General features: G+C 41.5%; 1 protein-coding gene across 1 annotated transcript; it reads left to right on the top strand.

The window, feature by feature from the left end:
- The first annotated feature begins 30,922 nt into the window (after positions 1-30,922).
- On the top strand, positions 30,923-32,986 carry LOC104847299 (protein FAM90A27P-like). The gene is made up of 3 exons (XM_064274178.1): positions 30,923-31,002; positions 31,429-31,537; positions 32,195-32,986. The coding sequence occupies exons 1-3, from the start codon at positions 30,923-30,925 to the stop codon at positions 32,984-32,986; spliced, it is 981 nt and encodes a 326-aa protein (XP_064130248.1).
- The last annotated feature ends 39,103 nt before the right edge of the window (positions 32,987-72,089 follow it).

Raw genomic sequence — 72,089 nt, 5'->3', positions numbered from 1 at the left:
GAACAAGCCCATAAGAGCCAAAATGCACTATTGAGTATATCCTACCTGAATTTAGAGATCATTTCAAGAATAGATTTGATGCATTGAAGACTAATGATCGAAGACCAGACAAGTTGTGGAATGACATCAAAGACATCCTAAATGAACAAAGAAAGAGGCCATTAAACAGACAAGAGAGAAAGAAAAGACCAAAATGGATGTCAGAAGAGACTCTGAAACTTGCTCTTCAACATCGAACAGCTACAGCAAAAGGAAGGAATGATAAAGGAAAAGAACTGAACAGAAGATTTCAAAGGGAGGCTGGAGAAAACAAAGTAAACTACTATACTGAAATGTGCAAAGAGCTGGAGATATAAAACCAAAAGGGGAGAACACACTCGGCATTTCTGAAGCTGAAAGAACTGAAGAAAAAATTCAAGCCTCAAGTTCCAACAGTAAGGAATTCTACAGGGAATTTATTAAATGAAACAGAAAGAACCAAAAGAAGATAGAAGGAATACACAGAGTCATTATACCAAAAAGAATTGGTCTATGTTCAACCACTTCCAGAGGTTCATATGATCAGGAACCCATGATACAGAAGGAAGAAGTCCAAGCTACACTGAAGGCATTGGTGAAAAACAAGGCCCCAGGAGTTGACAGAATATCAATTGAAATATTTCAACGAATGGTTGCAGCGTTGGAAGTGCTGGTTCCTCTACGCCAAGAAATTTGGAGGACAGCTACCTGGTCAACTGGCTGGAAGAGATCCATATTTATGCCTATTCCCAAGAAAACTGATCCAACAGAATGCACAAATTAATGAAAATTATCATTAATATCACACGCAAGAAAAATTTTGCTGAAAATTATTTCAAAGCAGGTGCAGCCATGTATCAACAGATAACTGCAAGAAACTCAGGCCAGATTCAGAAAAGGACATGAACCCAGGGGTATCATTGCTGGTGTCAGATGGATCCTGGCTGAAAGCAGACAATGCCAGAAGGATGTTTACCTGTGTTTTATTGACTATGCAAAGGCATTTGACTGTGTGAATCATAACAAATAATGGAGAGCATTGCAAAGAATGGGAATTCCAGAACACTTAATTGGGCTCATGAGGAACCTCTACATACATCAAGAGGCAGTTGTTCTGACAGAACAAGGTTATACTGAATGGTATAAAGTCAGGATAGGTGTGCATCAGGGTTGTATACTTTCACCTTACCTGTTCAATCTGTATGCTGAGCAGATAATCCGAGAAACCCGACTATATGAAGAAGAAAGGGGCATCAGAATTGGAGGAAGACTCATTACCAACCTGCATTATGTGGATGACAAAACCTTGCCTGCTGAAAGTGAAAAGGAGTTGAAACACTTACTGATGAAGACTGAAGGCCACAGCCTTCCGTATGGATTACACCTCGACTCAAGAAAGCAAAAATTCACACAACAGTATCAATAAGCCACATTATAATAAAGGGAAGAAAGATTGAAGCTGTCAAGAATTTCATTATACTTGGACCCACAATCAAAACCCATGGAGGCAGCAGTCAAGAAATCAAAAGATACATTGCATTTGGCAAATCTGCTGAAAGAACCTCTTTACAGTGTTGAAAACCAAAGACATCCCCTTGAAGCCTAAGGTGCACCTGAATTAACTCTTTTGAATTGTGGTTTTGGCAAAGAATATTGAATATACCATGGACTGCCAAAAGAATGAACAAATCTCTCTTGGAACAAGTACAACCAGAATGTTCCTTAGAAGCAAGCATGGCGAGACTGCTTCTTATATACTTTGGACACGTTGTCAGGAGGGATCAGTCTCGGGAGAAGGACATCATGCTTGGTACAGTACAGGGTCAGCAGAAAAGAGAGAGGCCCTCAAAGAGATGGATTGTCACAATGGCTGCAACAATGGGCTCAATCATAACAACGATTGTGAGGATAGTGCAAGACTGGGCAGTGTTTCATTCTGTGGTACCATAGCGTCGCTATGAGTTGGAACTGACTCAAGGGCACCTGACAACAACAAGAACATGCAAGAGGTGGAGCCTTGGTGGGGCTTACAGATTATCTGGTTCTTTGCAAACACCCTGATCCCATTCCGGGCTTCTTCCCAGGTCCACCTCCCAGTAGTGGCAGCCAGAGGTGGATGTAGGGGAGCCAAGGACACACATAAAGTTAAATCTCTCAGCACTATTTTCCCAATTGTGTATGAAATCTCAGTATCCAATGCTCTGCAAGTCATCAGAAATTATGAGGTTATTGTTGTCTGTGTCAACATCTAAGGTCATATCCACTTGGAACTTCAACGTCCTTTTGTCCATACGTAGAATAGGTCCCAGCTGAGGCTCCAGTTCCTTGATACTAGAAATCACCTCATGCTGGTGGAAATCCTGTCTGATGTCTTTCTTCTTAGTAATCTCAGGGAAGAAAGGACACAATAAACCTTCCCATGAGGCTGCATCGCAGTGTATGAAAGGAGTAAAGCAGCAGGCATATCCACATTTCAGCTACATGGGGATTTGAAAATAACCCCAGCATATAGGACATCTGCTTGCTTTTTACATTCTTCAGCCATGGACACTTTCTCTCTATCAGCAGTTTCTTCTCTGGCCTCCGGTATCTTCTACCAACAGTCAGTTCTGGAATCATGTCCACAGAATTGGAGCTTTTATAAGGAGAGTTCTTCCTCTCACCTACTGACATACTGACTCTCTTTAACTCAATCAGACTTTGATTAAGTTCTGGCATAAATGAGATTTTTATTGATACAATAGAGAATTCACCACAACCAAAGTAGATAATTTTATCTTGAGAGTGATTTATTTTAAATATGAAAAAATTGCTATAGTATCATCTAGATAAGATCCTGAATATTAAGTCTGTTCACCTGGATTGAGAACTGAAACATTTAAAATTAAATATTTGGTATCAGTTGTAATCCTTAAGAATGGAGCTAGCTTGAAATACTTCTTGTTCACAAAAGGAAAACCTCAGCTTTGGATAAAGGAATTAAAACCATATCAGAAACTTTTTTAGAAATCACATTCATCACACCACACTCATTTCTGAAAGGACTTTTCCTCCAGATGGTAAAGATCCTCTCTTAAAAGCATAGTAAAAATCTCCAAAACGGTTCCCCAATACTCCAGGTCAAGACAGTCAAGGTCCAGGATTTTTGTTGAGTTAATAGGCAAGACCACCAGATTAACAACAACATGTATATTTCGAGCCCTGGTGGCACAGTGGATGAGAGCTCAGCTGCCAATATTTAGACAGAGAGAGAGATCAAGCCCTGGTTAAGCAGGGTTCAGCACTTGGCTCCTAACAGAGATCGGAGGTCCAACCATGTGGAAATCAGCTTCCAAAAAGATGGCAGCCTTGGAAATCCTATGGGGCAGCTCTATTCTGTCCTATAGAGACACACGCAAATCAAAACTAACTCTTCAGCAGCAGGTTTCGGTATTTTTGTTTACGTATGTATGAAAGTGTGCATGTATGCAAAAATGAATGTGCATACGTGTATACATAATGTTTATTTATCTTATTATCTCAGTAAATGTTATTTATTTTGCAACCAGTTTACAATGGCCTTCCATCATAGATTTACATCACACGGGAAAATCACATCAGATGACAAAATAGTAGACAATCACACAATACTGGAAATCACAGGCTAGCCATGTTGACACACTGTAGGTGGACACAAGTCAATCCATAACAAAGACCCTTGGCAGTATTTTTTAATTGGGTTGTTTGTATGTTTGTGGTTAAGTTGCAAAACTTGTTTCCTTTCTTTTTTAAATTTGGATTTTAGGGAGGTGGGGCCCAGATGGTGGACTAGGTGGACGCTACCGGGGATCCCTCTTGCAACAAAGACTCGGAAAAACAAGTGAATCGATCACATATATAACAATCTACGAACTCTGAACAAACACAGACTTAGGGACGGAGAACGAACAAGTACGGGCAGACAGCGATCGTTTTCAGAACTAAGAGCCAGCGTACCAGACAAGTGACCTTCGGAGCCCGGGCTGGGGCAGAGTCCAGGGAGGCAGACGGCACAGACGAGGGGCCCAGCCCTACCCCCCCGAACCCATCCCGGGAGGAAGTCTAGCTGGTTGGCGCGGGCGGCGTAGCGACGCAGCCGGTGGGAGAAACACCCGGGAGGCAGTGACTGATCTTGGAGCGGGGAGAGCAGCATCCCAGCCGGGGAGCCGTCCTGCCGGGATTCTGGTGGACGGGGGGCGGAGCGTGAACGCGGGGATCAGCTCTATATTCTGTGGTGCTACACCCCTAGATCTCTGATCCGTCCCCCACCCTCCCCAGGCAGCTCCATTAACATCCAAATACCATGAGCCAGAAGGAGAATTCAGATAGGGATCTGACTGCATTTTTTTTTAGCTGATTACCTGGAGAATCTAGTTTCCCAATGATGGCTCGGAGACAGCAGTCCATATCAAACCACATAAAGAAACAGACCAAGACAGCTTCTCCAACCCCCCAGACAAAAGAATCAAAATCTTTCCCAAATGAAGATACAATCCTGGGATTATCAGGTACAGAATCTAAAAAACTAATTTACAGAATGCTTAAAGATATCACAAATGAAATTAGGATAAATGCAGAAAAAGCCAAGGAACACACTGATAAAACTGTTGAAGAACTCAAAAAGGTTATTCAAGAACATAGTGGAAAAATCAATAAGTTGCAAGAATCCATAGAGAGACAGCATGTAGAAATCCAAAAGATTAACAATAAAATTACAGAATTAGACAACGCAATAGAAAGTCAGAGGAGCAGACTCGAGCAATTAGAATGTAGACTGGGACTTCTGGAGGACCAGGGAATCAACTCCAACATAGATGAAAAAAAATCACATAAAAGAATTAAAAAAAATGAAGAAACCCTAAGAATCATGTGGGACTCTATCAAGAAGGATAACTTGCGAGTGATTGGAGTCCCAGAACAGGGAGGGGGGACAGAAAACACAGAGAAAATAGTTGAAGAACTCCTGACAGAAAACTTCCCTGACATCATGAAAGACGAAAGGATATCTATCCAAGATGCTCATCGAACCCCATTTAAGATTGATGAAAAAGAAAAACACCAAGACATATTATCATCAAACTTGCCAAAACCAAAGACAAACAGAAAATTTTAAAAGCAGCCAGGGAGAAAAGAAAGGTTTCCTTCAAGGGAGAATCAATAAGAATAAGTTCAGACTACTCAGCAGAAACCATGCAAACAAGAAGGGAATGGGACGACGTATACAGAGTACTGAAGGAGAAAAACTGCCAGCCAAGGATCATATATCCAGCAAAACTCTCTCCGAAATATGAAGGAGAAATTAAGATATTTACAGATAAACACAAGCTTAGAGAATTTGCAAAAACTAAACCAAGACTGCAAGAAATGCTTAAGGAGATTGTTTGGCCTGATGACCAATAATATCAGGTACCAGCACAATACAAGGTGACAAAACAGAACGTCCTGATATCAACGCAACTCAAATAGGGAAAGCACAAAAACAAACAAAGATTAATTCTAAAAAATAAATAAATAAACAAAATAATACATATAACGGGAAATCATGGAAATCAATAGATAAACGATCACAATAATCAAAGAGGGACTAAATATAGGAGGCATTGAACTGCCAGATGGAGAGTGATACAAGGCGATATAGAACAAGTTAGGTTTTTACTTAGAAAAATAGGGGTAAATAATAAGGTAACCACAAAAAGGAATATCAATTCCATAACTCAAGAAAAACGTAACTACTCAACAAACATAAAGTTAAACATTATGAAAATGAGGATCTCACAATCTACTAAGAAAAACTTCTCAGCACAAAAAAGTATGTGGAAAAATGAAAAGGCCAACAACACACATGAAAAGGCATCAAAATGACAGCACTGAAAACTTATTTATCTATAGTTACCCTGAATGTAAATGCACTAAATGCACCAATAAAGAGACAGAGAGTCACGGACTGGGTAAAGAAACACGATCCGTCTATATGCTGCCTACGAGAGACACACCTTAGACTTAGAGACACAAACAAACTAAAACTCAAAGGATGGAAAAAAATATATCAAGCAAATAATAAGCAAAAAAGAAGAGGAGTAGCAATATTCGTTTCTGACAAAATAGACTTTAGACTTAAATCTGCCACAAAGGATAAAGAAGGACACTATATAATGATAAAAGGGACAATTGATCAGGAAGATATAACCATATTAAATATTTACGCACCCAATGACAGGGCTCCAAGATACATAAATCAAATTTTAACAGAATTGAAAAGTGAGATAGACACCTCCACATTTATAGTAGGGGACTTCAACACACCACTTTCGGAGAAGGACAGGACATCCAGTAAGAAGCTCAACAGAGACACGGAAGACCTACTTACAACAATCAACCAACTTGACCTCATTGACTTATACAGAACTCTCCACCCAACTGCTACAAAGTATACTTTCTTTTCTAGTGCATATGGAACATTCTCTACAATAGACCACATATTAGGTCACAAAACAAATCTTGGTACAAACCAAAACATCGAAATATTACAAAGCATCTTCTCAGACCACAAGGCAATGAAGCTAGAAATCAATAACAGAAAAACTAGGGAAAAGAAATCAAATACTTGGAAACTGAACAATACTCTCCTGAAAAAAGACTGGGTTATAGAAGACATCAAGGAGGGAATAAGGAAATTCTTAGAAAGCAACGAGAATGAAAATACTTCCTATCAAAACCTCTGGGACACAGCAAAAGCAGTGCTCAGAGGCCAATTTATATCGATAAATGCACACATACAAAAAGAAGAAAGAGCCAAAATCAGAGGACTCTCCCTACAACTTGAACAAATAGAAAGTGAGCAACAAAAGAACCCATCAGGCACCAGAAGAAAACAAATAATAAAAATTACAGCTGAACTAAATGAATTAGAGAACAGAAAAACAATTGAAAAAATTAACAAAGCCAAAAGCTGGTTCTTTGAAAAAATTAACAAAATTGATAAACCATTGGCTAGACTGACTAAAGAAAAACAGGAAAGGAAACAAATAACCCGAATAAGAAACGAGAAGGACCACATCACAACAGAACCAAATGAAATTAAAAGAATCATTTCAGATTACTACGCAAAATTGTACTCTAACAAATTTGAAAACCTAGAAGAAATGGATGAATTCTTAGAAAAATACTACCTACCTAAACTAACACATTCAGAAGTAGAACAACTAAATAGACCCATAACAAAAAAAGAGATTGAAACGGTAATCAAAAACTTCCAACAAAAAAAAGTCCTGGCCCAGACGGCTTCACTGCAGAGTTCTACCAAACCTTCAGAGAAGACTTAACACCACTACTACTGAAAGTATTTCAAAGCATAGAACAAGACGGAATACTACCCAACTCATTCTATGAAGCTACCATCTCCTTGATACCAAAACCAGGTAAAGACATTACAAAAAAAGAAAATTTTAGACCTATATCCCTCATGAACATAGACGTAAAAATTCGCAACAAAATTCTAGCCAATAGAATCCAACAACACATCAAAAAAATAATTCACCCTGATCAAGTGGGATTTATACCAGGTATGCAAGGCTGGTTTAATATCAGAAAAACCATTAATGTAATCCATCACATAAATAAAACAAAAGATAAAAACCACATGATCTTATCAATTGATGCAGAAAAGGCATTTGACAAAGTTCAACACCCATTTATGATAAAAACTCTTACCAAAACAGGAATTGAAGGAAAATTCCTCAACATAATAAGGGGCATCTATGCAAAGCCAACAGCCAATATCACTCTAAATGGAGAGAACCTGAAAGCATTTCCCTTGAGAACGGGAACCAGACAAGGATGCCCTTTATCACCGCTCTTGTTCAACATCGTACTTGAAGTCCTAGCCAGGGCAATTAGGCTAGACAAAGAAATAAAGGTATCCAGATTGGCAAGGAGGAAGTAAAGCTATTACTATTTGCAGATGACATGATCGTATACATGGAAAACCCTAAGGAATCCTCCAGAAAACTACTGAAACCAATAGAAGAGTTTGGCAGAGTCTCAGGTTATAAAATAAACATACAAAAATCACTTGGATTCCTCTACATCAACAAAAAGAACACCGAAGAGGAAATAACCAAATCAATACCATTCACAGTAGCCCCCAAGAAGATAAAATACTTAGGAATAAATCTTACCAAGGATGTAAAAGACCTATACAAAGAAAACTATAAAACTCTGCTACAAGAAATTCAAAAGGACATACTTAAGTGGAAGAACATACCCTGCTCATGGATAGGAGGACTTAACATAGTAAAAATGTCTATTCTACCAAAAGCCATCTATACATTTAACGCACTTCCAATCCAAATACCAATGTCATATTTTAAGGGGATAGAGAAACAAATCACTAATTTCATATGGAAGGGAAAGAACCCCCGGATAAGCAAAGCATTACCGAAAAAGAAGAAGAAAGTGGGAGGCCTCACTCTACCTGATTTCAGAACCTATTATACAGCTACAGTAGTCAAAACAGCCTGGTACTGGTACAACAACAGGCACATAGACCAATGGAACCGAATTGAGAACCCAGATATAAATCCATCCACGTATGAGCAGCTGATATTTGACAAAGGACCAGTGTCAGTCAATTGGGGAAATGACAGTCTTTTTAACAAATGGTGCTGGCTTAACTGGATATCCATTTGCAAAAGAATGAAACAGGACCCATACCTCACACCAAGCACAAAAACTAACTCCAAGTGGATCAAAGACCTAAACATAAACACTAAAACGATAAAGATCATGGAAGAAAAAATTGGGACAACCCTAGGAGCCCTAACACAGGGCATAAACAGAATACAAAACATTACCAAAAATGATGAAGAGAAACCAGATAACTGGGAGCTCCTAAAAATCAAACACCTATGCTCATCTAAAGACTTCACCAAAAGAGTAAAAAGACCACCTACAGACTGGGAAAGAATTTTCAGCTATGACATCTTAGACCAGCGCCTGATCTCTAAAATCTACATGATTCTGTCACAACTCAACCACAAAAAGACAAGCAACCCAATCAAGAAGTGGGCAAAGGATATGAACACACATTTCACTAAAGAAGATATTCAGGCAGCCAACAGATACATGAGAAAATGCTCCCGATCATTAGCCATTAGAGAAATGCAAATTAAAACTACGATGAGATTCCATCTCACACCAACTACACTGGCATTAATCCAAAAAACACAAAATAATAAATGTTGGAGAGGCTGCGGAGAGATTGGAACTCTCATACACTGCTGGTGGGATTGTAAAATGGTACAACCACTTTGGAATTCCATCTGGCTTTATCTTAAACAGTTAGAAATAGAACTACCATACAACCCAGAAATCCCACTCCTCGGAATATACCCTAGAGATACAAGAGCCTTCACACAAACAGATATATGCACACCCATGTTTATTGCAGCTCTGTTTACAATAGCAAAAAGCTGGAAGCAACCAAGATGTCCGTCAACGGATGAATGGGTAAATAAATTGTGGTATATTCACACAATGGAATACTACACATCGATAAAGAACAGTGACGAATCTCTGAAACATTTCATAACATGGAGGAATCTGGAAGGCATTATGCTGAGCGAAATGAGTCAGAGGCAAAAGGACAAATATTGTATAAGACCACTATTATAAGATCTTGAGAAATAGAAAAAACGGAGAAGAACACATACTTTTGTGGTTACAAAGGGGGGAGGGAGGGAGGGAGGCAGAGGGTTTTTTATTGATCAGTCAGGAGATAAGAACTGCTTTGGGTGAAGGGAAAGACAAAACACAATACACGGAAGGTCAGCCTAATTGGACTGGACTAAAAGCAAAGAGGTCTCCGGGATAAAATGAAAGCTTCAAAGGTCAGCGGAGCAGGGGCTGGGGTCTGGGGAACATGGTTTGAGGAGACTTCTAAGTCAACGGGCAAAATAATTCTATTATGAAAACATTCTGCATCCCACTTTGAATTGTGGCGCCTGGGGTCCTAAATGCCAACAAGCGGCCATCTAAGATACATCAATTGGTCTCAACCCACCTGGAGCAAAGGCAAAGGAAGAACACCAAGGTCACATGACAACTAAGAACCCAAGAGACAGAAAGGGCCACATGAACCAGAGACCTACATTATCCTGAGATCAGAAGAACTAGTTGGTGCCCGGCCACAATCGATGTCTGCCCTGTCAGAGAGCACAACAGACAACTCCTGAGGGAGCAGGAGAACAATGGGATACAGACCCCAAATTCTCATAAAAAGACCATACCTAATGCGACTAGAGGAATCCCAGAGACAATGCTCCCCAGAACTTCTGATGGCACAGGACAGGAACCATCCCCGAAGACAACTCATCAGGCATGAAAAGGACTGGTCAGCGGGGGGGGGGGGGGGAGATGCTGAATGAAGAGTGAGCTAATTAAATTAGGTGGACACTGGAGAGTGTGTTGGTAACTCTTGACTGGAGGGGGGATGGGAAGATAGAGAGAGAGGGAAGATGCCAAAATTGGCACAAAACGAGAGACTGAAAGGGCTGACTGAATAGGGGGAGAGCAAGTGGGAGAAGGGAGTATGATGTATGCAAACCCTACATGTTACAGACTGATTGGAATGGTAAATGTCCACTTGAAGCTTAATAAAAATTAATTAAAAAAAATTGGATTTTAAACCCTTATTAGATGTGGCTCCTGATTATTTTCTCCCAATCTGTACATTGTCTCTTCACTTTCTTGATATCTCCACATCTTTCTTATGCACCTTACCGCACAACTAGTAGGTAGCTATGCTAAGGGAATGAGGTCCCGGAGAAATAAAAAAGCATTCTAGAAACAGGTGCTGCATATGGAGGGAGAAGCAAGTTATTTGCTGTTCCTAAGGAAATCAAACTCCCTAAAAGGCCAGCCTCTTTCTCTTGATCAAGGTAGAAAATGTAGATAGCAAAACCTTAAAGATTTAGCTTTGCCCACCATGATCCAGTGCTTCTTACACTCTGGTGAACATTTGATTCATCTGCAGAATCTTTAACAATCCCCTTGCCCCAGCCTCACGCAACACACACTCAATTTCTATTTCTGGGCTGAGCACCCATGTAAATTAAAGTTCACCAAGTGACTCATATGAGACAAATCAGTCCACAAGTAGTGCTTCTCACAAATTAATCTGCACATGAATCTATTGAGAATATTGCTATTTTGATGCAGTAGGGCTGGGTTGTACCTCAAAGTCTGCGTTTCTGGCAAATTCTAGGTCCAAGAATAAACTGTGGGTATGGAAGTATTGTTTACTCTCAAGTTAATCAAATGAATAAATATTCTATGGACCTTTGGTGCTTAGATTATGTGCAAATAAAAATACCGACATGAACTGAAGATGAGATTTCAAAGGGCGGCTGGAGAAGACAAAGGAAAATATTATAATGATATGTGCAAAGAGCTGGAGATATAAATCCAAGAGGCAAAGACACTCGGCATTTCTGAAGCTGAAAGAACTCAAGAAAAAAAATCAAGCCTCAATTTCCAACAGTGGCGAACTCCATGGGGAAAATACTAAACGATGCAGGAAGTATCAGAAGACGATGGAAGGAATACACTGTCATTACACCAAAAAGAATTCGTCAACATTCAACCACTTCATGAGGTAGCATATGATAAGGAGCCAATAATACTGAAGGAAGAAGTCCAAGCTGCACTGAAGGCATTGGTGAAAAACAAGGCTCCAGGAGTTGACGGAATAGCTGTTGAAATATTTCAGCATATGGATGTTGCACTGGAAGTGCGCACTCCTCTATGCTAAGAAATTTGGGAGACAGCTACTTGGTCTCCCAGCTGGAAGAGATCCATATTTATGCCTACTCCCAAGAAAGGTGATCCAAAGAATGCACAAGTTAATGAAAACTATCGTTAATATCACATGCAAGCAAAATGTAGCTGAAGATCATTCGAAAGCAGCTCTGGCAGTGTACCAACAGATAATTGCAAGAAATTCAGGCAGGATTCAGAAGAGGACATGGAACCAGGGGTATCATTGCTGAAGACAGATGGGTCCTGGCTGAAAGCAGACAATAACAGAAGGATGTTTCCTGTGTTTTATTGTCTATGTAAAGGTATTTGACTGTGTGAATCATAACAAATTATGAAAAACATTGAGAAGAATAGGAATTGCAGAGCACTTAGCTGTGCTCATGAGGAACATGTACATACATCAAGAGGCAGTTTTTCATACAGAAAAAGGGGATACAGCATGGTATAAAGTCAGAAAAGGTGTGCGCCAGGGTTGCATCCTTTCACCTTACCTATTCAATCTCTATGCTGAGCACATAATCCGAGAAACTGGACTATATGAAGAAGAATGGGGCATCAGGATTGGAGGAAGACTTATTAACAACCTGTGTTGTGCAGATGACACACCCTTGCTTGCTGAAAGTGAAGAGGAGTTGAAACACTTATTGATGAAGACTGAGGACCAAAGCCTTCTGTGTGGATTGCATCTCAACATCAAGAAAACAAAAATCCTCACAACTGTACCAATAAGCCACATCATAATAAATGGAGAAAAGATCGAAGTTGTCAAGAATTTCATATTACAATCAAGAAATCAAAAGACCCATTGCATTGGGCAAATCTGCTACAAGGAACCTCTCTGAAGCATTGAAAACCAAAGATGTCACCTTGACGACTAAGGTGCACCTGACCCTAGCCGTGGTATTCTCAATCGCATCATATGCATGTGAAAGCTGGACAATGAATAAGGAACACTGAAGAATTAATCTTTTTAAATTGTTGTTTTGGCGAAGAATATTGAAAATACACAGATTGCCACAAGAACAAAGAAATCTGTCTCGGAACGAGTACAACCAGAATGCTCCATAGAAGCAAAGATGGCGGGACTGCTTCTTACATACTATAAACATGTTGTCAGGAGAGATCAGTCCCTGGAGAAGGACATCGTGCTTAGTAAAGTAGAGGGTAAGCAGAAAAGAAGACCCTCAGTGAGATCAATTGACACGATGGCTGCAATGATGGGCTCAAGCACAACAATACTTGTGAGGATGGTGCAAGACTGGGCAGTGCTTTGTTCTGTGGTACATAGGGTAGCTATAAGTTGGAACTGACTCAAGGGCACCTAACATACAACATGCAAGTGGTGAAGACCTGGTGGGGCTTACAGATTATCTGGTTCTTTGCAAACACCCTGATCCCATTCTGGGCTTGTTTCCACATCCACCTCCCAGTAATGGCTGCCAGAGGGGAGCCAAAGACACACAGGAACTTAAATCTCTCAGCATGATCTTCCCAATTGTGTATGCAATCTGAGTATCCAACACAGCTTGGACTGGGAGGTTATTGTTGTCTGTGTCAACATCTAAGGTCATATCCACTTGGAACTTCAGCATCCTTTCGACCATACATAGAAGAGGTCCCAGCTGGGGCTCCAGTTCCTTAATACTGGAAACCACCTCATACAGCTGGAAAATCTCTCTGATGTCCTTCTTCCTAGTAATCAGAGGGCAGAATGGACACAATAAAGTTTCCCACGAGGCTGCATCTGCAGTGAATTGAAGCAGGAAAGCAGCAGGCATTGCCACATTTCAGGTACATGGGATTTTCAAGACAACCCCAGCATACAGGACATCTGCTTGCTTTTTACATTGCTAAGCCATGGACACTTCCTATCAGCAGGTTCTTCTCTGGCTTCCAGTGTCTTCTACCAACAGTCAGTTCTGGAATGATGTCCACAGACTTAGAGCTTTTATAAAGAGTTCCTCCTCCTACCTACTGACATCCTGACTCTCTTTAATTCAATGAAACATTGATTATATTCTGACAACAACAATATTTTTACTCATACAATAGAGAAGTTACAACAACCTAAGTAGATAACATTATCGTGAGAGTGATTTATTTTAAATGTGAAAAAATTGGGAGAGTATCATCTAGACAGGATCCTGTATATTGAGTCTGTTCATCTGGACTTAGAACTGAAACATTTAAAATGAAATATTCGGCATCAATTGTAACCCTTAAGAATGAAGCTAGTTTGAAATACTTCTTGCTCACAAAAGTAAAACCTCAGCTTTAGATAAAGGAATTGAAACCATATCAGAAGGCTTTTTAGGAATCACATTCATCACATCACAGTAATTTCTGAAAGGAATTTTCCTCCAAATTGCAAAAATCCTATCTTAAAAGCATAGTTAAAAAAAAAGAAAAAAAAAAAGAAAAAAACCCTCAACCGTTGGGCAATACTCCAGGTCAAGCCAGTCAAGGTCCCGGTTTTTGGTTGACTCAGCGGGTACCACCACCAGATCAACAACCCTATATTTATTTGGAGACCTGGTGGCATAGAGGATGAGAGCTCAGCTGCTAATGTTTAGACAGAGAGAGGTCAAACTCTGGCTAAGCAGGATTCAGCACTTGGCTGCTAACAGACATCAGAGGTCCAATCATGTGGAAATCAGCTTCCAGAAAGATGGCGGCCATGGAAATCCTATGGGGCAGATGTGTAGAGTCGCATCTGAATCAAAATCAACTCCTCAGCAACGGGTTTGGTTTTTTTTCCTTTTGTATGTATGAAAGTATGGATGTATGGAAATATGCATATGCATACATGTATACATAATGTTTATTTATCTTACAACCAGTTTACAATGTTCTTCTATTTTGAGAGTTTTCTTGCTTCTTGTAGATTGAGTCTTCCCTCATCAATATACCTGCCTCAAACACTGCTTCATTAACATCGTCGATTTACACCCTACAGGGAAAACTCATCAGATGACAAAATGGTGGACAATCACACAATACTGGGAATCGGCCTGGCCACATTTTAAGGGGACACGATTCAATCCACAGCAAAGTCCTTTACCCACTTTTTTAATTGGGTTGTTTGTATATTTGTGGTTTGGTTGCAAAAGTTCTTTTCTTTGTTTTTTTAAATTTGGATATGAGACCCTTATTAGATAGGGTTCCTGATAACTTTCTCCTCATGTGTACATTGTGTCTACTTTCTTCATATCTCCACATCTTTCTTATGTACCTTATCGCACAACCAGTAGGTGTCTCTGCTAAAGGAATGAGGTCCCGGAGAAATAAAAAAGCACTCTAGAAACAGGTGCTGCATATGGAGGGAGAAGCAAGTTATTTGCTATTCCTAAGGAAATCAAACTCCCTAAAAGGCCAGCCCCTTTTTCTTGATCAGGTTAGCAAATGTAGATAGCAAAAGCTTGAAGAGTTAGCTTTGCCCACCATACCCAGTGCTTCTCACACTCTGGTGAACGCTTGATTCGTCTGCAGAATCTTTAACAATCCTCAGGCCCAAGCCTCATGCAACACGCAGTAAATTTCTATTTCTGGGCTAAGCACCCATGTAAATTAAAGTTCACCAAGTGACTCATATGAGACAAATCAGTCCACAAGTAGTGCTTCTCACAACTTAATCTGCACATGAATCAATTGAGAATATTGCTATTTGGATGCAGTAGGACTGGGTTGCACCTGAAAATGCATATTTGTAGCAAATTCTAAGTCCAAGAATAAACTTAATCAAAGTCTGATTGAGTTAAAGAGTCAGTATGTTGGCAGGTGGGAGGAGGGACTCTCTTTATAAAAGCTCCAATTCTGTGGACATGATTCCAGAACTGACTGTTGGTAGAAGATTCTGGAGGCCAGAGAAGAACCTGCTGATAGAAAGTGTCCATGGCTGAAGAATGTAAAAAGCAAGCAGATGTCCTATATGCTGGGGTTATCTTCAAATCCCCATGTAGCTGAAATGTGGATATGCCTGCTGCTTTACTCCTTTCATACACTGCAATGCAGCCTCATGGGAAGGTTTATTGTGTCCTTTCTTCCCTGAGGTTACTAAGAAGAAAGACATCAGACAGGATTTCCACCAGCTTGAGGTGATTTCTAGTATCAAGGAACTGGAGCCTCAGCTGGGCCCTATTCTACGTATGGATGAAAGGATGCCGGAATACCAAGTGGATATGACCTCAGAAGTTGAAACAGACAACAGTAACCTCATAATTTCTGAGGACCAGCAGAGCATTGGATACTGAGATTTCATACACAATTGGGAAGATAGTGCTGAGAGATTTAACTTTATGTGTGTCCTTGGCTCCCCTACCTCCACTTCTGGCAGCCGTTACTGGGAGGTGGACGTGGGAAGAAGCCCAGAATGGGATCAGGGTGTTTGCAAAGAACCAGATAATCTGTAAGCCCCACCAAGGCTCCATCTCTTGCATGTTGTTGTTGTTAGGTGCCCTTGAGTCAGTTCCAATTCATAGTGACGCTATGTAGTACAGAACAAAGCAATGCCCAGTGTTGCCCTTTCATCACGATCGTTGTTATGGTTGAGCCCATTGTTGCAGCCATTGTGTCAGTCCATCTCGTTGAGGGCCTTCCTCTTTTCTGCTGACCCTGTACTTTACGAAACATGGTGTCCTTCTCCAGGGACTGATCCTTCCTGACAACATGTCCAGATTATGTAAGATGCAGTCTTGCCATCCTTGCTTCTAAGGAGCATTCTGGCTGTACTTCTTCCAAGACAGATTTGTTTGTTCTTTTGGCAATCCATTGTATATTCAATAGTCTTCACCATACCACCATTCAAAAGAGTCAGTTTGAGGTCTTCCATATTCATTGTCCAGCTTTCACATGCATATGGTGCGATTGACACTACCATGGCTTGGGTCAGGTGCACCTTAGTCTTCAGGGTGAAGTCTTTGGTTTTCAACACTTTAAAAAGGTTCTTTCAGTGGATTTGCTGAATGCAATGTATCTTTTGATTTCTTGACTGCTGCTTCCATGGGTGTTGACTGTGGGTCCAAGTATAATGAAATTCTTGACAGCTTTAATCTTTCTTGCGTTTATTATAATGTGGCTTATTGATACAGTTGTGAGGATTTTTGTTTTCTTGAGTTGAGCTGTAATCCATACTGTGGTCTTCAGTCTTCATCAGTAAGTGTTTCAACTCCTTTTCACTTTCAGCAGGCAAGATTTTGTCATCCACATAACGCAGGTTTTTAATGAGTCTTCCTCCAATTCTGATGCCCCTGTTTTCTTCATATAGTCGGGTTTCTCGGATTATCTGCTCAGCATACAGATTGAACAGGTAAGGTGAAAGTATGCACCCCTGATGCACACCTTTCCTGACTGTATACCATGCAGTATCCCCTTGTTCTGTCAGAACAACTGCCTCTTGATGTATGTAGAGGTTCCTCATGAGCCCAATTAAGTGTTCTGGAATTCCCATTCTTTGCAATGCTCTCTATTATTTGTTATGATTCACACAGTTAAATGCCTTTACATAGTCAATAAAACACAGGTAAACATCCTTCTGGTATTGCCTGCTTTCAGCCAGGATCCATCTGACACCAGCAATGACACCCCTGGGTTCATGTCTTTTTCTGAATCTGGCCCGAATTTCTTGCAGTTATCTGTTGATACATGGCTGCAGCTGCTTTGGAATGATTTTCAGCAAAATTTTTCTTGCATGTGATATTAATGCTTAACGTGATAGTTTTCAATAATTTTCTCATTCTGTTGGATCACTTTTCTTGGGTATAGGCATAAATATGGATCTCTTCCAGCCAGTTGACCAGGTAGCTGTCCTCCAAATTTCTTGGCATAGAGGAGCCAGCACTTGCAGTGCTGCATCCATTTGTTGAAACATTTCAATTGATATTCTGTCAACTCCTGGGGCCTTGTTTTTCACCAATGCCTTCAGTGCAGCTTGGACTTCTTCCTTCTGTATCATGGGTTCCTGATCATATGATAACTCTGGAAGTGGTTGAACATAGACCAATTTTTTTTGGTATAATGAGTCTGTGTATTCCTTCCATCTTCTTTTGGTTCTTCCTGTTTTGATTAATATTTTCCCCCTAGAATTCCTTACTGTTGGAACTTGAGGCTTGAATTTTTTCTTCAGTTCTTTGAGCTTCAGAAATGCCGAGTGTGTTCTCCCCTTTTGGTTTTATATCTCCAGCTCTTTGCACGTGTCAGTATAGTAGTTTACTTTGTTTTCTCCAGCCGCCCTTTGAAATCTTCTGTTCAGTTCTTTTTCTTCATCATTTCTTCCTTTTGCTTTAGCTGCTTGATGTTGAAGAGCAAGTTTCAGAGTCTCTTCTGACATCCATTTTGGTCTTTTCTTTCTTGTCTATTTAATGGCCTCTTTCTTTGTTCATTTATGATGTCTTTGATGTCATTCCACCACTTGTCTGGTCTTCGATCATTAGTCTTCAATGCCTCAAATCTATTCTTGAAATGATCGCTAAATTCAGGGGGGATATGCTGAATAGTATATTTTCTCCTGTATGGGCTTGTTCTAATTTTCTCAGTTTTAACTTGAACTTGTGTATGAGCAATTGATGGTCTGTTCCACAGGTGGCCCTTGGCCTTCTTCTGACTGATGATACTGAACTTTTCCATCATCTTTTTCCACACATGTAGTCGATTTCATTCCTTCTTACTCCTTCTGGTGAGGTACCCATATACAGTTGCCGTTTATGTTGGTGTAAAAGATATGTGCAATGAGGAAGTCGTTGGTCTTTTGAAATTCTATCATAGCATCTCGCATAGATCTCTGGAATTCAGCACACTGTGCCAAAGCAATAAAGGAGGAAACTTGGATTACAACTGGGAGCCCAGGGACTGCTGTCAGCTTGCTAAACACTGTACCTCCTTCCACATGGTGTTAGCATGGAGAAAAGTAGATCTCAAGTGCTTCAGTCATTCTGTCCTGTTTGGGACATTGTCCTTTTTTAACTGTCAGAAGTAAGAGTCACCAATTGGGGGGTGACTGCAGAGTTTAGAGGTGGAACCGGGAAGGGCTGTGTCTAAATAAGTCCCAAATGGGCAGGAACTAGGAGGACACCTTTTTAAATGGTCTGTAGGGGTGGATTCAAAATGAAGGCAGAGAATGTGGCTTGGAGTTCCTTTTGTGAAGTGTCCAGGGTCTCCACCGTGGTTCCTGTGTGTCCGGGATGAAAGGGCAAGAGTCCATGTCCAGATCCTGGCCAGAGAGAGGCTGAGCTAAGATAGGAGGCCCTTCAGCCCCTGTTCTTTGGACTGGATACTTACTTCAGGAAACACATCCAAGCTAACTCAACATAGGAATCGGAATTTACTTGCCAGTTTCGTTGCCTGTGTCTTTGACTCAGACTCCATCTTCTCATTTCTTCAGTGTCACAACACACAATCACCCACCACCCTACCCTGCTGCCCTCCCTGAATGCTCTCTGAGTATTAAACTGAGTATTTGTTCATTTTCCCTTTAACTTTTCTTTATACACCGAAGTCCCATCCAAATCCCCCATCACATGGTGACTATCTGTGAGATTCCAGTAGTCTCTGTACTGTCAGATGCCTTGAAAACTTGTGTCCTTCATGGTGTGAGGGTGGTAGAAATATCAATATTCTTGTGCCCAGTGTTACATGTCTGGGAAGAAGTCTAGACCCTAAGACCTTGTTGATCAGTACCTGGCCCTGTCCCTACCCACATCAAGCTTTTCCACCTTGGTAACACATGATTGTTTTGGCCCATTCATTCATGGTTTACCTCCCTTCTTCCATTGAATTACTTCTCCTATAGTAGCTGATTTGGATTCCTAATTTTCCTAGACATTGACAGCGTAGCCTCAAGTCCCAATGGGCAGAAGTGCAGGCCACCTGTTGCCTGACATGGGAGCTGAGGCAGGCTTCTTTCCCCCAGGTTCAAGTTGATGACACCTAGGAACCTGTATACATTTTTTGGATCACCTGACATGTGGTGAAGGTGGCTAAGAACAGAGTGCTCTATCCAGGAAGGATCCGTCTCAGCTTGTTTACCATCAACATGCTGCATTGCATGCATTTTGAGCTCTGGCGTCACCTCTCACCGAGGCCTCTGGAATTAGTACAAGTGAGAAGAAAGCAATGCAGATCAGAAACCCAGATTATGACAGTTGTGGCAGAGTCACTCAGTCAGCTTGCTAGGTTCTGCAGTTCGCTTTGAAGTGACATTATGATGATGGGCAAGCCTTTGTCACTCAACTGGTCTTGAGTCTATGAGTTTTTTGGGACATGTCCTGATTCTACCCATCCAGAGAGAGGTCGTAGGTGGGAGGAGGGTGCGGATTCAATTGTGAGGTGGCCTGAGTTTATCTCCCCTTTGACTCTTCATCATGCACACAACTCCCATACATTTTCCCCTGTGGCTCAGTGCCTAACTGTGAGATCTGCATAGACGGTGTAAAGTCAGATACCTTGGGAACTTGTATCTCAGAAAGTCTGAAGAAGGCAGATTGTCAGTACTCTTGCATCCAATGTTACATGTCTGGGAAGAAGTGTGGATGCTACGACTTTGGTGGGGAGGACGTTGCATCTTCCTTGTCCACATCCGGCTCTACCACCTTGATCTCACATCAATGTTTGGGTCCCTCCATTCACGCTTTACCTCCCTTCTTCCACTGGATTTCTTCTGCTAGTAGCTATGTCAGTTCTTGATTTTCCTCAGAAGTCTGAGGTCGCAGTGGACGAAAGGAGACTTCACCTCTTGGCTGGGATCAAAGATCAGAAACCCAGATTATGACAGTGGTGGCATGGACACTGAGTTGGCTGTCTAGGATCTGTACTTCCTTTCAACTTGATATTAGGATGGTGGGGAAGGCTTTGTCACACAGCTGTTCCTGTGTCTATGGCCTTTGTTGGATACATCCAATTCTTCCCATCTGGCAACACATCACAGGTGGGGGGTGGAGTCAACCGGGTGGTGGAAAGTGGAAAGGCTGTGGCTGATAAGGTCCAACGTGGTATGGGTTATGGTGTATCTCACTAGGTGGACTCCAGGATGGAGTACAGATGAAGATGAGGGAGTGTATTCAAGGTCAGTTTGCAACGTGTGCAGGGTCTCCACCACCGATCTTGAGAGGCTGGGAAGAAAGCCCAGGATCCCAGGGCCTGTTCCTGACCAGAGAGCCTGAGTGCAGACAGAAACTCCTTCAACTTCAGCTTCTTCGGCTGTGGCCTTCCTTCCAGAAGCCCATCCAAATCCAATTTTTTTTAGGGATCTCCACTTACCTGCTAGTTGTCTCCTCTGATCTCAACCCCTGACTCAGGTCTCCATCTCTCATCTCTTTAGCCAAAAAGCACTCCCACATCTCACCTGCACTACCCCAAGGTTTCTTACACATGGGATCTGCCCAACTAACTCAGCCTGAGGTTGTTCCCCTCCTATTCAATAGGTTTAACTCACATAGGAGAGAAACCATATGTTTGCAATGAATGTTCAAAAACCTTCAGTTTTCATTCATCACTTAGTTGACATGTGCTAATTCATACCCACCCCGGTGCAATAAAAACGTCATCAATATGGGAAAGTATTTAGACAATGCTCTAACATTATAGAATAGAAAATTACTCACAGGGGACTAAAATCATATAAAGGTGAGCCATGTATGAAAGCTATTAGACAATATTGTGACCTTAGACAACATGAAAGAACTCACATTGGGGGAAAACCCTATGTCAATAATCACTGTGTTAGATACTTCAGTAAGTATACAAATCTTCAACAACATGAACACTTTCACAATAGAGAGACACCATAAATGTCAACAATGTGGGAAAGCATTTATTCAAAGTTCTCATCTCGGACAACATGTAAGAACTCACATAGGAAAGAAAATCTATGTTTCTAATCATTGTGGAAGGGCGTATAGTTACTTTCCAATCCTTCAACAACATGAATTCTTTTATACTGGAGATAAACCATATAAATGTCAGCCATGTGGGAAAGCATTTCATAAAAGTGTTAGCCTTCAAGAACTTGTGAGAAGTCATGCTGGAAAGGAACTTATAAATACAACGAATGTGTAGAAGCCTTTAAACTTAGCTGCCAAGTTTATATCCACAGAGAGCCCACACAGGGGTGATACACTATATCTGTCATCAGCTCTCACCTTTATACAGACCAGAGAACCCACACGATGTAGATATCCTATTTTTGTGATACATGGGGGTGAGCTTTAACCAAAAATTTTCCATTTTAGTCTACCAGAGAATTCATATGGAGATAAACTCTACTGCTGTAATAACTGTGGAAGAATCTTCACCTGGATTTTGAGCACTGGAATACTCAAGAGAACTCAGAGGAGGAATAAATCTTGAAAAAGTCAAAAAGGCAGGAAAGGCTTTGCTAGGAGTAGCAAGCTGCTTGGGGAGCACCAGATCATTCATAATGCAGAGAAAATACCATGAAATAAATGTGCAAATCTCATTACTCATGGAACAACTCGTTTGGGACATGAGAGGATTCCTACCTGTCTGAAAATGTACAAAACACTTTCCGTGGAGTGCATGAATGAACGTCTACAGTGATCACTCATCCCTAAGTCAGCATTAAAGATGTCCCATTGATGAAATACTAATTCTAAAGCTAAAGTTAAAAAGCCTTCACCTGGAGTTCACCTTAGAGAACTCATACTGGAAGAGGTGGGGCCAAGATGTTTGAATAATCGGATGCTTCCTGTGGTCCCTCTTACCACAAAGATCCAAAAAAACTGGTGTATTGAATATATATGACAGTCTGGGAGCTCTGAACATTAAAGGTAATGTTCAGGAATGTGACTGAGTGGCACGGGCAGGGAGAGAGGGTTCAGAAGTAGTGAGGATTTGCCACACCTGACCTGCCTTGAACTGGCACCCTGGAGGCCAGGATCAGCTGGCACCAGCATTGAGGCAATATAAAAAAAAACTCATAGTAGGAAAATCCTCAACAAAGAATTTTTAGCATGCAATTGAGGTAAGAAATCAGATCTCTGTCCAATGCCTAATTGGTACAAATACATACCATAAGCATATGGAATGGTAAAATGGTTTTAGAAATTAGGAATATAACATTTCATAACAAATAGCAAAAACAAAGCGATCAACTTCAACAGATCAGTAGTTGCAGATGTGTAGACACTAATAGTTCTTGAAAAATGTATTTACGTTGGTACATATCTTAAAGAACAGGAAACATTGTGTTGAGTAATAATGGGCAATTTTTCTTTTAATGTCCCTGTTGTTATTGTTGATGACTTAAACACTTTCTATTTTTATGCATATCTAAACATAATTACAAGGATCGGGGTCAATCAGAAAATAAATGTAGATGGTAGGTGAAAGACTTAGAACACAATTTGATGGATGTTGTCTATTTTATTAGTTTTCAGTGTGTACATACATGGGAAAGATGAATGGAAATATGGAAAAATAAATGTTTTGTGACTAAATACTCATGGTGCATTTGTTTCCTATGCTTAAAATGTCATCTGTTATTGTCCTCATAACCTAACAGGGAATGAAAGTTTCATCTTTAAGAGGAAACACATTTGTGAGCCCTGGAGGATTTTGAGCACCTTGGCAGGAACATTACTAGAATTCAGGGTCAGAAAATGGGTTATTTTCTACATTCAGATTTGGTTTCCAGGGAATATATTCCCCCTCAAGAATGCAGAAGTATCTGAGAGAATGAATAGGTGGGAGATCTTTGCAAACAGGGAGAGAGTCTCATTTTCTAAATGCCACAGGACTCCTGGGGGTGAATACACTAACTCACAGATATTCAGTCACAAAGCACTGCACATTTGATATCTATTATGCAAACATTTTCTACAAATTCCCCTTATTTGTTCTTGATAAAATGATCCTGAAAAAGAAAATCTTGAAGAAATAAATATTTGCAAGGGTAGATTCCATTTTCTGAGGTAAACTTTCATGAAATCTGGCCAGGGAGAGCTGCATAATAAGTTGTAGCCCTTCTCAGAATAATTCCTTTTTCTTTCTTGTCTATAGTATGTATGAAAACCTTGAGAGCTATTAAAGAATAAGGTGGTTGAGGTATGACTTTCCAGGGCCCGTAAAGCACTTCAAGTAGCTTGCAAAATATATGATGTGTGTATATCTATAACATCATCTGATCCTAAAGGGGATTGTGCCTCAGAAATGTTTAGGCATCCTTGGGATAAATGGTTCATGTAGGAGAAGCATCAGGTATCTAGTGTAGGTTGGAAGACAGGTGCTTCAGCCAGTGTCACAGATGCTGCTGTCAAGCAAGGTGTGAAAAATTCCCCACAATCTTGTGCCGTGAGTGGATACCACAATTTTTATTTGGTGGTTTATTTTTATATTGTATTTCATCTAAAGTATGTTATTAACTTCCTCATCAAGTGTTCAATTAGTTAACAGGTATTTGGTGAGGGTCTCTGATGTTTCAGACCATGACTTTTTTCTGGTGCTTAAGTAGAAATGATACAATGTCTCTCTCTTCAGATAATTTACATTCTAGTGTAGGCAATAAAAACAAATTGCAGAATACCATGTCTGATAATGAAAGACTAAAGTGGATAAATTCTTACAGATGATTTGCATGGCATAAGTAATAATCCAGCTGTTGTAATCGTGAATGCAGGAGAGATCTGTAAAAATGATAAACACAGGTTCTATCTAATGGATGACATTTCTTCATGCAGAGATGTGTGTGATTGAGCTCTTTCCAAGAGGAGGAAAATGCATTCTGAGCAGAAGTTGATTTTGTTCTCAAGTCTTCAAACGAGAATGAATTTATGTCCTAGGAAGTGCCTGTGGGCAGAATTGAGTGAGAATGGTGAGTAGAGAGGACGGCTGATGATGCTTCTGAAGGAGTCAAGGTGAAGATTAAGGGTCCCGTGGAGATGGGAAACGTGGGCAGGTTTGTGATATACTTTGGAGCCTGAGCTGACAAGGAATGCTGGTGGATTGCTGGAGAAAATGGGGCACTGTGTCATAGCATCTTGTTGCCTCCAAGTGGGAGTGCAAGGTCAGTTTCCCACTGGGTTCCCCTGACCCCAAGGAGTGGTGAAGTAGAAGACTGAGTCACACTGCATCCTTATTGCAGGGTGGTTTGGTTCTTCAGTCTCACTGTGGCACCCTGATACCAAGGGAGGGGAAGGAAGACGAAATCATCTTTCCTGCTTCCATTGTGCTCCACTTTGTTGATGCTAAGTGGGGGTGGATGCTCAGATGCCCAGCAACCACCCGTGACACATAGAAGAAATGAGATTGTGGACATGAATTCCTATTACACCTGTTTTGCACTGCCACGTTCAAATTCACTGCTGCTGGATGGGTGTGGAGGTTCAGCTTCATGGCGTTCCTCAGCGACAACAGGGAGGGTGATACCTGGTGCTTTTATTAGCCCTGACTTTTTCCATCCTGTTCTGTATTGCTATAAGAAGGGGGTAAAATTTCAGCTCCCCATCCATGCACCCTGACCTTATGTTACCACAAAAAAAAAAAAAAAAAAAAAGACCTCTACCTGCATCCGGTGGAAAAACACAGAATATCAGCTGCCTGCTAAGTGATTTAGACTACATGAGTCAGGAGAATGCTTTAGCTGTCCTGCTTTCCATCTTGCTGATTCTGGATTTGTGAGGTCCTGCGGTTGTGTGAGTCAGGAGAAACCTCTTTTCTGCCTCATGGACTTGGGACTTTACAACCTCCAAAAACCACCTGAGCCATTTCCTTCTTATAAATCTCTTTCTCTCTCTCTATGTATTTATACGCTTTACTGGTTCTGCTTCTCTAGAGAATCAGCCTAAAACAAGGCATCTACGCAAAGAAAAAAAGTCTCACAACTGGACCAATAAGTAACATCATGATAAGCAGAGAAAATATTGAAGCTGTTAATCGTTTCATTTAACTTGGATTCAGAATCAACACCCATGGAAACAGCAGTCAAGAAATCAAACGACACAGTACATAGGACATTTCTGCTACAAATGACCTCTTGAAGTGTTAAAAAGCAAAGATATCACTTTGAGGACTAAAGTACACTTGACCCAAGCCATGGTGCTTCAGTCACCTCACATGCACGGGAAAGCAGCACAATGAATAACGAAGACTGAAAGAGAATTGATGCCTTTGAATTATGGTGTTGAATGTATCAAATATATACCATGAAGAGACAGAATTTTGAACAATTTTTTCTTGGAAGAAGTACAGCCAGGAGCAAGAATTGCGAGACTTTGTCTCCCATAGTTTGGACATATTATCAGGAGGGACCAGTCCCTGGAAAAGGACATCATGCTTGGTAAAGTGGAAGGTCAGGAAAAAAGACATTCGAGGAGATGGATTGACACAGTGGCTGCCATAGTGGGCTCAAGCATGCAACAATTGTGAGCATGGTGCAGGGTAGGGCACTTTTCCATTCTGTTGTATGTAGGGTGGCTATGAGTTGGAACTAACTTGACAGCACCTAATGACAATGGCAACGTGTATTTGCTTATTTCACATAGGTGAGATCATATAGTATTTGTCCATTTGAAAACCAGAGACTAATGATTAGAGTATTTTGCCCCTAAACAGACGTTCACGTGTAATAAATTCTGAAATATCAGAGTTGGTTTTGCACATGAGTAAGGAAATAATTACTCCCTCATGTTGGAAAGGAAACCCTGGTGGTGTGGTGGTTAAGTGCTATGGCTGCTAACCTAAAGGTCAGCAGCTCCAACCCTCCAGACAATCCTTGGAAACTCTATGGGGGTGTTCTACTGTGTCCTATAGGGTCGCTATAATTCAGAATCAACTCGAGGGTAACAGGGTTGGTTAAGTTTTGGTAACGTTGGAAAAGTGGAAGACCCTCAACGAGGTGGCTTAACAACGATTGCCAGGATGGCTCAGGACTGGGCAGTGTTTTGTTCTGTTGTGCATAGGGTCGCTATGATTCAGAACCGACTCGACGGCACCTAACAACAACAACAATGTTGGATGGGACCTCTGGTGGTGCAGTTGTTAAGAGCTCGGATGCTGTCCAAATGCCAGCAGTTGAAATCCACCAGCCACTCATTGGAAACTCTATAGGGCAGTTCTGTTCTGTCCTATAGGGCCGCTGTGAGTCGGGAAGGATTGGACGGCAACAGATATTGTTTTTTTGGTTGGTAATCTTGGATGAAAATAAATGTAATCGTACGCTCATCTCCCAAAATTTTTAAATATGTATGTGAAATGTATCAAGGGCTAAGTATAGAATTGGAAAAATATAGAGATACATTGGAAAATGTAGGGTAAAATTTCATGATTTCAGGGCTTGGAAGATTTTTAAAAACAATTTTTATTGTGCTTTAAGTGAAAGTTTACAAATCAAGTCAGTCTCTCATACAAAACATTTATATACAACTTGTTATAGACTTCTAGTTGCCTCCCCCTTAGGAGACAGCACACTCCTTCCCTCCAGTCTCTATTTTCGTGTCCATTCGGCCAGCTTCTGACACTCTCTCCCCTCTCCTCTCCCCTTCCAGACAGGAGCTGCCCACATAGTCTCATGTGTCTACTTGATCCAAGAAGCTGACTCTTTACCTGTATGATTTTCTGTTCCATAGTCCAGTGCCATCCCTGTCTGAAGAGTTGGCTTTGGGAATGGTTCCTGTCTTGGGCTAAGAGAAGGTCTAGGGACCATGACCTCTGGGGTCCTTCTAGTCTCAGTCAGACCACTGAGTCTGGTGTTTTTATGAGATTTTGAGTCTGCATCCCACTGGTCTCCTCCTCCAGTTGGTTGTAGCCGGGCACCATGTGGTTCTTCTGGTCTCAGGCTGATGTAGTCTCTTGTTTATGCAGCCCTTTCTGTGTCTTGGGCTCAGAATTACCTTGTGTCTTTGGTGTTCTTCATTCTCCTTTGTTCCAGGTTGGTTGAGTCCCATTGATGTATCTTAGATGGCTGTTTGTTAGCATTTAAAGGCTTGGAAGATTTTTTTTTAAATTATGAAAACTACAACTGCAAATATTAAACTGGAAATGTTAAAAACAAATTGACAATTTAGATGATGAGATCATTGCAATTATATTAGATTAACTAGATTGGGTAAATATGATTGGATTAACTCAAATTGAATTTGATTGGGTTGATTGCCTTAGAGTGAATGGTTTACATTACTTTGGGAGTGGATCTAAAGATTTGATTAGATCATCTGAGACTGGAACTCAGGAATTACCTCTGGATTAAAAAAAGAAGACTAAAGAAAACAATCAAAGCCTTTGGGGTGGAGTCGATTCCAATTCATGGTGACCCTATGGGACTTAGGATAACTGCCTCATAGGGTTTCCAAAGAGCAGCTGGTGGATTCAAACTTTCTTGGACTCAGACTCCATCTTCTCAGCTCTTCAGCCAGGCAAAGCACAAGCATCTGCAACCCTGCCCCACTGGCCCCACTCAAGGGATTCTGCCCTTCCAATTCAGCCTGAATCCATTTCCTCTTTGACTTCTTATCATGCACCCAACTCATGTCCATATCCCGCTGTAAGCCAGTGTGTATCTGCAAGATCCGAATAGACTGTGTAGGGCCAAGTGCCTTGAGAACTTGTGTCCTCCAAGGTCTGAGGAAGCAGATTGTCAGTACTCTTGTGCCCAGTGTTATTTGTCTGGGAAGAAGCCTGGACCCTACGACCTTGGTGGCCAGGACCAGGGACTGTCCCCAGTGACATCCAGCTCTACCTACTTGGTCCTACATGGTAGGCTGGGCCCTTCTTTTCACATTTTCCCTTCTGTCTTCCATTGGATTCTTTCTTCAGCTAGTACTGCTTCAGGTTCCAGATTTTTTTTTTTTTTTAAACTGGAAATATTAAGCAAGCAACAAATTAACAAATTACCTGGTTAGATAACTGTGGTGGTATTAGATTAACTAGAATAGGTAAATGTGATTGGATTAAGCAAATCGAATTATTGATTGATTGCATTAGAGTGAATGAATTACATTACAAAGGAGCCAATCTAAAGATTTAATTAGATCAACTGTGATCGGGTTATATGGATTAATTGAATGTGATGGATTGGATTGATTCGATTAAAGAGCACATAAATCACGTGACTTTGAGACAACATAAAAGCTTGTGAGTCCATTGTTCTTAGTCCAGTGCGGTCTTCTCTTCAGGTTTGTGAGCTCCTCTCCCGGCTATTTAGCCTATTCAGAGGCTTTGAGAAGGAATCCTACTGCTTATTTTGGAATCTCATGCCCTGGAACCTGTACCACGGAGCCATCCCAGTATCCATCCATCGAGGATCTGTTGACACAGCCACAGACAGCTGGGCTTCAGGTTAGTCTTTTTTTTTTTTTTTTAATTTTAACTTCTTTTAAATGCTTAGAGATGTAGTCCTTTTGAAAATCTACAGTGTTTTGGCTTTTGGAATGGAGGTAAGCATTGTTTAGCATTTTAAAGGCTGATAAAATGTATCATTCTGAATTCAATTATTGCATGAAGATTTGAGTTTCAAAGTAAATATAGCCCAGTGTCCTGCCTTGTGTGGGATAGTGCATGAGTAGTTGTAGAGTCCTGGTGGTTTTGCCAAAGTAATTAAAAGACTAAAGAATTAAATTGTGCATTCTTATTTCATGTAGATTCATTGTGCATTTATCAGAAATGAGTTATAACGTGAGACAATGAAGGTAAACCACTAAACAAAACAGTCCAGGTCATCAACTGTGAAGGTCCCAATCTACTAAGGGAGACAATGATTTTCGGTGTTCATTCGTCATTGGAAATTGCCTCCTCTCATATAAAAGGTGAAGTCCTGGTGTTGCAATGGTTAAGCACTGGGCTGCTAACCATAAGGGTGGCAGTTTGAGTGTACCAGCCATTCCTTGGAAGCCCTACAGGGTAGTTTTACTCTGTCATATAGGGTTGCTATCAGTCAGAATCGACTTGACTGGAATATGTAAAAGGTGGAAATTTTAGCTTTTAAGAAGAGAATATTTTTTTCCCCAGACTTTTATATAAATTTAACAAAGAATAGACATACCATTCCCATAACCTTTGAGTTTTTTGTAAGTCTGGGGATACTTAGGCTTTTTTTTCCTAGTACAGTCGATTATGCTAAACTATCAAAATCAGAACCAGGCATTCAATGGTACAAATCCTAATTCACCAACTATGTGACAAGAGTTTGATCTGAGGGCAGGCAGCTCCCTTTGTGGGAGGAGGTAATCGTGATAGAGGGTGAGATGACTTTGCGAGCAGAGGAAAATGATCTAGATTTGACTTAGTGGGCACCTTCGTACCGATTGGGAGATGAAGGCGTATGAGGAATTTTGTCTCCGTCTATATACAATGTTTTCCTTATCTCGTGATTCAGGAAACCAAGTCAATTTCTGAGGAAGACTGGCCTGAAGCTTGAAGGAGCTGAGGCAGACGGCAGTTGATTACAAATAGGGTCAGCCTGACAGACCCCATAAAGTCCAGACCATGAAGAGGCAATGGAGAGGACCGGTGGCCCAAAATGTTCCCCAACCAGAGCAGGAAGATCCCAGGGTAAGTGGAGGCTTGGACCTCTCAGGAACCAGAAGGGCTGAATGGATTCCAGAGAGATGGTTTGAAGATGTAAACTTTTGTGTCCTTAACTCAATTGTTCTTTCTCATTTAAGGCTGGTCCTGTTTGCGACCTTCTCACCGGGCTAATCAGCCCATTTATACTGTTTGAGGAGGAGTCTTACTCCCTAGTTAGTGTCCTTTCCAGCCTAGTGTTTGTCAATGTCTTGAAATCTGGCTCATAATCCTCATCCTTAGACTTCCCAGTTGTTCCTCCCAGTCTCCTGCTCTAGCATGGGCAGGGCCATAATCCCCTGAAATTCCTTACACATATCGGGCCATGTGCAGATGTTTCCTTCTCAAAACAAGACCTAACTATTAAAATCTGATCTTATACTGAGCTTTGAAATCTGCCTGTTATTTCTGCTGAGTGACCAACCACCCCTTTCTCCACCCACAGAGGAAGTGTAAGAATTGCGGAGCCTTTGGGCACACAGCAAGAAGTAAGAGGTGCCCCATAAAGTGCTGGAGTAGGGTTGTAGTGCCCAAAGCCTTGGACTCAAAAAAGATGAAGGAGAACATGGAGGCAAAGAAACCCCAGGAGCCTAAGACTCTTTGGCCCTTTAACAACTTGGAAAGAGAGAAGGAACAAAGACAAAGGTGAGGAACATGGAAAGTCCTTGTGTATTGAAAGAGATGATGTGTTTTCATCTCTATGTTGTGTGTCCTGCCATCAGGGTAACTGGAGAGAAATAGGACAGGGTAACTGGAGAGAAATAGCCAAGGCCTGAATATGCTCCCGGATAATCACTAAGGGGATGGGCCAGGGTAAATCTTGGAGCTTTGAACATGGCAGGGACAATACAACAGAATGTAGCTTACAGTAGAGAATGGACAAAATGTGGGGGTTGAATGGGTTGTAGGATGAATCTGAGATGAGGGACTGGGCAGCCTTGGAAAAGATCACAGTGATTCAATACCTCCCTCATCCCAAAACAATAGGACTGGGACCCCAGAATTCTTATCTTATGTTGGGAGAGTAACCTGGGGTGTGTCCTCTTAACACGTTTTTCTTTTTCCCATCAGGCAAGGAGAGTATGACAGAAAAGCTCTACTCCAGAAATTTCCCGAGAGACCCGAAGGGAAGCAGCAGCAAAATTGGAAGGAATCGACAGAATCTTGTGACTACTTAAGGGTGAGTCAAGCAGGTTCCCTTCTCTATTTCTCTTCTGTGTAAGCGAATTTTTCTTCACTCTCATGCCCCTTCTGTGCCAAGAGGTTTTAAAATTCTGTTCTGGCCAATAGAATTTCAAATTTTTGTATGCATTTTGGATGCCATTTTCCCTTTGTTTTTGTAATATTTCTTGTGTGCCTACCAAAAACATGCTAGTGGGAGCATTTTGTGCATAGGTATAAGTGATTTAGTCAGATGCCTTCCAAGAGGTAGACTCCTACATGGGAAAATATGCATCTTTTAAGTTGCGTTACATATTTCCAAATATCTCTTGAAAACACATTAGCCATCCATCTGCCTTCAAAAGAACTTTAGCCATGTCCACCCCATAGAAGTCTGTAGGAAAGGGCTTGTTCCACGTCATTAAGCAAGATACGATAGTACAAAAGTTGATAGTTTTCAGTGTGATGGGAACAATGTATCTAGCTGATATTGCAGCTTATTTTCCCTGAGCCTAACTGAGGTTGGGTAGCTCTTCATATACAAAGAGACTGCCTGTATTTCTTCCACTGTTAGAGAAAATTCGATGACTTCCATGGCTTTATGTTGGTTGATTTTTCTTTTCCACTTGACTTGGAGGAAATCCTAATCTATGTCCTGCGGTGTCCTCTCCCACAGCATCCTTGCAGGCCCATGCCCGTTCACACTACCAAGATGCGATCTGTCCTGGACCCTTCTCTCAGGAACTGGCCACCTGTAAGGAAACCTGACCAGAAATCCATCTTCCCTGAAAGGTCTCCTATCCAAGATCACGATCCAAGCTTCTTCTCATCTCATGGACAAACTAAAGAAGAGGTGGATATCACTGGCTCTTCTCAGCCAGCAACCAAACACTTTGGCCAGGACTCTACCACCATGGCCAAGACAACAGACAACAGATGTGATGCTTGTGCTTATTATGTTTCCCAACCGGCCTCAAAAACCCTTGCCCTGGGCCATGTCCTCAGCCCCAAGGCACAAGCCCAGGGTCCTGATAGGATCTCAAAATCCAGTCCACACTCTTCCAGAGGTAGAAGGGGCCAGGACGCTCCACTCAGCATTCAGGCACCAGGAAAGAGATCTGCCCAGACCCCCGAACAGAACTGCTTGAATCCTGCAAAGAAAGCAAAACTCACAACCCTCCAGATTGTGCAACAGAGCAGAAAGAGACCTGATGTGGGAGCTGGCCAGCCTCTCTCCAATTCAACTGAATTTGGACCCAACGGGCCACCCCAAGGCACTGGGATGACTGATCTCCAGCCGCCACACAGTAGACCTCAACTGAATACTGTTGAAACCAGCCCTGTTCTTTCACCCCCACTTTCTAGCTCTGTTCCCCGCCAGCCACTCAGAATTGTCTTCACAAGAATGGAAAATGGACAGTGGAGCTCCAGGTTCAGAACATCTCCCACCTCTCTCCCTCCTGAGTAGCCTACACCTGTTGTAGGGAGCCCTTAGGTTCTTGAGAATTGTGAGAGACACAGTTCGCGGATTCTAGTGAGGCTTCTGGCCTCCTTTTAAGGGGAGTGACTGGGAGTGAGACCTCTATGGTAGGGACCCTCAGCCTTAAGCCTCACATGAATGGATTGTGACTAAATGAGCACAGAGGGGAAAGATGCAGAGAACAGGGTGTATTTGTTGAATCACATCCTCAGATGTGGTGGGAGTGCAATGGTGGACTCTCAGGTATTGTCAAAAGACAGACATGCCTAGACTGCCTATTTTAATTTTGCATATTAAGTTGTATATAATATGGACCTTATGCAACAGGCCTATGGTAGTTGTTGTAATTTAGTTATTTTGATAGGAACTAAGTCAACATGGGAGTAAATATTCAAGTATACTGTCACTGGAAGCTATGTAATTCATTGTATTTGGTGTGAAAGTGAGTAAGTTTTGGAAAGACTTAAAGAACCCATCAGTGGGATCTGTCTGATTTAAGCAGCGCCCTGTACTGAGGCTAAGGTTTTGAGTCTGTGGGAATGTTTAAGTGGAAACCAGCATTGGGAATATTCTATTGATCTTTTTTGTTATTTACATTTACTGGAAAGTCGTATTGTAAATTTTCTTCAATGTTAATAAAACGTTCACTATTATGACATTTTGTGTAGGTATTTTTATTTGCACATAATCTAAACCCCAAAGGTCCATATAGATATGCATTAGTTTGATTATCTGAATAGTAAGAAGAACTTTAATGCACACAGTTTATTCCTGGACCTAGAATTTGCTAGAAATATGCATTTTCAGGTGCATCCCAGCCCTACTGCATCAAAATAGCAATATTCTCAATTGATTCATGTGCAGTGAAGTTGTTAAGCATTTCATTTAACCTGGATCCAGAATCAATGCCCATGGAAACAGCAGCCAAGAACTGAGACGACACATTGTATTGGAGAAATATGCTGCAAATGACCTCTTGAAAGTGTTAAAAAACAAAAATGTCCCTTTGAGGACTAAGGTGCACCTGACCCAAGCCATGGTGCTTCAATCATCTCACATGCATGGGAAAGCTGCCCAATGAATAAGAAAGACGGAAGGAGAATTGATGCCTTTGAATTGGCGTTGAATATCAAATATACCATGAACTGACAGAATTGCCAAGAAATTTGTCTTGGAAGAAGCACAGCCAGAAGCAAGGATTGCAAGACTTTGTCTCACATAGTTTGGACATACCATCAGGAGGGAGTAGTGCCTGGAAAAGACATGATGCTTGATAAAGTGGAGGGTCAGGGGAAAAGACATTCAAGGAAATGGATTGATACAGTGCTTGCCACAATGGACTCAAGTATGCAAGAATTGTGAGCATGGTACAGGATGGGGCACTTCTCCACTCTCTTGTATATGGGGCAGCTATGAGCTGGAACTGACTTGACGGCAGCTAAGCACAAAGGCAACATGTATGTGCTTATTTCACATAAGTAGGATCATAGAGTGTTTGTCCATTTGAAAACCAGAGACTAATGGATAGAATATATTGCCACTAAGCAGACCTTCACGTATAATAAATTCTGAAATGTCAGAGTTGGCTTTGCACATCAGTAAGGTAAGAGCGACTCCCTAATGTTGGATGGGTGCTCTGGTGGGGCAGTTTTATAGCTCGGCTGTTATCTAAGTGTCAGCAGTTGGAATCTACCAGCCACTCCTTGGAAACTCTATGGGGCAGTTCTATTCTGTCTTATACGTTGGCTATGAGTAGGAATGGACTGGGCGGCAATGGGTTTGGTTTTTTTGGTTGTTAACCTTGGACGAGAACAAATGTAATCATATGCCTGTCTTTCATAATTTGTAAACATATACCTGAAATGTATCAAGGGCTAAAAAAAAATGTATAGAATTGGAAAAATGTAGACATGCATTAGAAAATTTAGAGTAAAAATTTCATGAGTTCAGGGTTTGAAAGATTTTTTAAAAATTATAAATAAAAACTTCAACTGCTAAAATAACCTGGAAATCTTAAAGAACAAATTGAGAAATTAGATGCTTAGATTACAGTGATCGAATTAGATTAACAAGATTAGGTAAATGTCATTGGATTAATTTAAACTGAATTTGATTGGATTGATTGCCTTAGAGTGAATGGTTTACATTACATGGGAAGGATCTAAAGATATGATTTGATCCTTTGAGACTGGAACTCAAGAATTACCTCTGGATTAAAAAACAAAACAAAACCAAATGAAAAAACTAAAGAAAACAATCAAAGCCATTGGAGTGGAGTCAGTTCCGACTCACAGTGACCCTATAGGATATTGGATAACTGCCCCATAGGGTTTCCAAAGAGCAGCTGGTGGATTTGAACTCTCTTGAACTTGGACTCCATCTTCTCATCTCTTCAGCCTGGCAAAGCCCAAGAACCTGCCCACCCTACCCCACTGTCCCCTCTCAAAGGCCTCCACCCTTCCAACTCATCCTGAATCAATCTTCTCTTTGATTCCTTATCATGTACTCAACTCATGTCCATATCCTGCTGTGGCCAGGTGCCTATCTATGAGATCCGAATAGACTGTGTAGGGTCAGGTGTCTTGAGAACTTGTGTCCTCGAAGGTCTGGGGAGGGCAGATTGTCAGTAGTCATGTGCCCAGTGTTACCTGCCTGGGAGGAAGCCTGGACCCTATGACCTTGGTGGCCAGGACCTGGCACTGTCCCCACAAACATCCAGCTCTACCATCTTGGTCCCAAATGAATGTCTGGGCCCTTCCTTTCACACTTTCCCTCCCTTCTTCCTTTGGATTCCTTCTCTAGCTAGTAGCTGCTTCGGGTTCCAGATTTTTGTTTTTTTTCTTCAACTGGAAATCTTAAACAATAAATTAACAAATTAGATGATTAGATAATGGTAATTGTATTAGGTTAAGTAGATCAGGTAAAAGAGGTTGGATTAAGTCCAACTGAATTATTGACTGATTGCGTTAGATTGAGTGAATTACATTACACGGGATCCCATCTCAAGATTTCATTAGATCAAGTGAGATTGGGTTATGTTGGACTCATTGAATGTGATTGGATTGGATTGATTGGATTAAAGAGCTTACAAATCACATGACGTTGAGACAACATAAAAGCTTGAGAGTCTGTCATTCTTGGTCAGTTGCATCTGGTCTTCTCTCCAGGTTTCTGGCCTTGTCTCCTGGCTAACTAGCCCATCCAGAGTCTTTGGGAAGGACTCTTAGTTCCTATTTTTGAAACACCCTCAGAGTGACCTTTCCTCAGAAGTCCTGGAAACTGTACCACGGAGCCGTCCCAGTATCCATCTATTGAGGATCCGTTGACAGACAGCCAAAGATAGCTGGGCTTCAGGTTAGTCTTTTTTCTTTTTTAAATTTTAGTTCTTTTCAATGCTCAGAGGAATAGTACTTGTGAAAATCTACAGTGGTTTGACTCTTGGTGTTGAGTAAATATTCCTTAGCATTTTAAAGAATGAGAAAATGCATCATTCTGAATTTTAATTATTACATTAAGATTTGAGTTTCAAATTAAAGATATTCCAATGCCCCGTCTTTGATAGTGGATGAGCAGGTACAGAGTCCTGGTAGTTTTGCCAAAGTAATTAAAAGAGTAAATAATTCAATGGTACGTTCTTAGTTAATGTAAATTCATTGAGTATTTATTAGAAACAAGTTATAAAGTGAGATGATGAAGGTAAACCACTAAGCAAAACAGTCCAGGTCATCAACCGTGAAGGTCCCAATTTCCTAGGGGAGACAATAATTTATGTATTAATTCATCATTGGAAATTGCCTCCTCTCATGTAGAATGCGAAGTCTTGGTATTGCAGTAGTTAAGCATTGGGCAGCTAACGCCAAGGTGGGCAGTTGGCATCCACCAGCTGTTCCTTGGCAACCCTATGGGGCAGTTCTACTCTGCCCTATAGGGTTGCTACGAGTTGGAATTGACTCAACTGCAACATGTAAAAGGTGGAAATTTCAGCTTTTAAGAAGAGAACATTTTTTCCCCAGACTATTCTATACATTTGACAAAGAACAGACATAGTATTCCCATAGCCTTCTATCCTTTTGTAAGTCTGGGGAAACTTTGGCTTTTTTTCCTAATATAGTTGATTATGCTAAAGTATAAAAATCAGAATCAGGCATTCAATGGTGCAAATCCTAATTCACTAATTATGTGTCAAGAGTTTTGTCTGAGGGAGGCTCCGTTTGTGGGAGGAGGTAATCATGGCAGAGAATGAGATCACGTTGCAAGCAGAGGAAAATGATTTAAGTTTGACTTAGTGAGCAGAGAGGCACCTTCATGCCCATTGGGAGAAGAAGGTCCATGAGGAATTTCGTCTCCATTTATAGAAGATATTTTCCTTATCTTGTGACTCAGGAAACCAAAAATCAATTTCTGAGGAAGACTGGCCTGAAGCTTCAAGGAGCTGAGGCAGACGGCAGTTGATTACACATAGCGTCAGCCCCACAGACCCCCCATAAAGCCCAGACCATGAAGAGTCAACGGAGAGGACCGGTGGCGCAGAGGGCTCCCCAACCAGAGCAGGAAGATACCAGGATAAGTGGAGGCTTGGACCTCCCAGGAACCAGGAGGGCTGCATGGATTCTAGAGAGATGGTTGGAACATATAACCTTCTATGTTCTTAACTCAATTGTTCTTTCTCATTCAAGGCTGGTCTGGTTTGTGACATTCTCACCTGGTTAATTAGCCCATTTGTAGTTTTTGAGGGGCTATCTTTCTCCCTATTTAGCATCCTTTCCAGCCTAGTGTTTGTTCAGTTTCTGGAAATCTGGCTCATAAACCTCATCCTTAGACTCTGTAGTTGTTCCTCCCAGTTCCCTTCTCTGACAGGAGCAGGACCATAATCTCCTGAAATTCCTTACACTTATCGGGCCATGTGCAGATGTTCCCTCTAGCAAAACAAGACCTAACTATTAAAATCTGATATTATCTTTACCTTTGAAAGTTGCCTGTTTTTTCTACTGAGTCACCAAGCACCCTCCTTCTCTACCCACAGAGGAAGTGCAAGAACTGTGGAGCCTTTGGGCACACAACAAGACGTAAGAGGTGCCCCATAAAGTGCTGGAGTGGGGCCACAGTACCCCAGGCCTTGGGTTCAGAAAAGATGAAGAAGGAGAACCTGGAGCCAAAGAAGCCCCAGGAGCCTCAGACCCTTTGGCCCTTTAACAACTTGGAAAGAGAGAAGGAACAAAGACAAAGGTGAGAAACATGGAAAGTCCTTGGGTATTAAAGTAGATGATGTGTTTTCATCTCTATGTCGTGTGTCCAGCTATCTCCAGGGAAGGACAGGATAACTGGAGAGAAATAGCCAAGAGCTCAATATGTTCCAGCTGTCCACATTCAGGAGATAATTCTAGTACCAGACAATCTCTAAGGGGAAGGGATGGGGCATATCTTTTATCTTTGCGCATGGTAGGGACAGAACAGCGGACTCTAACTTAAAGGACAGAGCGGATAAATCTAGGGGGCTGAATGAGTTTGAAGGATGAATCTGAGGTGAGGAAATAGGCAGCCTTGGAAAAGATCACAGTGATTCAATACCCGCCTCATCCCAAAACCATGAATTGGACTGGGCCCCTGGAATACTAATCCTAGTTTGGGACAATTTTTGGAGCATGTCCACTTTACAGGTTTTTGTCTGTTTTCCAATCAGGGAAGAAGAGCATGAGAGGAAAGCTGTACTCCTGAAATTTCCCAAGAGATCCAAGGAGAAAAAGCAGCAAAATTGGAAGGAATCGACAGAATCATGTGACTGCTTGAGGGTGAGTCAACCGGGTTCCCCACTCTGTTTCTCTTCTGTGTAAGCTTGATTTTCTTCACTCCCATGCCCCTTCTGTGACAAGTGTTTTACAATTCTATTGTGGCCCACAGGATTCCAAATTTCCTGCATACTTTTCAGGGGCCATTTTCCCTTTGCTTCTTTGTTTTTGTAATATTTCTTGCATTCCTACCAAAAACACGCTAGTGGGAGCATTTCCGTGCATAGGTGTAAGTGATTTAGTCAGATGCCTTCCAAGAGGTAGACTCACACATGGGAAAATCTGCATCTTTTAAGTTGTGTTATGTATTTCCAAATATCTCTTGAAAACACATTAGCCATCCATCCGTCTTCAAAAGACCTGTAGCCATGTCCACTCCATAGAAGTCTATAGGAAAGGGTTTATTCTATATTATTAAGCAAGACAGAATAGTACAAAAGTTTATAGTTTTCAGCCTGATGGGAACAGTATATCCAGCTGAAATTGTAGTTTATTTCCCCTGAGCCTAACTGTGTTCGGGTACCTCTTCATATCCAAAGAGACTGCCTGTATTTCTTCTACTGTTGATAACTTTCACGCCTTTATGTTTGGTCGAGTTTTCTTTTCCACTTGACTTGGAGGAAATCCTAATATATGTCCTGCGGTGTCTTCTCCCACAGCATCCTTGCAGGCCCATGCCCATTCACACTACCAAGATGCGATCTGTCCTGGACCCTTCTCTCAGAAACTGGGCACCTACCTGTAAGGAAACCTGACCAGAAATCCATCTTCCCTGAAAGGTCTCCCATCCAAGATCATGATCCAAGCTTCTTCTCATCTCATGGACAAACTAAAGAAGAAGTGGATATCACTAGTTCTTTTCAGCCAGCAACCAAACACTTTGGCCAGGACTCTACCACCATGGCCAAGACAACAGACAACAGATGTGATGCTTGTGCTTATTATGTTTCCCAGCCGGCCTCAAAAACCCTTGCCCTGGGCCATGTCCTCAGCCCCAAGGCACAAGCCCAGGGTCCTGATAGGATCTCAAAATCCAGTCCACAGCCTGCCAGAGGTAGAAGGGGCCAGGACTCTCCACTCAGCATTCAGGCACCAGGAAAAAGATCTGCCCAGACCCCCAAACAGAACTGCTTGAATCCTGTGAAGAAAGCAAAACTCACAACCCTAGAGATTGTGCAACAGAGCAGAAAGAGACCTGATGTGGGAGCTGGCCAGCCTCTCTCCAATACAAGTGAATTTGGACCCAATGGGCCACCCCAAGTCACCGGGATGACTGACCTCCAGCCGCCGCACAGTAGACCTCAACTGAATACTGTCGAAACCAGCCCTATCCTTCCACCCCCACTTTCTAGCTCTGTTCCACGACAGCCACTCAGAATTGTCTTCACAAGAATGGAAAATGGACAGTGGAGCTCCAGGTTCAGAACATCTCCCACCTCTCTCCCTCCTGAGTAGCCTAGACCTCTTGTAGGGAGCCTTTAGGTTCTTGAGAATTGTGAGAGACACAGTTCGTGGATTCTTGTGAGGCTTCTGGCCTCCTTTTAAGGGGAGTGACTGGGAGTGAGACCTCTATGGTAGGGACCCTCAGCCTTAAGCCTCACATGAATGGATTGTGACTAAATGAGCACAGAGGGGAAAGATACAGGGAACAGGGTGTATTTGTTGAATCACATCCTCAGATGTGGTGGGAGTGCAATGGTGGACTCTCAGGTATTGTCAAAAGACAGACATGCCGAGACTGCCTATTTTAATTTTGCATTTTAAGTTGAATATAATATGGACCTTATGCAACAGGCCTATGGTAGTGGTTGTAATTTAGTTATTTGGATAGGAACTAAGTCAACATGGGAGTAAATATTCAAGTATACTGTCACTGGAAGCTATGTAATTCATTGTATTTGGTGTGAAAATGAGTAGGTTTTGGAAAGACTTAAAGAATCCATCAGTGGGATCTGTCTCATTGAAGCAGTGCCGTGTACTGAGGCTAAGGTTTTGAGTCTGTGGGAATGTTTAAGTGGGAACCAGCATTGGGAATATTCTATTGATCTTTTTGTTATTAACATTTACTGTAAAGTTGTATTGTAAATTTTCTTCAATGTTAATAAAATGTTCACAGTTACGACATTTTGTGTAGGTATTTTTATTTGCACATAATCTAACCACCCCACCCCAAAAAAACCCCAAAGGTCCATATAAATACGTATTTGTTTGATTAACTGGATTGTAAAAAGAACTTCCATACACACAGTTTATTCTTGGATCTAGAATTTGCTTGAAATATGCATTTTTCAGGTGCAACCCAGCCCTACTGCATCCAAATAGCAATATTCTCAATTGATTCATGTGCAGATTAAGTTGTGAGAAGCATTACTTGGGGACTGACTTGTCTCATATGAGTCACTTGGTGAACTTGAATTTACATGGGTGCTTAGCCCAGAAATAGAAATTTACTGTGTTGCTATCTACATTTGCTAACCTGATCAAGAAAAAGGGGCTGGCTTTTTAGGGAGTTTGATTTCCTTAGGAATCGCAAATAACTTGTTTCTCCCTCCATATGTAGCACCTGTTTCTCGAGTGCTTTTTTATTTCTCTGGGACCTCATTCCTTTAGCATATCTACGTGCTAGTTGTGCGATAAGGTGCATAAGAAAGATGTGGAGATATGAAGAAAGTAAAGACACAATGTACACACGAGGAGAAAGTTATCAGGAACCCTATCTAATAAGGGTCTCATATCCAAATTCAAAAAAACAAAGAGAAGAACTTTTTCAACCAAAGCACAAATATACAAAGAACCCAATTAAAAAAGTGGGCAAAGGACTTTGTTATGGATTGAATTGTGTCCCCTTAAAATGTGGCTAGGCCGATTCCCAGTATTGTGTGATTGTCCCCCATTGTGTCATCTGATGGGATTTTCCTGTGGGATGTAAATCGACGATGTTAATGAAGCAGTGTTTGAGGCAGTTATATTGATGAGGCAACACTCAATCTACAAGAAGCAAGAAAACTCGCAAAATGGAAGAACGTTTTAAAACAAAAAAAATTTACCGAGATAGTAAGATAAACATTATGTATACATGTATGCATGTGCATATTTGCATACATCCATACGTTCATACAAAAGGAAAAAACCCATACCCCTTGCTGAGCAGTTGATTTTGATTCAGATGCGTCTCTATGGATCTGTCCCATAGGCTTTCCAAGGCCATCATCTTTTTGGAAGCTGATTTCCACATGGTTGGACCTCTGAGGTCTTTTAGCAGCTAAGTGCTGAATCCTGCTTAGCCAGAGTTTGACCTCTCTCTCTGTCTAAACATTAGCAGCTGAGCTCTCATCCCCTCTGCCACCAGGTCTCCAAATAAACATAAGGTTGTTGATCTGGTGGTGGTACCTGCTGACTCAACCAAAAACCAGGACCTTGACTGGCTGGACCTGGAGTATTGTGGAACGGTTTTGGGATTTTTTTTTTTTACTATGCTTTTAAGATAGGATCTTTGCAATCTGGAGAAAAATTCCTTTCAGAAATTACTGTGGTGTGATGAATATGATTCCTAAAAAGCCTTCTGATATGGTTTGAATTCCTTTATCTAAAGCTGAGGCTTTACTTTTGTGAGCAAGAAGTATTTCAAACTAGCTCCATTCTTAAGGATTACAATTGATGCCAAATATTTTATTTTAAAAGTTTCACTTCTAAAGCCAGATGAACAGACTTAATATACAGGATCCTGTCTAGATGATACTCTCCCAATTGTTTCATATTTAAAATAAATCATTCTCAGGATAAAATTATCTACTTTGGTTGTTATAACTTCTCTATTGTATGAGTAAAAATATCGTTGATGTCAGAATATAATCAATGTTTGATTGAATTAAAGAGAGTCAGGATGTCAGTAGGTAGGAGGAGGGACTCTTTATAAAAGCTCTAAGCCTGTGGACATCATTCCAGAACTGACTGTTTGTAGAAGACACTGGAAACCGGAGAAGAACCTGCTGATAGAAAGTGTCCATGGCTGTGCAATGTAAAAAGCAAGTAGATGTTCTGTATGCTGGGGTCATCTTGAAAACCGCATGTACCTGAAATGTGGCAATGCCTGCTGCTTTCCTGCTTCAATTCACTGCAGATGCAGCCTCGTGGGAAACTTTATTGTGTGCATTCTGCCCTCTGATTACTAGGAAGAAAGACATCAGACAGAATTTCCAGCTCCATGAGGTGGTTTCCAGTATGAAGGAACTGGAGCCCCAGCTGGGACCTATTCTAGGTATGGTTGAAAGGATGCTGAAGTTCCAAGTAGATATGACCTTAGATGTTGACACAGACAACACTAACCTCCTAATCCAAGCTGTGTTGGGTACTCAGATTTCATACAGAATTGGGAAGGTTGTGCTGGGAGATAAGATAGGAGGCCCTTCAGCTCCTGTTCCTTAGGTTGGACACTTAACTTCGTGTTTGTCCTTGGCTCCCCTCCGTTCTCTTTTGGCAGCCATTACTGGGAGGTGGATGTGGAAACAAGCCCAGAATGGGATCAGGGTGTTTGCAAAGAACCAGATAATCTGTAAGCCCCTCCAGGTCTGCACCTCTTGCATGTTGTTGGTAGGTGCTCTTGAGTCAGTTTCAGCTTATAGCTACCCTATGTACCACAGAACAAAGCACTGCCCAGTCTTGCACCATCCTCACAAGTATTGTTATGCTTGAGCCCATCGTTGCAGCCATTGTGTCAACTGATCTCATTGAGGGTCTTCTTTTCTGCTGACCCTCTACTTTACTAAGCACGATTTCCTTCTCCAGGGACTGATCTCTCCTGACAACATGTTTATAGTATGTAAGAAGCAGTTCTGCCATCTTTGCTTCTAAGGAGCATTCTGGTTTTACTCGTTCCGAGACAGATTTCTTTGTTCTTGTGATAGTCCATGGTATATTGAATATTCTTCACCAACACAACAATTTAAAAAGATTAATTCTTCGGTATTCCTTTTTCATTGTCCAGCTTTCACATGCATATCATGCAATTGAGAATACCACGGTTTGGGTCAGGTGCACCTTAGTCTTCAAAGTGACATCTTTGGTTTTCAATGCTTCAAAGAGGTCCCTTGTAGCAGATTTGCCCAATGCAATGGGTCTTTTGATTTCTTGATTGTAATATGAAATTCTTGACAACTTCAATCTTTTCTCCATTTATTATGATGTGGCTTATGGGTACAGTTGTGCAGATTTTCATTTTCTTGACTTTGAGATGTAATCCACACAGAAGGCTTTGGTCTTCAGTCTTCATCAATAAGTGTTTCAACTCCTCTTCACTTTCAGCAAACAAGTGTGTGTCATCTACACAACACAGGTTGTTAATGAGTCTTCCTCCAATCCTGATGCCCCGTTCTTCTTCATATAGTCCAGTTTCTCGGATTATGTGCTCAGCATACAGATTGAACAGGTAAGGTGAAAGGATGCAACTCTGACTCACGCATTTTCTGACGTTAAACCATGGTGTATCCCCCTTTTTTGTGTGAAAAACTGCCTCTTGATGTATGTACCTGTTCCTCATGAACACAGTAAAGTGCTCTGGAATTCCCATTCTTCGCAATGTTTTTCATAATTTATGATTCACACAGTAAAATGCCTTTACATAGTCAATAAAACACAGGTAAACATCCTTCTGGTAGTGTCTGCTTTCAGCAAGGACCCATCTGACATCAGCAATGACACCCCTGGATCCATGTCCTCTTCTGAATCTGGCCTGAATTTCCTGCAATTATCTGTTGATACACTGCCACAGCTGCTTTTGAATGATATTCAGCACAATTTTGCTTGCATGTGATATTAATGATAGTTTTCATTAATTTGTGCATTCTGTTGGATCACCTTTCTTGGGAGTAGGCATAAATATGGATCTCTTCCAGTCGGTTGACCAAGTAGCTGTCTTCCAAATTTCTTGGCATAGAGGAGTGAGGACTTCCAGTGCAGCATCCATATGCTGAACTATTCCAACTGATATTCCGTCAACTCCTGGAGCCTTGTTTTTCACCAATGCCTTCAGTGCAGCTTGGACTTCTTCCTTCAGTATTATTGGCTCCTTATCATATGTTCCCTCATGAAGTGGTTGAATGTTGACCAATTCTTTCTGGTATAATGACAGTGTATTCCTTCCATCATCTTCTGATACTTCCGGGGTCGTTTAGTATTTTCCCCATGGAGTTCATCACTGTTGGAAATTGAGGTTTTTTTTCTTCTCTTCTTTCAGCTTCAGAAATGCCGAGTGTTTTTGCCTCTTGGATTTGTATCTCCAGCTCTTTGCACATGTCATTATAATACTTTCCTTTGTCTTCTCTAGCTGCCCTTTGAAATCCCCTGTTCAGTTCTTTTACTTCATCCTTTCTTCCTTTTGCTTTAGCTGCTCGATGTTGAAGAGCAAGTTTCAGAGTCTCTTCTGACATTCATTTTGGTCATTTCTTTCCTTCCTGTCTATTTAATGACCACTTACTTTTTTTAATATGATGTCCTTGATGTCCCTCCACAACTTGTCTGGTCTTCGATCATTAGTGGTCATGCATCAAATCTAGTCTTGAAACAATCTCTAAATTCAGGTGGGATATACTCAAGGTTGTACTTTGGCTCTTGTGGGCTTCTTCTAATTTTCTTCAGTTTCAACTCGAACTTGCGGTTGAGCAATTGATGGTGTGTTCCACAGCTGGCCCGTGGCCTTCTTCTGACTGATGGTACTAAACTTTTCCATCATCTCTTTCCATAGATGTAGTCGATTTGATCCCTTTTTACTCCACCTGGTGATGTCCCCATATAGAGTCGCCACTGATGTTGGTGAAAAAAGGGATTTGCAATGAAGAAGTTGTTGGTCTTTCAAAATTCTATCATAGAATCCTGCATAGATCTCTGGAAATCAGCATGCTTAGTGTCAAAGCAATGCAGAAGGAAACTCAGATCACAACTTGAATCCCAGGGCCCACTGTCAGCTTGCTAAACTCTGCACCTCCTTCCACCTGGTTTTAGGGTGGCGGGAAAGCAATTCTCAATGAAGTGCTTCAGTCGTTCTGTCTTGTTTGTGACATTGTCCCTTTCTACCTAAAAGAAGTAAGAGTCACAATTTGTGGGTGGCAGTGACATTTGAAGGCAGAACAGGGAAGGGCTGTGTCTAAATAAGTCCCAAATGAGGAGGAACCAAGAGGATGCCTTTTGAGATGGTTTCTAGGGGTGGGTTCAGAATGGGAGTAGAGGATGTGGCTTGGAGGTCCTTTTGCGACCCATCCAGGGCCTCCATCCTGGCTCCTGTGGGTCCAGGAGGAAAGGCCAGGACTCCATGTTCTGATCCTGGCCAGAGAGAGCCTGAGCTAAGATAGGAGGCCCTTCAGCTCCTGTTCCTTAGGTTGGACACTTACTTCAGGAAACACATTCAAGCCAACTCAACTAACTTGCCAGTGCCCTCCTCTGTGTCTTTGACTCATACTCCATCTTCTTATCTCTTCAGTCTCACATCACACAAGCACCTCCCACCCTACCGTGTTGTCCTTTCTGAATGGTCTCTGCATATTTAACTCAGCCTGAGTTCATTTTCCCTTTAACTTGTCTTCATGCACTCAACTCCCGTCCACATCTCCCCACTACACAGTGACTATCTGTGCGATCCCAGTAGACTGTGTGTGGTTAGATGTATTGTGAACTTGTGGCCTTGATGGTCTGAGAGTGGGAGAAATAACAGCATTGTTGTACCTAGTGCTACATGTCTGGGAAGAAGCCTTGACTGTAAGACCTTGTTGGTTAGTACCTGGCACTGCCTGTACCCACAGCAAGCTCTACCACTTTGGTCCCACAAGAATGTTTGGACCCTTTCATTTTACTTACTTCCCTCTTTCATTGAATTTCTTCTTCCCTAGTAGCTTCTTTGGGTTCCTAATTTTCCTAGACATTGCCAGCATAGTCTCAGATGTCTATGTGCAGAAGAGCAGGCCACGTGTTGCCTGGGGTGGGGTCCCAGGCAGGCTTCTTTCCCCCAGGTTCAAGTTGATTACACCTAGAAACCTGTATATGCCTATTTGGATCACCGGACATGTGGCGAGGGTGGTGAATAACTGACTGTTGTACACAGGAAGGCTCAGTCTCAGCTTGTTCACCATCAACATGGAAATCCCCCCAGAAACCATTGGCAGAGCTAGGAAAGGGGCACTGGCAAATGATGGGGGAATCTGGGACTGGGAGACAGCCCAGCAATTCTGAAGAGCCATATTGCATGCATTTGAAGCTCTGAAGTCACCTCTCATCGAGAACTGTGGAATGTAGTACACTTGAGAAGAAAGCATGACAGATCAGAAACCCAAATCATGACAGTTGTGGCAGCATTACTCAACCAGGTTGCTAGGTTCTACAGTTCCCTTCAAACAGATATTATGATGATGGGCAAGCCTTCATCACTCAGTTCCTCCTGTGTCTGTGTCTTTGTGGGATATGTCCTGATTCTACCCATCCGGACACAGATTATAGGTGGGAGAGGGGATCAGGATTCTGTTGGGAGGTTGCCTGATTCTATCTCTCCTTTGACTCTTCAGCATGCACACAACACCCATACATTTTTCCTTGTGGCCCAGTGCCCATCTGTGAGATCTGAGTGGACTGTGTGAGGTCAGATGGCTTGGCAACTTGTGTCCCAGAAATTCTGAGGAAGGCAGATTGTCAGTACTCTTATGTCCAGTGTTACATGTCTTGGAAGAAGCATGGATCCTACAACTTTTGTGGCCAGGCCCTGGCACCTTCCCCACCCACATCTGGCTCTACCATCTTGATCTCACATGACTGTTTGGGTCCCTCCATTCATGCTTTATCTCCCTTCTTCCATTGGATTCCTTCTGCTAGTAGGTATGTCAGTTCTTGATTTTCCTAGATGTAGCCAGCATTCTGAGGTTCTGAAGGGCTTAAGGAGAGTCCACTTCTTGGTTAGCATCAAAGGTTGGGAGCCCAGGTCATGACAGTTTGGTGGGGACACAGAGTCGTCTTGGTAGGCTCTGTAGTTCCTTTCAACCTGATATTAGGATGGTGTACAAGTCTTTGTCTTTCACCTGTTCCTGTGTCTGTGGCCTTTGTTGGATACATCCAATTCTACCCATCTGGGAACAGATCAGAGGTGGATGGGGAGAGTCAATTGGGAGGTAGAATGTGGAAAGGCTATGGCTGATAGGTCCAATGTGGTATGGGTTATGAGGTATCCCACTAGGTGGTCTCCAGGCTGGAGAACAGATGAAGGCAAGGGAGTCTATTCAAGGTCACTTTGCAATGTGTGCAGGGTTTCCACCAGTGATCTTGAGAGGCTGGGAAGAAAGCCCAGGATTGCAGGGCCTGTTTCTGGCCAGAGAGCCTGAGTGCAGATGGGATCCCATTCAACTTCTGTTTCTTCAGCTGGGCCCTTCCTTCCAGAAGCCCATTCAAGTCCAACTATTGTTTTTAAGACTCTGTACTTACCTGCCAGCTCTCTCACCTGATCTCAGCCTCTGACTCAGGTCTCCATCTCTCATGTCTTCAGCAAACAGCACTTCCACTTCACACTTGCACTATCTTAGGGTTTATAACTCACAAAGAGGCTCTGCCCACTAACTGAGCCTGAGCTTGTTCTCCTCCTATTCAACAGGTTTAACTCACATAGGAGAGAAACCATATATTTGCAATGACTGTCGAAGGGCCTTCAGTTTTAATTCATCATTTAACCAACATATGCTAATTCATACCTACCATTAGTAATATAAACGTCATCAGTATGGGAAAGTCTTTAACAATGCTCTCACATTAGAGAATATGAAATTACTCACATGGGAATAAAATCATATAAAAGTGAGCCATGTATGAAAGCTAGTAGACAATATTGTGACCTTAGACAACATGAAAAAACTCGCACTCGACAGAAACCCTATGTTAGTAATCACCGTGGAAGAGACTTCAGTGACTATACAAACACTTTCAAAATAGAGAGAACCCATAAAAGTCAGGCCTGTGGGAAAGCACTTATTCAAAGTTTTCATCTTGGACAACATGAAAGAACTCATATAGGATAGAAGCTCTATGTTTGTAATCATTTTGGAAGGGCGTATATTTACTATTCAATCCTTCAACAGCATGAATTCATTTATACTGGGAGAAACCATATAAATGTCAGCCATGGGGTAGAGCATTTAATAAAAGTGCTAGCTTTCAAGAATGTGTGAAAGTCATGCTGGAGAGGAACCTATAAATGCAGTGAATGTGAAGAAGCCTTTAGACAAGTCTTGCAAGTTTATATACACAGAGAACTCACACAGGGGTGATACAGTATATCTGTCATCAGCTCTCACCTTTATACACACCAGAGAACTCAAACAATATACATATCCTATTTTTGTAGTAGAAGAGGTTGAGCCTTTACCAGAAAGTTTCCCTTTTACCTCCCAGAGAATTCACATGGAGAAAAAACTACTTCTGTACTAACTGTGGAAGAATCTTCATCTGGAGTTCCAGCATTGGAATACACAAGAAACTCAGAGTAGGAATAAATCTTGAAAAAATTAAGAAGGCAGGGAAGGCTTTGCCAGGAGTAACAAGCTGCTTGGGGAGCACCAGGTAATTTATACTGCAAAGAAAACTCTATGAAATAAACGTGAAAATCTCGTTACTCATAGAACAACACGTTTGGGAGATGAGAGGATTCCCACATGTACAAAACACTGTCAGTGCAATGAAAGAATGAAAGTCTACAGTGATCACTCATCCCTAAGTCAGCATTAAAGATGTCATATTGATGAGATACTAATTCTACAGTCCAAGTGAAAAAGCCTTCATCTGGAGTTCACTTTAGAAAACTGATACTGGGAGAGGCGGGTCCAAGATGGTGGAGTAGTCAGACTCTTCCTGTGGTCCCTCTTACAACAAAGATCCAAAAAACAAGTGTATCTATTATATATGACAATCTAGGAAACCTGAACATCAACGGCAACGTTGTGAAATTGGACTGAGAGACAGGGGGAGGGAGAGAGGGTTCAGAAGCAGTAAGGATTTGCGAGACCCGACCTGGCTTGAACTGGTACCCTGCAGGATGGGATCAGCGGGCACCAACATTGAGGAAATACAAAGAAAGCTCATACTAGGAAAATCCTCAACAAGAATTTTCAGCATGCAATTGAGGCAAGAAATCAGATCTCTGTCCAATGCCTAATTATTATAAATACAAAATCCTCAACAAGAATTTTCAGCATGCAATTGAGGTAAGAAATCAGATCTCTGTCCAATGCCTAATTATTATAAATACATACCATAAAGATACTGAATGGTAAAATGCTTTTAGAAATCATGAATATAGTATTTGGTAACAAACAGCAAAAACAAAGTAAACCACTTCAACAGATCAGTACTTGCAGATACGTAGACACCTGCAGTTCTTGAAAAATGGATTATGTTGGTAGATATCTTAAAAAAGAGGAAACATTGTGTTGAGTAATAACGGGCAATTTTCCTTTTAATGTTCTTGCTGTCATTGTGGACCTCTTGGACACTTTTTATTTTTATGCATGTAAAAAAAAAATTCTTTTTGTTTTAAAAATAATTGCAAAGATTGGGGTCAGTCAGAAAATAAATATAGATGCTAGGTGAAAGGCTGAGAACACAATGTGATGCATGTCCTCTATTTTATTAGTTTTAAAAGTGTACATACATGGGAAAGATGAATGGATGCATGGAAAAATAAATGTTCTGTGACTAAATACTCATGTTGCATTTATTTCTCATGCTTAAATGCCATCTGATATTGCCCTCGTAACTTAAAAACGAATGAAAATTTCATCTTTAAGAGAAAACACATTTGTGAGCCCTGGAGGATTTTGAGCACCTTGGCGGAAACATCACCACAGTTTGGCGTCAGAAAATGGGTCATTTTCTTCATTCAGATTTGGTTTCCAGGGAATATTTTCTCCCTCAAGAACACAGAGGTATCTGAGAGAATGAATACTTGGGAGACCTTTGCAGACATGGAGAGGATCTCGTTTTCTGAATGCCACAGAACTGCTGGGGCTGAATACAGTAACTCACGAGTATTGAATCACTCATCTGTGCTCCTTTGATATCTATTATGCAAACATTTTCTGCAAATACCCACTGTTAGCACTGGATTAAAGGAACCTGAAAAAGAACATCCTGAGGAAATAAATATTTGAAAGGGTAGATTCCATTCTGTAAGTTAAACTTGCATGAAAGCTGGCCAGGGAGAGGGTCGGAGCTGCATAGAAAGTTCTTGCCCTTCTCAGAATAATTCCTTTCCTAGCTTTGCTGTAGTATTTCTTATAACCTTGAGACCTATTAAGGAAGAAATTATTTGAGATATGACTTTCGAGGACTTACAAAGCACTTCAAGTAGGTTGCACGTATATAATGTGTGTATATCTATAGCATCATGTGATCCTAAAGGGGATTGTGACTCAGGTATGTTTAGGAATCCTTGGCATAAATGATTCATGTAGCAGAAGCATCATGGGTCTAGCGTAGGTTGCAAGACAGGTTCTTCAGCAAGTGTTACAGATGCTGCTGCCAAGCAAGGTGTGAGGTCAAGAATATTGTAGGAAACTGGGGAGGAAATTTCCCTACAATCCTGCGTCATGAGTGAATACCACAATTTTGTTTATTTTTATTTTGTATTTCATCTAAAGTATCTTATTAACTGACTCATCAAATCTTCAATTTGTTAGCAGGTATTTGTTGAGGGTCTTTGATGTTTCAGACCATGACTTTTTTGTGGTGCTTAAGTAGAAATGATACAATGTCTCTATCTTCAGAGAACTTGCATTCTATTAAGGGCAAGAAAAGTAAATTGCAAAATAAAATGTCTGATATTGAAAGGTTAATGTGGATAAGTTATTGCAGATTGTTTAAATGTGTGGCATAAGTAATAATCTACCTGACATAAGTAATAATCTAGCTGTTGTAATGCTGACTACCAGGAGAGATCTGTAAAAATGATAGATACATGGCCTATCTAACATAAGGCATTTCTTTATGCAACGATGTGTGTGATTGAACTCTTTTCATGAGGAGGAAAAATCATTCTTTGAGGAAGTTGATTTTGTTCTCAAGTCTTCAGAGCAGAAAGAATTTATGTCCAAGGAATCACCTATGGCCAGTATAGAATGAGAACAGTGAATAGAGAGGACTGCTCATGATGCTTCTGAAGGAGTGAAGGGGAGGATTAATGGTCCAGTGCAGATGGGAAAAGTGGGCAGGTTTGTGATGTACTTTGGAGCCTGAGGTGACAAGGAGTGCTGGTGGATTACTGGTGAATATGGGGCACAGCATCAAACCATCTTGTTGCCTCTAGGTGTGAGTACAAGGTCAGTTTCCTACTGGGTGCCCCTGCCCCCAGGGAGGGAGGAAATGGAAGTCTGAATCACACTGCATCGTTATAGCAGGGTGGGTTGGTGCTTCACTCTCACTGTGCCACCCTGATACCAAGAGAGGAGAAAGCAGAAGAAAGCACCTTTCCTGGGTCTATTGTGATCTACTTTGTTGATGGTAGGTGGGGATGGATGCTCAAATGCCCAGCAACCCCCTCTGACTCATGGAAGAAAGGAGATTGTAGACCTGTTTTGCAGTGACATGTTCAAATTCATTGCTTCTGGATGGGTGTTGAGGTTCAAATTCATGGAGATCCTTAGTGATGACAGATGGGAGAAACCTGGTGCTTTTATTAGCCCTGACTTGTTCCATTTTGTTCTGTATTGCTATAAGAAGGGTGTAAAATTTAAGTTTCCCATGGAGCCCCCTGACCCTTTGTTACTAAAGAGAAAAAAAAAAAAAAAAGGCTTCTACCTGATTCAGGTGGCAAAGTCATGGAAGATTATCTGCCTGCTAAGTGATTTAGCCTATGTTAGTCGGGAGAAGCCTACAGTAGCCCTGCTTTCTAGCCTGCCAATCTTGGGTTCGCAAGCCCCTTGTGTTACATGAGTCAGGAGAAATCTCTTTCCTGCCTCACGGACTTGGGACATTACAATCTCTAACAACCGTGGGAGCCATTTCCTTGTTAAAAATCTCTTTCTTTCTCTCTCTATATTTATGTTTTCCTGGTTTTACTTCTCTAGAGAATCCAGCCTAAGACAATGCCTCAATATCAAAAAAAAAAAAAAAAGAAAAGAAAAGAAAAATCCTCACAAGTAGACCAATAAGCAACATTCTGAAAAACAGAGAAAATATTGAAGTTGTTAACCATTTCATTTAACTTGGATCCAGAATCAACGCCCATGGAAACTGCAGTCAAGAACTCAAAAGACACATTGTATTGGACAAATCTGCTGCAAATGACCTCTTGAAAGTGTTAAAAAACAAAGATGTCCCTTTGAGGACTAAGGTGCACCTGACCCAAGCCATGGTGCTTCAATCCTCTCACATGCATGGGAAAGCTGCAGAATGAATAAGAAAGATGGAAGGAGAATTGATGCCTTTGAATTGGCGTTGAATATCAATATACCATGAACTGACAGAATTGCAAGAAATTTGTCTTGGAAGAAGCACAGCCAGAAGCAAGAATTTCAAAACTTTGTCTCACATAGTTTGGACATACCATCAGGAGGGAGTAGTGCCTGAAAAAGACATGATGTTTGATAAAGTGGAGGGTCAGGGAAAAAGACATTCAAGGAAATGGATTGATACAGTGCTTGCCACAATGGACTCAAGTATGCAAGAATTGTGAGCATGGTGCAGGATGGGGCACTTCTCCACTCTGTTGTATATGGGGCGACTATGAGTTGGAACTGACTTGACAGCACTTAACCACAATGGGAACATGTATTTGCTTATTTCACATAAGTGAGATCATAGAGTGTTTGTCCATTTGAAAACCAGAGACTCATGGATAGAATACATTGTCCCTAAACAGACCTTCACGTATAGTAAATTCTAAAATGTCAGAGTTGGTTTTGCACATCAGTAAGGTAATAACTACTCCCTAAAGGTGCTCTGGTGGCACAGTTTTAATAGCTTGGCTATTGTCCAAGTGTCAGCAGTTGGAATCTACCAGCCACTCCTTGGAAACTCTATGGGGGAGTTCCATTCTGTCCTATACATTGGCTATGAGTAGGAATGGACTGGGTGGCAACGGGTTTGGTTTTTTGGTTGTTAATCTTGGACGAGAACAAATGTAATCATATGCCTGTCTTTCATAATTTGTAAACATATACCTGAAATGTATCAAGGGCTACGTATAGATTTGGAAAAATATAGACATGCATTAGAAAATTTAGAGTAAAAATTTCATGAGTTCAGGGCTTAGAAGATTTTTTAAAAATTGTAAATAAAAACTATAACTGCTAATATTAAGCTGGAAATCTTAGAGAACAAAATGACAAATTAGATGCTTAGATTACAGTGATCAAATTAGATTAACAAGATTAGGTAAATGTCATTGGATTAACTTAAATTGAATTTGATTGGGTTGATTGTCTTAGAGTGAATGGTTTACATTACATGGGAGGGGATCTAAAGATATGATTAGATCACCTGAGACTGGAACTCAGAAATTACCTCTGGATTAAAAAACAAAACAAAACAAAACCAAATGAAAAAAGTAATGAAAACAATCAAAGCCATTGGAGTGGAGTCGGTTCTGACTCTTAGTGACCCTATAGGATATTGGATAACTGCCCCATAGGGTTTCCAAAGAGCAGCTGGTGGATTTGAACTCTCTTGAACTTGGACTCCATCTTCTCGTCTCTTCAGCCTGGCAAAGCCCGAGAACCTTCCCACCCTACCCCACTGTTCCCTCTCAAAGGCCTCTGCCCTTCCAACTCAGCCTGAATCCATCTCCTCTTTGATTTCTTATCATGTACTCAACTCATGTCCATATCCTGCTGTGGCCAGGTGCCTATCTATGAGATCCAAATAGACTGTGTAGGGTCAGGTGTCTTGAGAACTTGTGTCCTTGAAGGTCTGAGGAGGGCAGACGGTCAGTACTCTTGTGCCCAGTGTTACTTGTCTGGGAAGAAGCCTGGACCCTATGACCTTGGTGGCCAGGACCTGGCACTGTCCCCACGAACATCCAGCTCTACCATCTTGGTCCCAAATGAATGTCTGGGTGCTTCCTTTCACACTTTCCCTCCCTTCTTCCTTTGGATTCCTTCTCTAGCTAGTAGCCACTTCAGGTTCCAGATTTTTATTTTTACACTGGAAATCTTAAACAACAAATTGATAATTAAATGATGGTAATTGTATTAGATTAAGTAGAGCAGGTAAAAGTGATTGGATTAAGTCAAACTGAATTATTAACTGATTGTGTTAGATTGAGTGAATTACATTACAAGGTATCCCACCTCAAGATTTAATCAGATCACGTGAGATTGGGTTATATTGGATTCAGTGAAATGTGATTGGATTGGATTGATTGGATTAAAGAGCTTATAAATCACATGACGTTGAGACAACATAAAAGCTTGGGAGTCTGTCATTCTTGATCAGTTGCGTCTGATCTTCTCTCCAGGTTTGTGGCCTCGTCTCCTGGCTAACTAGCCCATCCAGAGTCTTTGGGAAGGACTCTTACTCCCTATTTTCGAAACACCCTCAGAGTGACCTTTCCTCAGAAGTCCTGAAAACTGCACCACGGAGCCGTCCCAGTATCTGTCTATTGAGGATCCGTTGACAGATAGCCAAAGACAGCTGGGCTTCAGGTTAGTCTTTTTTCTTTTTTTAAATTTTAGTTCTTTTCAATGCTCAGAGGAATAGTACTCGTGAAAATCTACAGTGGTTTGACTCTTGGTGTTGAGGTAAGCATTCTTTAGCATTTTAAGGACTGAAGAAATGCATCATTCTGAATTTTAATTATTACATTTAAGATTTGAGTTTCAAGTTAATGATATTCCAATGCCCTGTCTGGGATAGTGGATGAGCAGGTGTAGAGTCCTGGTAGTTTTGGCAAAGTAATTAAAAGACTAAATAATTTAATCGTAAGTTCTTAGTTAATGTAAATTCATTGAGCATTTACTAGAAACGAGTTATAAAGTGAGATGATAAAGGTAAACTGCTAAACAAGACAGTCCAGGCCATAAACTCTGAAGGTCCCAATCTACTAGGGGAGACAATAATTTATGTGTTCATTCGTCATTGGAAATTGCCTCCTCTCATGTAAAAGGGGAAGTCCTGGTACTGCAGTAGGTAAGCATTGGGCAGCTAACCCCAAGGTGGGCAGTTGGCATCCACCAGCTGTTCCTTGGCAACCCTATGGGGCAGTTCTACTCTGTCCTATAGGGTTGCTATGAGTTGGAATCGACTCAACTGCAACATGTAAGAAGTGGAAACTTTAGCTTTTAAGAAGAGAACATTTTTTCCCAGACTATTCTATACATTTGACAAAGAACAGACATAGTATTCCCATAGCCTTCTATCCTTTTGTAAGTCTGGGGAAACTTTGACTTTTTTTTTTTCAAATGCAGTTGATTATGCTAAACTAGAAAAATCAGAATCAGGCAGTCAATGGTGTAAATGCTAATTCACTAATTATGTGTCAAGAGTTTTGTCTGAGGGAGGCTGCGTTTGTGGGAGGAGGTAATCATGGCAGAGAATGAGATCACGTTGCAAGCAGGAAAATGATTTAAGTTTGACTTAGTGAGCAGAGAGGCACCTTCCTACCCACTGGGAGAAGAAGGTCCATGAGGAATTTTGTCTCCATTTATATAAAATATTTTCCTTATCTTGTGACTCAGGAAACCAAAAATCAATTTCTGAGGAAGACTGGCCTGAAGCTTCAAGGAGCTGAGGCAGACGGCAGTTGATTACACATAGCGTCAGCCCCAGAGACCCCCCCATAAAGCCCAGACCATGAAGAGTCAACGGAGAGGACTGGTGGCGCAGAGAGCTCCCCAACCAGAGCAGGAGGATCCCAGGGTAAGTGGAGGCTTGGACCTCCCAGGAACCAGAAGGGCTGCATGCATTCTAGAGAGATGGTTGGAACATATAACCTTCTATGTTCTTAACTCAATTGTTCTTTCTCATTCAAGGCTGGTCTGGTTTGTGACATTCTCACCTGGTTAATTAGCCCATTCATAGTTTTTGAGGGGCAATCTTTCTCCCTATTTAGCGTCCTTTCCAGCCTAGTGTTTGTCAGTTTCTTGAAATCTGGCTCATAATCCTCTTCCTTAGACTCTCCAGTTGTTCCTCCCAGTTCCCTGCTCTGACAGGAGCAGGACCATAATCTCCTGAAATTCCTTACACTTATCGGGCCATGTGCAGATGTTCCCTCTAGCAAAACAAGACCTAACTATTAAAATCTGATATTATCTTTACCTTTGAAAGCAGCCTCTTATTTCTGCTGAGTCACCAAGCACCCTTCTTCTCTACCCACAGAGGAAGTGCAAGAACTGTGGAGCCTTTGGGCACACAACAAGAAGTAAGAGGTGCCCCATAAAGTGCTGGAGTGGGGCCACAGTACCCCAGGCCTTGGGCTCAGAAAAGATGAAGAAGGAGAACCTGGAGCCAAAGAAGCCCCAGGAGCCTCAGACCCTTTGGCCCTTTAACAACTTGGAAAGAGAGAAGGAACAAAGACAAAGGTGAGAAACATGGAAAGTCCTTGGGTATTAAAGTAGATGATGTGTTTTCATCTCTATGTCGTGTGTCCAGCTATCTCCAGAGAAGGACAGGATAACTGGAGAGAAATAACCAAGAGCTCAATATGTTCCAGCTGTCCACATTCAGGAGATAATTCTAGTACCAGACAATCTCTAAGGGGAGGGGGTGGGGCATATCTTTTATCTTTGCGCATGGTAGGGACAAAACAGCAGACTCTAACTTAAAGGACAGAATGGACAAAATCTAGGGGGCTGAATGAGGTGGGAGGATGAAACTGAGATGAGGGAATAGGCAGCCTTGGAAAAGATCACAGTGAGTCAATACCTCCCTCATCCCAAACCATGAATAGGACTGGGCCCCTGGAATACTAATCCAAGGTTGGGACAATAAGTTGGGGCATGTCCACTTAATAGGTTTTTTTCTGTTTTCCAATCAGGGAAGAAGAGCATGAGAGGAAAGCTCTACTCCAGAAATTTCCCAAGAGACCCAAAGAGAAACAGCAGCAATATTGGAAGGAATCGACAGAATCTTATGACTACTTGAGGGTGAGTCAGCCGGGTTCCCCACTCTATTTCTCTTCTATGTAAGCTTGATTTTCTTCACTCCCATGCCCCTTCTGTGACAAGTGCTTTTAAAATTTTATTCTGGCCCAAAGGTTTCCAATTTTTTTGTATACATATCAGGCACCATTTTCTTTTTGCTTCTTTGTTTTTGTAATATTTCTTGCATACCTACCAAAAACAGGCTAGTGGGAGCATTTCCGTGCATAGGTGTAAGTGAGTGAATTAGATGCCTTCCAAGAGGTAGACTCCTACATGGGAAAATGTGCATCTTTTCAGTTGTGTTACATGTTTCCCAATATCTCTTGAAAACATATTAGCCATCAATCTGCCTTCAAAAGAACTTTAGCCATGTCCACTCCATAGGAGCCTGTAGGAAAAAGCTTGTTCCACATAATTAAGCAAGAGAATATAAAAAATTTATAATTTTCAGTGTGGTGGGAACAATATAACCAGTTGATAGTGTAGTTTATTTTCCCTGAGCCCAACTGAGTTTGGGTACCTCTTCATATACAAAGAGACTGCCTGTATTTCTTCCACTGTTAGAGAAAATTCGATAACTTCCATGCCTTTATGTTGGTGGATTTTTCTTTTCCACTTGACTTGGAGGAAATCCTAATATATGTCCTGTGGTGTCTTCTCCCACAGAACCCTTGGAGGTCCATGCCCGTTTACTCTTCCGAGACACGATCTGTCCTGGACCCTGGTCTCAGAAACTGGCCACCTGTAAGGAAACCTGAAGGGAAATCCATCTTCCCTGCATGGTCTCCTATCCAAGATCATGATCTGAGTTTTTTCTCACCTCATGAACAAACTAAAGGACAAGAAGTGGATATCACTGGCTCTTCTTAGCCAGCAACCAAACACTTTGGCCAGGACTCTACCCTCATGGCCAAGACAACAGACAGCAGATGTGATGGTTGTGCTTATTATGTTTCCCAGCCGGCCTCAAAAACCCTTGCCCTGGGCCATGTCCTCAGCCCCCAGGCACAAGTCGAGGGTCCTGATAGGATCTCAAAAGCCAGACTACAGTCTGTGAGACATAGAAGGGGCCAGGACTCTCCACTTAGCATCAAGGCACTAGGAAAGGGATCTGCACAGACCCCCATACAGAATTGCTTGAATCCTGCAAAAAAAGTGAAACTCACGACCCTCCAGATTCTGCAGCAGAACAGTCAGAAACCTAGATTGCAAAGTGGCCAGCCTCTCTCCAATACAAGTGAATTTGGACCCAAAGGGTCACCCCAAGTCACCAGGATGATAGACCTCCAGCCTCCACACAGCACATCTCTACTGAATACTGTCGAAACGAGCCCTATACTTTCACCCACACTTTCTAACCATGTTCCACGACAGCCACTCAGAATTGTATTCACAAGAATGGAAAATGGACAGTGGAGCTCCAGGTTCAGAACATCTCCCCCCTCTCTCCCTCCTGAGTAGTCTACACCTCTTGTAGGGAGCCCTTGTGTTCTTGAGAATTGTGAGAGACACAGTTCCCGGATTCTAGTGAGGCTTCTGGCTTCCTTTTAAGGAGAATGACTGGGAGTGAGACCTCTATGGTAGGGACCCTCGGCCTCGAGCCTCACATGAATTGATAGTGACTAAATGAGCACAGAGGGGAAAGATGCAGGGGGCAGGCTGTGTTTGTTGAATCACATCCTCAGATGTGATGTGCGTGCAAAGGTGGAATCTCAGGTATTGTCAAAAGACAGACATGCTGAGACTGCCTGTTTGAATTTTGTACATTAAGTTGTATATAATATGGACCTTATGCAACAGGCCTATGGTAGTTGTTGTAATTTAGTGATTTTGTAAGGAACTAAGTCGATACGGGAGTAAATATCCCAGTATAATGTCACTGGAAGCTATGCGATTAACTGTATTTGCTGTGAAAGTGACTAGATTTTGGAAAGACTTAAAGAACCCATCAGTGCGATCTGTCTCATTTAAGCAGTGTCCTGTACTGAGTCTGTGGGAACGTTTAAGTGGAAACCATTATTGGGAACAGTCTATTGATCTTTTGTTCGTAACGTTTACTGTAAAGCTGTATTGTAAATTTTCTTCAATATTAATAAAATGTTCACAAATATGACATTTTATCTCGGTATTTTTATTTGCCCATAATCTAAACACCAAAGGTCCATAGAATATTTATTCATTTGATTAACTTGAGAATAAACAAGACTTCCATACCCACGGTTTATTCTTGGACCTAGAATTTGCCAGAAATGCAGACTTTCAGGTGTAACCCAGCCCTACTGCATCAAAATAGCAATGTTCTCAATTGATTCATGTGCATTTCAAGTTGTGAGAAGCACGTCTTGTGGACTGATTTGCCTCATATGAGTCACTTGGTGAACTTTAATTTACATGGATACTCAGTCCAGAAATAGAAATTGACTGTGTGTTGCGTGAGGCTTGGGCAAGGGGATTGTTAAAGATTCTGCAGACAAATTAAGTGTTCCCCAGAGTGTGAGAAGCACTGGGTATGGCGGGCAAAGCTAACTCTTCAAGGTTTTGCTGTCTACATTTTCCACCCTGATCAAGAGAAAGAGGCTGGCCTTTTAGGGAGTTTGATTTCCTTAGGAACAGCAAATAACTTGCTTCTCCCTCCATATGCAGCACCTGTTTCTAAGGTGCTTTTTTATTTCTCCGGGGCCTCATTCCTTTAGCATAGCTACCTACTAGTTGGGCGATAAGGTGCATAAGAAAGATGTGGAGATATCAAGAAAGTGAAGAGACAAAATACAGATTGGGAGAAAATAATCAGGAGCCACCTCTAATAAGGGTTTAAAATCCAAATTTAAAAAAGAAAGAAAACAAGTTTTGCAACTTAACCACAAATACACAAACAACCCCATTAAAACATACAGTCAAAGGTCTTTGTTATGGATTGACTCGTGTCCCCCTACAGTGTGTCAACATGGCTAGGCTGTGATTTCCAGTGTCGTGTGATTGTCTACCATTTTGTCATCTGATGTGATTTTCCTGTGTGATTGTAAATCTATGATGACAGACCATTGTAAATTGGCTGTAAAATAAATAACATTTACTGAAATAATAAGATAAATAAACATTATGTATACACGTATGCACATTCTTTTTGCATACATGCACACTTTCATACATACGTAAACAAAAATACCGAAACCTGCTGCTGAAGTTAGTTTTGATTTGCATGTGACTCTATAGGACAGAATAGAGCTTCCCCATAGGATTTCCAAGGCTGCCATCTTTTTGGAAACTGATTTCCACATGGTTGGACCTCCAATCTCTGTTAGCAGCCAAGTGCTGAACCCTGCTTAACCAGGCCTTGATCTCTCTCTCTGTCGAAATATTGGCAGCTGAGCTCTCATCCACTGTACCACCAGGGCTCGAAATATATATGTTGTTGTTAATCTGGTGGTCGTGCCTGTTGAGTCAACAAAAATCCCGGACCTTGACTGTCTTGACCTGGAGTATTGGGGAACAGTTTTGGAGATTTTTACTATGCTTTTAAGAGAGGATCTTTATAATCTGGGAAAAAGTCCTTTTAGAAATGACTGTGGTGTGATGAATGTGATTTCTAAAAAAGCTTCTGATATGGTTTTATTTCCTTTACCCAGAGCTGAGGTTTTACTTTTGTGAAGAAGAAGTATTTCAAACTAGCTCCATTCTTAAGGATTACAACTGATACCAAATATATTCTTTTAAATGTTTCAGTTCTCAACCCAGGTGAACAGACTTAATATTCAGGATCTTGTCTACATGATACTATAGCAATTTTTTCATATTTAAAATATTCACTCTCAAGATAAAATTATCTACTTTGGTTTTGGTGAGCTCTCTATTGTATCAATAAAAATCTCTTTTATGTCAGAACTTAATCAAAGTCTGATTGAGTTAAAGAGTCAGTATGTTGGTAGGTGGGAGGAGGGACTCCCTTTATAAAAGCTCCAATTCTGTGGACATCATTCCAGAACTGACTGTTGGTAGAAGATACCGGAGGCCAGAGAAGAACCTGCTGATAGAAAGTGTCCGTGGCTGAACAATGTAAGAAGCAAGCAGATGTCCTATATGCGGGGGTTATCTTCAAATCCCCATGTAGCTGAAATGTGGATATGCCTGCTGCTTTACTCCTTTCATATACTGCAATGCAGCCTCGTGGGAAGGTTTATTGTGTCCTTTCTTCCCTGAGGTTACTAAGAAGAAAGACATCAGACAGGATTTCCACCTGCATGAGGTGATTTCTAGTATCAAGGAACTGGAGCCTCAGCTGGGACCTATTCTACGTATGGACAAAAGGATGCTGGAGTACCAAGTGGATATGACCTTAGATGTTGACACAGACAACAGTAACCTCATAATTTCTGAGGACCAGCAGAGCATTGGATACTGAGATTTCATACACAATTGGGAAGATAGTGCTGAGGGATTTAACTTTATGTGTGCCCTTGGCTCCCCTATATCCATCTCTGGCTGCCATTACTGGGAGGTGGACGTAGGAAGAAGCCCAGAATGGGATCAGGGTGTTTGCAAAGAACCAGATAATGTGTAAGCCCCACCAAGGCTCCATCTCTTGCCTGTTGTTGTTGTTAGGTGCCCTTGAGTCAGTTCCAATTCATAGTGACGCTATGTAGCACAGAACAAAACAATGCCCAGTGTTGCACTATCATCACAATCGTTGTTATTATTTAGCCCTTTGTTGCAGCCATTGTGTCAATCCATCTCGTTGAGGGCCTACCTCTTTTCTGCTGACCCTGTACTTTACGAAGCATGATGTCCTTCTCCAGGGACTGATCCTTCCTGACAACATGTCCAGATTATGTAAGATGCAGTCTTGCCATCCTTGCTTCTAAGGAGCATTCTGTCTGTACTTCTTCCAAGACAGATTTGTTTGTTCTTTTGGCAGTCCATCGTATATTCAATAGTCTTCGCCATACCACCATTTCCCATACCACCATTCAAAAGAGTCAATTTGAGGTCTTCCATATTCATTGTCCAGCTTTCACATGCATATGGTGCGATTGACACTACCATGGCTTGGGTCAGGTGCACCTTAGTCTTCAGGGTGAAATCTTTGGTTTTCCACACTTTAAAAAGGTTCTTTCAGCGGATTTGCTGAATGCAATGCATCTTTTGATTTCTTGACTGCTGCGTCCATGCATGTTGACTGTGGGTCCAAGTATAATGAAATTCTTGACAGCTTCAATCTTTCTTCCGTTTATTATAATGTGGCTTATTGATACAGTTGTGAGGGTTTTTGTTTTCTTGACTTGAGGTGTAATCCATACTGAAGGCTGTGGTCTTCAGTCTTCATCAATAAGTGTTTCAACTCCTTTTCACTTTCAGCAGGCAAGGTTTTGTCATCCACATAACGCAGGTTGGTAATGAGTCTTCCTGCAATTCTGATGCCCCTTTCTTCTTCATATAGTCGGGTTTCTCGGATTATCTGCTCAGCATACAGATTGAACAGGTAAGATGAAAGCATACACCCCTGATGCACACCTTTCCTGACTGTATACCATGCAGTATCCCCTTGTTCTGTCAGAACAACTGCCTCCTGATGTATGTAGAGGTTCCTCATGAGCCCAATTAAGAGTTCTGGAATTCCCATTCTTTGCAATGCTCTCCATTATTTGTTATGATTCACACAGTCAAATGCCTTTACATAGTCAATAAAACACAGGTAAACATCCTTCTGGTATTGTCTGCTTTCAGCCAGGATCCATCTGACACCAGCAATGACACCCCTGGGTTCGTGTCTTTTTCTCAATCTGGCTCGAATTTCTTGCAGTTGTCTGTTGATACATGGCTGCAGCTGCTTTGGAATGATTTTCAGCAAAATGTTTCTTGCATGTGATATTAATGCTTAACGTGATAGGTTTCAATAATTTTCTCATTCTGTTGGATCACTTTTCTTGGGTATAGGCATAAATATGGATCTCTTCCAGCCAGTTGACCAGGTAGCTGTCCTCCAAATTTCTTGGCATAGAGGAGCCAGCACTTCCAGTGCTGCATCCATTTGTTGAAACATTTCAATTGATATTCTGTCAACTCCTGGGGCCTTGTTTTTCACCAATGCCTTCAGTGCAGCTTGGACTTCTTCCTTCTGTATCATGGGTTCCCGATCATATGATAACTCTGGAAATGGTTGAACATAGACCAATTTTTTTTGGTATAATGAGTCTGTGTATTCCTTCCATCTTCTTTTGGTTCTTCCTGTTTTGATTAATATTTTCCCCCTAGAATTCCTTACTGTTGGAACTTGAGGCTTGAATTTTTTCTTCAGTTCTTTGAGCTTCAGAAATGCCGAGTGTGTTCTCCCCTTTTGGTTTTATATCTCCAGCTCTTTGCACATGTCAGTATAGTAGTTTACTTTGTTTTCTCCAGCCGCCCTTTGAAATCTTCTGTTCAGTTCTTTTTCTTCATCATTTCTTCCTTTTGCTTTAGCTGCTTGATGTTGAAGAGCAAGTTTCAGAGTCTCTTCTGACACCCATTTTAGTCTTTTCTTTCTTATCTATTTAATGGCCCCTTCCTTTGTTCATTTATGATGTCTTTGATGTCATTCCACAACTTGTCTAGTCTTGGATCATTAGTCTTCAATGCCTCAAATCTTTTCTTGAAATGATCTCTAAATTCAGGGGGGATATGCTGAATAGTATATTTTCGCTCTTATGGGCTTGTTCTAATTTTCTCAGTTTTAACTTGAACTTCCATATGAGCAATTGATGGTCTGCTTTTTTTTCCACAGTTGGCCCTTGGCCTTCTCCTGACTGATGATACTGAACTTTTCTATCATCTTTTTCCACAGATGTAGTCGATTTCATTCCTTCTTACTCCTTCTGGTGAAGTACCCATATATAGTTGTCATTTATGTTGGTGCAAAAGGTATGTGCAATGAGGAAGTCGTTGGTCTTTTAAAATTCTATCATAGTATCTCGCATAGATCTCTGGAATTCAGCACACAGTGCCAAAGCAATAAAGGAGGAAACTTGGATTACCACTGGGAGCCCAGGGACTGCTGTCAGCTTACTAAACTCTGTGCCTCCTTCCACGTGGTATTAACATGGAGAAAAGTAGATCTCAAGTGCTTCAGTCATTCTGTCCTGTTTGGAACATTGTCCTTTTTTATCTATCAGAAGTAAGAGTCACGATTTGGGGGGTGGCTGCAGAATTTGGAGGTGGAGCCAGGAAGGGCTGTGTCTAAATAAGTCCCAAATGGGCAGGAACAAGGAGGACACCTTTTTAAATCGTCTGTGGGGGTGGATTCAAAATGAAAGCAGAGGACGTGGCTCGGAGTTCCTTTTGTGAAGTGTCCAGGGTCTCCACCATGGTTCCTGTGTGTCCAGGAGGAAAGGGCAAGACTCCATGTCCTGATCCTGGCCAGAGAGAGCCTGAACTAAGACAGGAGGCCCTTCAGCCCCTGTTCTTTGGACTGGATTCTTACTTCAGGAAACACATCCAAGCTAACTCAATATAGGAATCGGAATTTACTTGTCAGTTTCGTCTCCTGTGTCTTTGACTCAGACTCCATCTTCTCATTTCTTCAGTCTCACAACACACAATCACCCACCACCCTACCCTGCTGCCTTCTCTGAATGCTCTCTGAATATTTAACTGAGTATTAGTTCATTTTCCCTTTAACTTTTCTTTATACACCGAAGTCCCATCCAAATCCCCCCATCACACGGTGACTATCTGTGAGATTCCAGTAGACTCTGCACTGTCAGATGCCTTGAAAACTTGTGTCCTCGATGGTGTGAGGGTGGTAGAAATATCAGTACTCTTGTGCCCAGTGTTACATGTCTGGGAAGTAGTCTAGACCCTAAGACCTTGTTGGTCAGTACCTGTCCCTGTCCCTATCTACATCAAGCTTTCCCACCTTGGTAACACATGATTGTTTTGGCCCATTCATTCATGCTTTACCTCCCTTCTTCCATTGAATTACTTCTTCTGTAGTAGCTGATTTGGGTTCCTCATTTTCCCAGACATTGAGAGCATAGCCTCAAGTCCCAATGGGCAGAAGTGCAGGCCACCTGTTGCCTGACATGGGAGCTGAGGCAGGCTTCTTTCCCCCAGGTTCAAGTTGATGACACCTAGGAACCTGTATACATTTTTTTGGATCACCTGACATGTGGTGAAGGTGGCTAAGAACAGAGTGCTCTATCCAGGAAGGATCCGTCTCAGCTTGTTTACCATCAACATGCTGTATTGCATGCATTTTGAGCTCTGGCATCACCTCTCACTGAGGCCTCTGGAATTAGTACAAGTGAGAAGAAAGCAATGCAGATCAGAAACCCAGATTATGACAGTTGTGGCAGGGTCACTCAGTCAGCTTGCTAGGTTCTGCAATTCCCTTTGAAGTGACATTATGATGATGGGCAAGCATTTGTCACTCAACTGGTCTTGTGTCTATGACTTTTTTGGAACATGTCCTGATTCTACCCATCCAGAGAGAGATCGTAGGTGGGGGGGTGCAGATTCAATTGCGAGGTGGCCTGAGTTTATCTCCCCTTTGACTCTTCATCATGCACACAACTCCCATACATTTTCCCCTGTGGCTCAGTGCCTAACTGTGAGATCTGCGTAGGCGGTGTAAAGTCAGATACCTTGGGAACTTGTATCTCAGAAAGTCTGAGGAAGGCAGATTGTCAGTACTCTTGTGTCCAATGTTACATGTCTGGGAAGAAGTGTGGATATTATGACTTTGGTGGGGAGAACCTTGCACCTTTCTCACGCACATCCGGCTCTACCACCTTGATCTCACATGAATGTTTGGGTCCCTCCATTCACGCTTTATCTCCCTTCTTCCACTGGATTTCTTCTGCTAGAAACTATGTCAGTTCTTGGTTTTCCTCAGAAGTCTGAGGTGGCAATGGGCCAAAGGAGAGTCCACCTCTTGGCTGGCATCAAAGATCAGAAACCCAGATTATGACAGTGGTGGCATGGACACTGAGTTGGCTGTCTAGGATCTGTACTTCCTTTCAACTTGATATTAGGATGGTGGGGAAGGCTTTGTCACGCAGCTGTTCCTGTGTCTATGGCCTTTGTTGGATACATCCAATTGTTCCCATCTGGCAACACATCACAGGTGGGGGGGGTGGAGTCAACCGGGAGGTGGAAAGTGGAAAGGCTGTGGCTGATAGGTCCAACGTGGTATGGGTTATGGTGTATCTCACTAGGTGGTGTCCAGGATGGAGTACAGACGAAGGTGAGGGAGTGTATTCAAGTTCAGTTTGCAACGTGTGCAGGGTCTCCACCACCGATCTTTAGAGGCTGGAAAGAAAGCCCAGGATCCCAGGGCCTGTTCCTGACCAGAGAGCCTGAGTGCAGATGGAAACTCCTTCAACTTCTATTTCTTTGGCTGGGGCCATCCTTCCAGAAGCCCATCCAAATCCAACTTTTTTTTTTTTCTTTCTTAGGGATCTCCACTCACCTGCTAGTTGTCTCATCTGATCTCAATCCCTGACTCAGGTCTCCATCTCTCACGTCTTTAGCTAAACAGTACTCCCAAATCTCACCTGCACTACCCTAGGGTTTCTTACAAACGGGATCTGCCCAACTAACTCAGCCTGAAGTTGTTCCCCTCCTATTCAATAGGTTTAACTCACGTGGGAGAGAAACCATGTATTTGCAATGAATGTTGAAAAACCTTCGGTTTTCATTCATCATTTAGTTGACATATGCTAATTCATACCAACCCAGAAGCAATAAAAATGTCATCAATATGGGAAAGTATTTAGACAATGCTCTAAGATTATAGAATAGGAAATTACTCACTGGGCAGTAAAATCATATAAAGGTGTGCCATGTATGAAAGCTATTAGACAATATTTTGACCTTAGACAACATGAAAGACCTCACACTGGGGAGAAACCCTATGTTAATAATCACTATGGTAGATATTTCAGTAAGTATACAAATCTTCAACAACATGAACACTTTCACAATAGAGAGACACCATAAATGTCAACAATGTGGGAAAGCATTTATTCAAAGTTCTCATCTCGGACAACACGTAAGAACTCACATAGGAAAGAAACTCTATGTTTGTAATCATTGTGGAAGGGCGTATAGTTACTATTCAATCCTTCAACAACATGAATTCATTTATACTGGAGAGAAACCATATAAATGTCAGCCATGTGGGAAAGCATTTAATAAAAGTGCTAGCCTTCAAGAACTTGTGAGAAGTCATGCTGGAAAGGAACTTATAAATACAACGAATGTGTAGAAGCCTTTAGACTTAGCTGCCAAGTTTATATCCACAGAGAGCCCACACAGGGGTGATACACTATATCTGTCATCAGCTCTCACCTTTATACAGAACAGAGAACCCATACGATGTAGATATCTTATTTTTGCGATACATGGGGGTGAGCTTTTACCAGAAATTTTCCATTTTAATCTACCAGAGAATTCATATGGAGATAAATTCCACTGCTGTAATAAGTGTGTAAGAATCTTCACCTGGATTTTGAGCACTGGAATACTCAAGAGAACTCAGAGGAGGAATAAATCTTGAAAAAGTCAAAAAGGCAGGAAAGCCTTTGCTAGGAGTAGCAAGCTGCTTGGGGAAAAACTAAAAAAAGATTCATAATGCAGAGAAAATTCCATGAAAGAAACGTGCAAATCTCATTACTCATGGAACAACACGTTTGGGACATGAGAGGATTCCCACCTGTCTGAAAGTGTACAAAACACTTTCGGTGGAGTGCATGAATGAACGTCTACAGTGATCACTCATCCCTAAGTCAGCATTAAAGATGTCACTTTGATGAAATACTAATTCTAAAGCTAAAGTTAAAAAGCCTTCACCTGGAGTTCACCTTAGAGAACTCATACTGGGAGAGGTGAGGCCAAGATGTTTGAGTAATCAGATGCTTCCTGTGGTCCCTCTTACCACAAAGATCCAAAAATACTGGTGTATTGAATATTTATGACAGTCTAGGAACTCTGAACATTAAAGACAATGTTCAGGAATGTGACTGAGTGGCATGGGCAGGGAGAGAGGGTTCAGAAGTAGTGAGGATTTGCCACACCTGAACTGCCTTGAACTGGCACCCTGGAGGCCAGGATCAGCTGGCACCAGCATTGAGGCAATATAAAAAAAACTCATAGTAGGAAAATCCTCAACAAAGAATTTTTAGCATGCAATTGAGGTAAGAAATCAGATCTCTGTCCAATGCCTAATTGGTACAAATACATACCGTAAACATACGGAATGGTAAAATGGTTTTAGAAATTAGGAATATAATATTTGATAACAAATAGCAAAAACAAAGCAAACCACTTCAACAGATCAGTAGTCGCAGATATGTAGACACTAATAGTTCTTGAAAAATGTATTTACGTTGGTACATATCTAAAGAACAGGAAACATTGTGTTGAGTAATAATGGGCAATTTTTCTTTTAATGTTCCTGCTGTTATTGTTGATGACTTGAACACTTTCTATTTTTATGCATATCTAAACATATTTACAAAGATCGGGGTCAATTAGAAAATAAATGTAGATGGTAGGTGAAAGACTTAGAACACAATTTGATGGATGTTGTGTATTTTATTAGTTTTCAAGGGGTACATACATTGGAAAGATGAATAGAAACATGGAAATATAAATGTTTTGTGACTACTCATGATGCATTTGTTTCTTATGCTTAAAATGTCATCCGTTATTGTCCTCATAACTTAACAGGGAACAAAAGTTTCATCTTTAAGAGGAAACACATTCGTGAGCCCTGGAGGATTTTGAGCACCTTGGCGGAAACATCACCAGAATTCAAGGTCAGAAAATGGGTCATTTTCTACATTCAGATTTGTTTTCCAGGGAATATTTTCCCCCTGAAGAACACAGAGGTATCTGAGAGAATGAATAGGTGGGAGATCTTTGCAAACAGGGAGAGAGTCTCATTTTCTAAAGGCCACAGGACTCCTGGGGGTGAATACACTAACTCACAGATATTGAGTCACAAAGCACCGCACATTTGATATCTATTATGCAAACATTTTCTACAAATTCCCCTTATTTGTTCTGGATGAAAGGATCCTGAAAAAGAAAATCTTGAAGAAATAAATATTTGCAAGGGTAGATTCCATTTTCTAAGGTAAACTTTCATGAAATCTGGCCAGGGAGAGCTGCATAATAAGTTGTAGCCCCTCTCAGAATAATTCCTTTTTCTTTCTTGTCTATAGTATGTATGATAACCTTGAGAGCTATTAAAGGATAAGGTGGTTGAGGTATGACTTTCCGGGACCCATAAAGCACTGCATGCAGCTTGCAACATATATGATGTGTGTATATCTATAACATCATCTGATCCTAGGGGATTGTGCCTCCGAAATATTTAGGCATCCTTGGGATAAATGATTCATGTAGGAGAAGCATCAGGTATCTAGTGTAGGTTGGAAGACAGGTGCTTCAGCCAGTGTCACAGATGCTGCTGTCAAGCAAGGTGTGAAAAATTCCCCACAATCTTGTGCCATGAGTGGATACCACAAATTTTATTTGGTGGTTTATTTTTATATTGTATTTCATCTAACGTATGTTATTAACTTCCTCATCAAGTGTTCAATTAGTTAACAGGTATTTGGTGAGGGTCTCTGATGTTTCAGACCATGACTTTTTTCTGGTGCTTAAGTAGAAATGATGCAATGTCTCTCTCTTCAGATAATTTACATTCTAGTGTAGGCAATAAAAACAAATTGCAGAATACCATGTCTGATAATGAAAGACTAAAGTGGATAAATTCTTACAGATGATTTGCATGGCATAAGTAACAATCCAGCTGTTGTAATCGTGAATGCAGGAGAGATCTGTATAAATGATAAACACAGGTTCTATCTAATGGAAGGCATTTCTTCATGCAAAGATGTGTGTGATTGAGCTCTTTCCAAGAGGAGGAAAATGCATTCTGAACAGAAGTTGATTTTGTTCTGAACTCTTCAAACGAGAATGAATTTATGTCCTAGGAAGTGTCTGTGGGCAGAATAGAGTGAGAATGGTGAATAGAGAGGGCAGCTCATGACGCTTCTGAAAGAGTCATGGTGAAGATTAAGGGCCCAGTGGAGACGGGAAAAGTGGGCAGGTTTGTGATATACTTTGGAGCCTGAGCTGACAAGGAGTGCTGGTGGATTGCTGGTGAAAATGGAGCACTGTGTCATAGCATCTTGTTGCCTCCAAGTGTGAGTGCAAGGTCAGTTTCCTACCGGGTTTCCCTGACCCCAGGGAGTGGTGAAGTAGAAGGCTGAGTCATACTGCATCCTTATTGCAGGGTGGGTTGGTGCTTCAATCTCACTGTTTCACCCCGATACCAAGGGAGGGGAAGGAAGACAAAATCATCTTTCCTGCTTCCATTGTGCTCCACTTTGTTGATGCTAAGTGGGGGTGGATGCTCAGATGCCCAGCAACCACCCGTGACACATAGAAGAAATGAGATTGTGGACATGATTTCCAATTACACCTCTTTTGCACTGCCATGTTGAAATTCACTGCTGCTGGATGGGTGTGGAGCTTCAGCTTCATGGCGTTTCTCAGTGACAACAGGGAGGGGGATATCTGGTGCTTTTATTAGCCCTGACTTATTCCATCCTGTTCTGTATTGGTATAAGAAGGGGGTAAAATTTCAGCTCCCCATCCATGCACCCTGACCTTATGTTACCACAAAAAAAAAAAAAAAAAACAAAAAAACAAAACTTCTACCTGCATCCGGTGGAAAAACACAGAATATTAGCTGCCTGCTAAGTGATTTAGACTACGTGAGTCAGGAGAATGCTATAGCAGTCCTGCTTTCCATCTTGCCAATCTTGGATTTGTGAGCTCCTACGGTTGTGTGAGTCAGGAGAAACCTCTTTCCTGCCTCATGGACTTGGGACTTCACAACCTCTAAAAACCTCCTGAGCCATTTCCTTGTTATAAATCTCTCTCTCTCTCTCTCTATGTATTTATACGCTTTACTGGTTCTGCTTCTCTAGAGAATCAGCCTAAAACAATGCATCTACGCAAAGAAAGATAGTCTCACAATTGGACCAATAAGCAACATCATGGTAAACAGAGAAAATATTGAAGCTGTTAATCATTTCATTTAACTTGGATTCAGAATCAATGCCCATGGAAACAGCAGTCAAGAAATCAAACGACACAGTACATAGGACATATCTGCTGCAAATGACCTCTTGAAAGTGTTAAAAAGCAAAGATATCACTTTGA

Source organism: Loxodonta africana, chromosome 21, assembly GCF_030014295.1.
Source record: "Loxodonta africana isolate mLoxAfr1 chromosome 21, mLoxAfr1.hap2, whole genome shotgun sequence".
NCBI classification, from domain to species: domain Eukaryota; kingdom Metazoa; phylum Chordata; class Mammalia; order Proboscidea; family Elephantidae; genus Loxodonta; species Loxodonta africana.
The sequence above is the reverse complement of the archived record's forward strand: the minus strand, read 5'-3'. Positions and strand labels throughout refer to the sequence as shown.

Bases quoted from the DNA above. Each gene is read 5' to 3' on its own strand.
- LOC104847299 (XM_064274178.1), top strand. From the start codon at position 30,923: ATGGAGGCAAAGAAACCCCAGGAGCCTAAGACTCTTTGGCCCTTTAAC. The intron at 31,003-31,428 runs GTGAGGAACATG...TTTTCCCATCAG, and splicing joins GAGAAGGAACAAAGACAAAG to GCAAGGAGAGTATGACAGAA. The intron at 31,538-32,194 runs GTGAGTCAAGCA...CCTCTCCCACAG, and splicing joins AATCTTGTGACTACTTAAGG to CATCCTTGCAGGCCCATGCC.